This window comes from Pyrus communis, chromosome 12 (genome assembly GCF_041283825.1).
Source record: "Pyrus communis isolate YQ-2024b chromosome 12, ASM4128382v1, whole genome shotgun sequence".
Taxonomy (NCBI): Eukaryota; Viridiplantae; Streptophyta; class Magnoliopsida; order Rosales; family Rosaceae; genus Pyrus; species Pyrus communis.
The window spans coordinates 21,939,053-22,000,000 of NC_142576.1; the positions used below are offsets into that span (position 1 = coordinate 21,939,053).

Genomic DNA, 60,948 nt, shown 5'->3' on the forward strand with positions numbered 1-60,948 from the left:
AGGCGAAGATCGAAGAGCTCATTGCTCAGGACCCCTGTCCCCTTTCTAGCTTTTTCCCTATCAACAGTAATGCTTGCCTGCTTGTAGCCTACCTTTCAGAAGAATAAAGATAGAGACCAGCGGTGACTTGACTCTTTGGGGTTAGCATGAACAGAGCCTTTGAGAAAGAGAGTCTTGCCCCCCCTTATTACTCCATAGGGCAGCGAGGAGTTAGAGCTCTCTTCAACCTGCCCTACCTAACAAGGAGATGTCCCTGAAATAGAGGATCGAGGTATTTTGTGATAAAATCTCACACCTGTCGGATTGGGCAAGTTGTAATTACTAAGTTGGGGACATTATTGGTGTTGTTGGAGTGAGCCCCTTGGCCCGTTGACCTGAAAAATTTTAACACTTAGGTTTGGATTCCCACCAACACTAGGGTTGATCAAGGCACGCTCGATATGCGTTGTCCCAGGAAAGCATGCAGGTGGACCTGAACGAATGTCACTTTGATGCCACGTGTCAGTTAAAGAACGGGAATAGATAGATAGCAAGTCAAGCCTATGTATTCAACTCATTAAATGCAAAAGCAGTGGAGGATCTCGAGCTCAGGGACTTGGGGCTCATGGAGGGCCTATATAAGGAGGATGGGTACTCCTTAGAAGGGGTCAGATAACTTAAGAGAAAAAAAAGACTGTGTGAAATACGAGTGCTATTTATAATACTTTGTTCAATATATACAAGAGACTCGGTGGATGGATTCTAGTTTTGAGGGGTGAACCACCTAAATATTGTTGTTTTATTGTTGTTATTCTAAACTCTAAGCCCACTAAATGTCGACACACGGCCATTCTGATCTTTTTTAACCTCACCAATTTTGAGTGTTAACAAATTGGAATCAAACTCAATTTTCCGCTCTACCGTGTAAAGCCTAAGCTAGACTAAGAAGACGTGAGAAGGTTTGAACTTGTGACGTAATGAGTCGAAAATGAATACCTTATTTATCGAGATAATCCATCACCTACGCAAAAAAAAACATTTTGAAAATCGAAACGTTTGCCATGTAGCTTGGATCTTTACAATGAAAAAGAATGAGAATCTAAGTGTCTATTTTGTTTTTCCCCTTTCACTTTCGTTTCCCACTTTGTAATCTCGTGCCAAAAGCACTGTTGAGTGTTCATGCCAAGCCAAGTTGACCTAGGTGGTGGCCACAGCATTTGAGCTTTGAGGCACCGAAATCTGTTTGTCAACTGAACGTCATACTCCAACCATGAGTGAAATCATTGTTTATACTACCCAACTTTTGTAGATGAAGATATGTCCTATTTTCGGTCCACTTGGTTATTCTTGGATATTTCAAAAATTAAACCAAACTTTGTTTTTTTTTTTCATTTTAATATTAATCATTAAAATGTTTTACAAATGACTTGTAGCTGAGTTGATTAACGATTCAGGTCACCTAATTGGTATCAATGTGGTACTGGGCGACCACTCTTCAATGCCTAAATCAAATATTTTAAAACAAATATCTAACGGTAAAAACACCTAACATATGGGTCTGTTTGGTATCCTGTTAACAAAAAATTCATCATTTCTCAAAACATTTCTTAATAACATCTTTTGGAAACAATTTTCTTTAAGACTAAAAAACTTATTTGGTATGAGATGTAAAATTATTTTTAATCTTAAAACTTAAACTGAACAAAGAGATTCAAAGAGAGGAAGAAAGAGGAAAGTGAAGGAAGGAAAGAAAGAGAGGATCGGAGGAGAGAAAAAGAAGAAGATGATCGAAGAAGATAGAGAGAATGAAGGGAGCGGAATGGAGGAGAGAGAAGGAGAGAGAAGAAGAGAGAGAGAGAGATGGATTCGGAGTGAGAGGGGAGGAGAGAGAAAAATAGAAAGAAGTGGTTTAAGTTTTGAAACTCTAAAAACTCATTTTTAGTGTTTTTAGATATTAGGTTTTTTTTTATAAAAAAAAATTAGTCTTGAGTTCAAATTTTAAAAATAATCTTACCAAATAAGTTTTTAAAGCTTAAAACTTGAAAAGTGTTTTTTAGCTTAAAAAGTTGAAGTTAAATAGAGTACCAAACAGGTCGTAACTACTCTGGTGAACTGTAAAAATTCTCATCCAATACTGAAAATGAATAAAAAGTAAAAACTTACAAGAGATGAGTTAAGTTAAATGAGGAAGAGATCCCCTCTGGATCTCTCCCACCAAGTTCTAGGGATTCGGAGATCTGGATCCTTGAAATTTGATCTAATGGCTACAAACAGGGGGCCCCTAAAAAGTGATAATAATTGTAGCCGTTTGATCAAATTTTAAAGATCCGGGTCCCTAAAAAGTGATGGGTGAGATCTGGAAAGGATCTCTTCGAGGATGAAAGTACAAAAAGGTTGACAAACGGGTGAAGTTTATTTATCTTTTTGTGTCCTCTGTTAAGTTGGTATTATTTTGATCTGTTGGGCTCGGATGCGCGGCTAAGCGGCGTTATTACTTGCAAACTTGGGAGGAGGTGCATTCTGCACTCAACAAATATCCACAAGGGCCCGTTTAAATTTTCGCCTCGGACCTTAGAACCGACACTGATGTTTCGTAACAAGATTGAAGTTACATACAGAGATTTGGGTGTTGACTACCTGAGTCCACATTTAAGTTATACATTTGAACAAAAGCCATAGGATTCTGTTAAATTAAATGATATAACGATTCTTATTCAAATGTGTAACTTAAATGTGCGTTGGAGAAAACCTAGTTGACTGCCGAAGCAATCGGCAATTATGCTACAGAGGTCAGGTGTGCCCCCATCTGTTTACTGGATGGGCCTTAGAATCAAGCAACAGTGATCCATTCTTTGTGGTTAATGCGAGGACTTATTCTGCTGGAACTTGTTGCTTGATCTATAATTCCATTTTCGTTATCAGATTTTGATCAATAACGCAAAGAGTTTGCATCTCAGTTGGTTACGGGTATTTATCCTTGCACCCGAGATTCAGAGTTTGAATTCCCTCTTTCCAACTACCTCACGTGAGAAAAGAAAAAAAAAATTAGCGTCAATGACAGCAGATACAGATTACAGTTCTTCTGCTTACGGGTATTTATCCTTGCACCCGAGGTTCAGATTTCGGATTTCTGCATCATTGGACTGAAGAATTTTATACACTGGTGGTACATCGAATGTTGGAATCCAGATACAGATTACAGTTCTTCTGCTTCCCCATTGTACAGTTTGTATTCATATATCTCTTACTTGTAAAGTACTAATTACAACAAGCGATTCAAACGCCAACTACGGCATTGTAAACGCCGTATGCGGCAAAAAGCATTCCGCAGAATAATATGCAACAATCCAAGGTTCTTTGCCACAATTTTAGGGAAGAACCCAACAATGCTAAGTGAAATGAAGCAGGTAGAACAAATGAGATCAGTGCACATACGGTACTTCCCACGAGTGACGCAAATACTGCAAACCCTGGAACGCACGAGGCCAAGACCGCCAATACGATCACCACTATTGCTCGACTCATGTATACTGCAAACCTTCCTAGCGGCGGCGTCGTCGAATAATCGTCATTGTCATCATGAGCTTTCTGAAACCATTTTCCTTTTACTAACTTTCCTTCTATGATCTCGTTTATCGGGTGTAGCATGATTGGGAAGGTAAATATTAGCCCCAAGCACAAACCAATCTGTTGTCAGTCAGCACAATGATCAGCGAATATATCCTACTACAGTTTTTCAAGGTATAACTGAAAGGAAAGACATTCCTGCATCGATCTAGTCATATGTCATGATTACTAGTTAAACGCCCATAAATCTTATCAAGAGAAACTCAATACATTGGAAGTTATAACCCATCAAGCGACCATGAAACCGTATTTTCCACCAAGGATTCGACACAATATATAGTCAAAGTACATTGTCACCAAGTCTCAATTCAGCTATTAGGTCTCATATATGATTTCTAAATCACGATATTATTGCTTACTTATTAGAGAAAGAAAACAAAAGGACTCCACAACCTCTCATATCAGATTACACAACAAGTACTTCCCCTATACTTAAAGATACATCCTACATGTATTAATTTATTTTTATTTCAATATCAAATACTTTTTAGAATGGAAATTATAAGCAAACGAAAAGACCGTGATGAAAATGAAGTATTGAACCCAAGTGTGGGACGAATACAACGATATATAGCTTGGCAGTGAAACTATTAATTAAGCTTCTAGGAAGCAAACAAGTGATTTGTTGTCATCATATTTATTAACAATAGCAAGGACTTTTCTAGAGTTAGTTTAAGTTCATCTTCTTGCCAAAAAAATTTATGAGCGAATCAAATGAAAAGTTTGTTCCTTTTCATTTTTCTATCCAAAATTCAAGACAATGAAAGTAAGCAAGTGCATGTAAAAGTTGAAAGAATGATAAGCGTTGACTAGTATAACATGGAAGGTTGGAGTACATTACCTGAACCACCATGGCAGACCAATTGTGAGGGAGATTGAGAGTGACAATTTCGAGGGTTTGATCACCATAAGCCATGTAACCGGCGAATCCGAATAAACAATAGACAAGGGTTATCCCTGTGAAAGCCTGAGCAAGCAACCTTGGGAATGTACTTTTATCCCGCATAGAACCTTCCAGTGCTAATGTCATTCCAAACCCCTCAAAACAGAACACCGCCATGCCTCCTGCAAATGGCAACCCTCCTATACTTGATGTGATCGCTGTCCTATCCCTAAAAGAAAACTCGCCCTCCACTGCCTGCTGTATGTCTTCTTTCACCACAAACGCCATAGCCAACACATTGCATACTGACGCAAAGACACTGAAGGGTGCTAAAGCTGATAGACTGCCTATCCAAGACAACCCAATTTCAACTGGAACTAATAAAAATATACAGGAAGCAACTGAGAAACCGTGGCCATTCAACATCGACGAAAGGTTTTGTCCAATAAATACAAGGTACGCCACGGAACCTCCACATTGGGCAATCAGAATCAAGGATTCGGTTATATAACGACCTGTTCTTCCCATGCATCCATGCCCCAAATCACCATAAGTTTTTTTACCTGATGAATTTTCTTCTGATGCCAACTTATCCCTACATTGCACCTATTCATTTTCACCACATCACAACATAAGAGTTTAAAATCAAACTTTGCCTCATCCCCAACATTAAAATAACCAAAAATCAAATTACGGCATCGTAGAGATGTGAATCAAGAAAAGAAAAAAGAATTCTACTTTACTCTAAGGAATCGTTCAATTCCGTTACAATTAGCAGGTTACATTGCAATTTGAACGATTGATCAGGTGATGATTGTTCAAATGTGTGGTTCAAAAGAATAATGTTGTACTCTAGCAGCATAACATGTCACATCTAACAACATAGCACGTCGCATAGTCTAAAGTAATGTCCAAATGAACTAGTTAATAGCACGGATAAAACACTGTCGAACAACATAACATATCGAATCGTCAAACGCTTGTTTGGGATTGCTTCTTGAAGAGCTAAAAGCACTTTTTGGCAATCAGAAGTGCTTCTAACTGCGGTTAACATATAAGTTCAGAAGTGTTTATGGATCTTAGAATTGCCTTGTGAAAAATGCTTCTTCAAGAAGGAGAAGCACTTGGATTTTTAATATAGACTTGAATGTCTCTAATGAAAGTGCTTGTAGCAGAAACGCTTATAAACATAAGTGCTTCCTATGGAAGCTGTTCTAAATTAATGTTAAAACAATCTAACAATAAACGATCACGCAATATAACATGTTAAACGATCATCTAACAACATAACATGGCATGTAGTCGAGCAAAATACCATATTGATTAGTGTAACATAGCAAATAATCACACAAACATAACATTGCACACGTATTAACTAAAACCAAACGAATATCTTGAGTCAGGATTTGTATAAGTATTCTTTATAATTATATAATTTCTTATAAATTCTAAAAAATGGAGGGAAGAGAAGGGAATTGAGGAAAACTGACAAGGAGGAGCATGCAGTAGTAGGTGGAGAGGCCAGCAACCATGACCCCAAGAGAGCCAGCGAGCCAACCGGCGATTCTCAAAGCGAAGGGGAGGCCCAAAACGCCAGTGCCGACAACCGAAACAATAATATTTCCGAGCGTCTGCGCCGTCGAAGCCCCAGCCGGCCTGTCCAGCAGAGGAACCCCCTTGCTTTCTACCCCTCCACCTTCCATTGTTTCTCACTGTGAGAGCGAGAGAGAGGGGGAGACTTATAATTATGGAAGAGTAGATATTAATAAAATTGGGATTGGTGATAAGGGATGAACGGTATTAAACAGGATCTTCTCCGGATCTTTTGACGAGGATTTTGAAGATTGGTAAATCTGGTGCTTGTCAAGTAATTTTTGTATTTAATTTTAAATAAAAATATTTAAAATAGTTTATAATATTACGGTGTATAATAAACAAACAGAAATAATGAATTTTCAAGATCCTCGCAAAAAGAATCCAACGAAGATCCGAATTCGAACAATATGGGATCTGGTTGCCTTTTTTTGGTCAATTTTCCATTTGATGGGGTTCTTCTTCTTCTTCTTCTTCGCTTGTCTTGAGTTTGAAAGCACAATCTGGAAGTAGGGATGGGTGTGAATCCAATCGGAAGTGCACTCAAAGCTCTCCAATGGCTCTCCTGAGACACAGACGTATGTGGGTGGGAGATTCTGTAATATGTACGTGTGTCGGATTCTTTGGCATGCCACGTGCTTGTCTTCCCTGTCACGTCATACAGCTAGATTTTTGTAGCTGATTTGTTTGTTTCTTTGAGTAAAAGATTCCAACCTCCAGAGTTGTTTTACACATACTTTATGAGAAATATAATTTTTATTAATATTGTAACCCAAATTTTTTTATGGAAGAAGTTATTTGTTTTGACGGAATTGACAGACAGCTGAAAAACAAAACTTGACAGTAAGGAAGGAGAAGGAAAGAGGGAAAATAACTTTAGAGGGCAGTGATAAAATGACATGACTAAGAAATTCAGAAGAAAAAAAAAATTTTGTGTAAAATTATTTATTAATATGTAATATAGATAATGATTTCTTTCATAGGACAAAAATATATTTATTTTTATGTGTTTGAAATAAAAATGATCAATTTTCAAATTTAGTTATTGAATCGTCAAGATCTAATTAGTTATTGAGTTTCTTTCTTATGTATTCAGTATCTATTATTTGAATATTGACGATAAATATTTGATTGATATATCGTTGATATTTAATTTCAATTCTTCAACAATAATAAAGTATTATCTTATTAAACGGGGTTTGTTATACGACTTGTCGAAAGTTACTGTGCTCGATTTTGCGCCAAATCCTACAATTAAAATTTTGATTTTTAATCTTTTCGTTTTCTCAACATAAGCAATGTGGGTGAAGAAAGTAAGTTGGGTGTAGAAAAATGTTAGATGAGTTCAAATAAAATTTCCCTTGTTTATATAGTTTCTTTTTTTCATTTATACAACAATATTGGAGAGTCTAGATTTTAACTAAGTCGTACAATGTGTTAGTTATAATTAGATATTCTAATACCACTCTAACATAAAAGTAAACAACATGCTACCCATCACCGTCAAATCGTGAGCATCGCCACCACATTATGTTCTCGCACAAAAAATATCGTCATTGAATGATAAGAAACATATGATTTGATAGATTCACCAATGTCTATAATCTAAGAGCAAGTCCACCCTTAAAAAAATAAGCAAGCACCCAGCCTATTTAATTCACTCAGTGAATAATGATAGACCTCAATGAATAGTAATAGGCCAAATGCATCATCATTCCTAACAATTAATAGCTTAGTCAATTTTATTAAAATATTATAATTTTTTATTATAAAATAATAAAACAAAATTTTATTTTTAATGTTTTTTTTGGTAAAATTTATTTTTAATGTTCATCACCGGATTTCCAACTCTACCATCAAAATTCCACCACCATACACACACTTCCCAAAATCTAAACCCAGTTGAATTCAACCCCAAATTTCCCAAACCCCTCTCCAAGTTTTCATTTTTTTCACCCAAAAATCCATGTTTCGATCCCAAACCCCTCGTTTTGCTTTCATTTTCCCGAAAAATTCCTCACGTCCCCAATGGTCGCGACGCTCAGATCGAAGCCCTCCAATGACCACAAGATACGCTGCTATTTTTCCGATGTGGGACAATCGGGTCCTAACATTTCTCCGTTGAAAAACTCTAAAACATGATAATATATCAGAATTCAGAAGCAAAGTGTAGGGAGACATTATGATTATTGAGCTAGTATTGAATAATGGATGCAAAATTTAAACTTGTGGTGCAGAATTGAAATTAAGCATCCCAAAAAACCAAACCAAATCTACTTTACACTATAGTTTGGATTTGGATTAGGATTAGTTTCTACCGCTTAACTCCTAATTGCTGAAATGATCAGTTTTTGGGTATGTCTTCCTATTCTCATCGCTACGTTGTCAATCTTTGATCGCTATGTCATCCATATTCCGTCCATATCTCGTCGATATTTAATTTTGATGGATTCAGCAATTGGGATTTGACGATTTCTGATCGTTTTCGCCAATTTCCCTTCAGTTTCAAGTAAATCCATGAATCCCCAGAACCCAAGCAATCCCAGAAGCTAATGAAGCAAAGAATCACACTTGCACAAGCAAAGATTATAACGTGAAGAAAAGAGGGAAATTCAGAAACGGAACAAGAAAACCCAAATGAGGAAATTTACCAGTGGAGAAAGCCGGAGGAGGAGGAGGCGTGATGGGTCTGATGGGTCGGCGGTTGTTGCTTTGCTTCTCGGCGGTGGATCTCTGAATCTTAGATCGAACCGGGTTTGGGTCGGGTCGGGTCGGTTGACGGGTGGGTCTGAGTTTCCGTTGGGTTCGCAGCTGCTGAAGCCTGAATCTTTTGGTTTAGGGGAATAGAGTCTGTGGATCCTCCGCCGACCGCCGTCGAGTTGATTGGAGCAGGACTGATCATGTACCCAACAACCAAGCGCGCACGGATGAACTTCAATTGTCAATTCAACAGTAATTTAAAATTTACCCCACATATATTTTTTTGGTTAAAATTTACCCCAAATATTTTATTCCACTTCCTCGATTGAATCAAAATTCTAAAGTATAACTTTTCTGTTTTTCAGAAAAGTGGGTCGAAAAAGGGTTAATCACAAACGTACCCCAGGATTCCATGAACTTCAGGGGTTGCTCTACTATAGTTTTTGTTTTTTCTCTGGGGTCCCAAATTGGTTTATTGGGTACGGCCCGAATATGGCCAATTTAAAACCAGTCGCACGACACGAATTTTAGTGTGCGGATGAATATTAATAAGCTACATTTTAAAATATGTTAGAAATTTACAGCGACATTTTAAAGTTCTGCACTTTGAAATTAGTTATATATTTATTTTTTTTTACTAATATGTCATAAAATTGTATGTCTTTACTTGTATTATAAGACGTGAATTAATACAATATTTTTAAAAGAAATTAATACACCATTTAAAAAGTATTTTGGAGATACTTAAAAAGGTCTACAAAGAAATTATTTGGTGGTTTTGTCGTGACCAAAGTAACTTAGTAAATATGCAAAAGTGGACCCCAAAAAAAACAAAAAACAAAAAAATGCAAGCAACATCTAGGGTGGTTGAATTTCTTCAAACCATCAGATGCCTAGTGCTATTCACACACTCTTGTTAATTTCTTTTCATCGATCTTCTTTAATCTATTCGGTCTGACGTCAAAAAATTAAGAAATGTATGTGGGAAATTATCTGGTGGTTTGTCGTGACCAAAGAAACTTAGTAAATATGCAAAAAAAAAAAAAATGCAAGCAACATTTAGGGAGGTTGAATTTCTCCAAACCATCAGATCCTAGTGCTATTCACACTCTCTTGTTAATTTTTTTTTTAATCGATCTTCTTCAATCCATTCGATGCAACGTCAAAAATTGAGATATAAAAATGTATGTAGATAGCACAACCGTATGCATAATGCATGTTGTGTAACATGTTCTACCGTTTAATATGCAACAACAACAAAAAAGTAGTAGTCCTAGTAGTTGCTATAACACTTTTTTTTTCAAGACAATAGCTTTTTAGTGGATTAAATTATTAAATGTAAAGGGATAATCATTAGGAATTGAATCATATAGGATCTGCATAAGCATTATTGTTTTCTACTATTATGATAAAGCATCATCTGCATAGTCGCTAACCCCATAATAAAAGTACATGCTATAATACGATAGTATATGTTTTACAACTCTTTTTTTTTTTTTTTTTGACAAGACGATATTGATTTATACTCGTCAACTATCAACGACTTGGTCTACTCGTTTCACCTAAGTTGATTCCTAAAATTACTACAAGCATATGCATCATCAACTATCAACGAATATGTCTTCCCGTTTCGCCTCAAACGTATGTACTCTCTGTATATATTTTTGTTTTTCTTTTAAATGAGGTATGATATTTACCCATCCCATTTTACTTCTCACACATCTTTTTAATTTTCGACTATCAGATCGGTTGAATTGAAGAAGATCAACATACATAAATTATTAAAAGTGTACGAGAAGTAAACACCCCTTCTAAATAACCCCCTAAAAAAGCGCGGGTCTTTTCCGGTTTAAACTCGCTTCGACTTCCGCGTGCTTCGTCGCCACCACTCAATTTCCTTTATAAACCGCCGTTCGTTTCCCGAGAAAATTGAGAAGGAAAAGAGAATCGAGCCTTCGGAGCTCGGTTCGGAAAACCTTCTCCCGCCACCACCTCCTCCTTCTCCTCACTCTCACCTCACGCCAAATCCTTCAAATTTTCATTTTCCTCCGTCTAATTCTAGGGTTTCAGAAGCCGGACTGATTTGAATTTGATTAATTGGGAAAATATGAAATTTGGAGACACTTACACCGAGTTTTTGCACAAGGAAAATATACGATTGTTGGAGAATTGCTCGCATGTCGAGTACAAGCGGCTGAAGAATGTCCTCAAGACTTGTCAGAATTGTAAGGCCTTGCACGAATCTTCAGCTACGGAAGGACAAGAAGGTGCTTCTAACCAAAATCAGCAATTGTGCCAATGCCAATCTTGCCCGTGTAAGAATTGATTACCCAATAATTTGATTTCATTTACAGGAAAACTAATAAAAATGATTTGAAAACTTTTAGTTTTAATTAAAATGATAAAAAATGTGTTGTAAGTGAATAGTACATGAGTAATTGTTAAAGTAAAAATATCATTTTCATTAGAAGTGAACATGAGTGTTTAGTTAAAACTCGCTTAATTTAATTTGCCTATTTTCATTTGGGTTTCTGGTTCTTTTTTAATTAAGCTTGTTAACAATTGGGTTTTTGTTTAATTACTGTATGGTTCGATTAGGGAGTTTTTGCAAATTTAGAACTATTTGGTTGTGTTTAAATCCTGCTAGGGAAACATGGGGTTTGATTTTCGAATCGTCAAGGTTGCAGGGTTTAATATTGAGATTTACCCAATTGCTTTTGTCCGGGTATCTACATTCTGCTCAAAGGATTTGAAGAAATCATAGGCATAAACCATGTTGTTTTAGTATTTTAGCCCTTTTTCAGGTATATTTAAACAACGAAAGGACCTTTTTAGAACTTTCTTAACGAATATGAGATGTTGCCACAACTGTGCTTTCATACTTTTCTTGTTTCTTAAAAAGGATGTCGACATTTGGGAATTTTTTAAGTAATGATGTCATGACTAACATGTTTCTGTGGAATAAGTTTGCTTTATAAATGGTTCACATAACTGCAAACAATGAGCATTACTATTTGGTGGTCGTCTAAGATTTAGAGGGTGTATTCAATTGAGAATTTGAAAAACTTTAATGATTTATAAATCTATGGATTTTTATGGAATTTAATTGATTTATACAGATTCTATATAACATTTTGATTCAATTCCTTCAAAATCTCATGGGAAGATGTGAGATTTGTAGATGCTTAAAATACATTACGAAATCTCTCCAATTCCCTCTAATTCCTCAACTTTCTCAAATTCTTTAAAATCAATTTCTAATTGAATAGACATGGAACGTTATAAACTTCTTTAAAATCCTAATTGAATACACCCAGATTTCTAAGGATTTTGATAAACTATCTTAAAATTCTAATCGAATACACCTTGAATTTCAGAGAATTACTTGAAATCCTGATTGAATACCCCTAGATTCATTAAAAGAATTAAAATTCCTCAAAATCCCAATTGAATACAGAAGTTTGTTTGTTTGGATTCATTTAGAGTGACAATTAATCAGTAGTTAGACGTTTGAGGCCTATTTTGTAAGAGATTTGTTATTTTTTCTCGGTGTTAGTATTGTTGCTGACTATTAAGTTCATAACTAATGTTCGTAGTCTCATCAACTCTCATTTTTCTATATTGTAGTGTGCGACCAGGCATTTTTCACGGAGTTAATGAAGGAGGTTTCAGAAATAGATCTATGCTTTAGTTTGAGAGTCAGACATCTCCTTCATCTCCATGTTGCTACCGGAGTGCAGAGATACTTTCTGCGGTTCCGTCAGTGTTTCATGAATGATCAACAAGCCATGGTAGAAAAAGGGCGGATGTTGATTGAGTATGTTACGATGAACGCAATTGCTATCAGAAAAATCCTTAAGAAATATGATAAAGTTATGCACGAGACTGGTCAATTTTTTTTTTTTTTTTTTTTAATTTGCTAACTTGGTTCATGGTGTTGTGTACCTAACAGTGTTCCTTTGTTTTAATCTTATACTGCAGATACATAGCTCCGAAAATGGCAAACTTTTCAAATCCAAGATGCGGGCAGAACATATTGAGATTTTGCAATCACCTTGGCTTATAGAATTGGGTGCATTTTATTTGAATCTTGATGTATTGGATGGTGACGAGCTTAATAATGTTTCTGGTCGCTTTTCCTGTGATCTCTCGGCGACACCACCTACAATGACATTGATGCTTCCTGACTCCTTAAAGATGGAATATGATCTAACTTGTGCTGTATGCTTGGTAAGGTCATTTCACTTGCATTCTGAAAGAGAAATTGGCATTTGTGCAAAAATGTTCTGATGTGTATTTGATGATTCGCAGGAATCTGTTTTCAATCCCTATGCTTTGAGCTGCGGCCACCTGTTCTGCAAGTCTTGTGCGTGCGCAGCTGCTTCTGTGTTTATCTTTCAAGGCCCTAAATCTGCAGCCCCGGATGCAAAGTGCCCAATATGCAGAGAGGTAGATACCTAGTTTTTGAAGAAAGTGGTTATAATCATTTGTAGTCCAACAACCTTTAACTTGTAAATTTTCCGAACCATACAATACAACTTAAAAGTGCTATTGAGCGAAAAGTATGAATCATATTCAGAAATGTGATCACAATGCTGGCAAGATCTAGTGGCCCTAGTCCTTGAATAGTGTTCATCTTGATCATCAAATTCTTTTCTGATGTCGTAGTCTCCACTTAGTAGTAAATCTTTAGTAAAGGGTGCTTTTAAAAACATGGTTTATAACATAATGGTAAAACTATTGAAGTTCTATCAAATTATATTTTCCAACTTGGCATTTGGGAGGGAACTCTGTCCTTCGGATTCTCATCTTTCACTGGCAGAATCCACTCCAGCCCTAGGGATTATATGTGTGTGAAATTTTTAATAAGTACCAGATGACTTTTATTGCGTTGGACGAGATTCTCACTTAATTTTGATGTTTGGCTTTTCTTCAACTGTAGTTCTCGTTTCCCAAACTTCATCATCTGCTTATTTAAAATTTGAAAGAAAAGATTGACATTTCGTATCATATATTGTTTGATCTTAAGTTCGTATCCTCCTCGAATGCAGGCGGGGAGTGTATGCAAAAGCAGTGCACATGTTGGAACTAGACCTGCTCCTGAAAACAAGGTGAGAAAATTGAAAACCTTCAATAGTTCTTAACTTTTGATGAAAGAGCTACCCTTTTCTGACTCCTAAAACCCTACCAGGTGCACCAACCATTGGAAAAAGAGGTATAACGCAGAACGCGCAGAGATACTGAAGCAAACTAAGGAGTTCTGGGATACGCAAGCAAAATATGCAGGGTTTTGATTGATCAATTGAGGGGGCACAGGGTCCCATATCTATAATCACGTGATGAGAGATACAGGGAGACGGTGATATATCGCCGGGGACAGCCAAGAACCACCTGTGATCTAGCAAATAAAGCGTTTAATGCTGCAAATCCATCGCATTGGAAAGATCATTGTTTGAAGCTGGTATATTTATATGTATTTGTGTTTGTATACCGGCATTTTTCGTTACTTTATTCATTGACACGTTAGGCAAATTAGGTATTAATTATCGTACATAAACATTGTTTTTCCAATTAAAATTGTATGGCTCGTGAGCCTCCTTTTTTTTTTGGTAAATTTTACATTCTTGATTTCTGCAGAACTTTTTTTTTGGGGTAAAGTTTAAGAGTGTATATGTAAAAGAAAGCGAAAAAAAGGTTACATTCTGTTTGCTGAGTTAACATTAGTTTGGTGATGTATGAGACTATTTGGTGTCTCACGCAAGAAATTCCACTAAAATAAAATAACAATAATATTAAGCAAAGAAAATAAAAATAAAAGAACTAATTTAACATTTAAAATACATTTTTTATTACAAATTATATTCAATTTTGATGTGTAAAAACCACATTTACATATCATTTTTATTAGGACATTATAGTTATTACTAAAAATGTAAGTAATTCTTGAAAAAGCAGTTGAAGTGCTTCCTCAAAGAAGTACACGATTAGAGTTTCTTACAACCTATAAGCACTAATTGGAGTTTCTTCAATATCTGGTATTGAAATTTTTATTATAGGGAGAGAAAGAAAAAAAAATAACACACCCCGATCGAGATCAGGGCATGCTGGCCGTCACGTGGGAGTGACGTAACCATGTGCACAGTGCGGAAGCTAATAAAATAATAATAAAAAATAGTACGAATAAATAAAAACCAGCTTTACACAAGTAATAACAAACATGTGCAAGCGCAAGTGTGAACACAAAGTTCAGAGCACGAAGACCTAATGCAGTCCGGGAGAAAACGACACTACAAAAGCACACCCGAAGGTGGTCCTACACTGATAGTAGTCTGTCAGATATGCCAGGGAAATCCTCAAGGAAGCCACCAAACGTGCTGGCCAACTAGAACCTGGAGGGGCGTAAAACAAAAAGTGTGAGTGGGCAAAAACAAAGCTTTTCAAAAACCATTTCATAAATAAGTTCTAACCCCTCGTCGTAAAACCTGTATACTTCCCAGAAAAATAATATACATATATATCATGCTTGGAAAAGATGCTATGCCAAAACCTCGAAGTAAAATGCAAGTGCTCAGGTAATATCACATCAATGCCATATAATCTGTCAGTCGGAGTCACCTAACGTGACCTATACGGCTGAATTTAGAGCTCAAATCTTCGTCTCACTAACTAGACCTGCACACGAGTCGGAACCACCTAAAGTGGTCTGTACGACAAGCCTGGGTCTAATATAAGTACGCTCAAGTGTTACGATCACGTGAAGGCTGGGCGAATAATCGCGGGTCACCTACGAGTCGGAACCACCTAAAGTGGTCTGTACGACAGGTGCACCTAACTTGGATCCAAGATGAGCGTGTGGTGCGGGAGGTGAACATCACGTGAAAGACTGTGCCCAACTCTGGGCGGGAGCACTAACATCGGGGGTGCAGGTTATGAGCTCTCTATGCATCTCAAATCACTACTGAACGTAAACATAAATCATAACTCACCTGGCACTTACATGTGCGTCCGCAGCACCAAACATATGTAAACATATGCAATTCATAACGCGTAAATAAATGACAAACTATAAGCATGGCATATAAAAACGAATAAACGTTTCATTTCACTTTCTGGGAAAAGTATAAGTATATAGGTATATACGGAAAACCAAAAGCCCACTCACTGGTATGTGGAAGGGTCGTAACCCCCTTGCCTCGAGTGACCACGCTCGTCCTCGGGATAGGTATCACTTATATGCGAAACAACTATAAAACCGTTAATTTTAAAGCACATAACCAACCTTATGAAATAACTTCTCATACAATGCTCAAATGGGGTGTATGAATACACCAACATGATCTACTCAACCTCAGGAACATCCCCATATTTTTAGAAAAAATTTTCACCGTCGCACGCGTTGGCCAAGGCACGGCCACACGCGCCGGCCACGCGCAGGCATGTGCCTGGCACGCTGACGGCGTCAGTTAACGCCGTCGGGAATATTCTGTTAACTTTAACGGATTTCGTTAACGCCTTTAGGAATATTCCGTCCAAACTGACGGAATATTCCGTTGTCTTCTCCGGCGAGGCTCCAGCGCCGGAAAATCGGGAAAACTTCAAATCGTAATATCTTCTTCGTTTTTCAACCAAATTTCACAAAATTGGTACCAAATTGAAGCTTACAACGAGAGGAACAAGTTCATACCACTTTCAAGTGCTAAAATCCACAAAATCTCGTCGGGAAAACACCACCAACTCTAGCCAACCTCGAAACTCACGATCCCGACGTCCAAAACCTTCAAACGAACCACCCCGAGCCTCCTAAGGACCTCACCAAGCTTCCTACGAGCTTGAAATTCCCAAAAACATAAGAATTTACGTGTGCATGAACAGTGACAAAAATCGGGTATCCCGAATTCGACGTGAAAACGAAGGTATCCTTACCTGAAATGGGTATGGTTGAACTTCTACGGACCTCACAAGCAAGAATATGTACTTTGTTTCTTCGATCTGTGAAGATTACAAGGGTTTTGGGGTATGTCCGTACAAATGGGATAGAAAATGGGGAAGGGAAAGGGCACGGGACAGGGTGCAGGGCAGGGAAAGGGTGAAGGAAATGTGTGGGGAAATGTGGGTGGTCCACAACTAGCCACACCAAGCTCAAAACAACCACACAACGTAAAAATCACACTAGGGGCAAAATCGTCCTTTCACACGTACGTTTTAAAAATTTTCGGAACGGGCTGTCACAAAAAAAGTGAGAGAGAAGGGTATTTGTCTTTGCTTTCTACGTGAGATAAATTTCAAAAATTTCTTAAAAATGAAGAATGCATAAGTTCCAATGTCTAGATTTCACACTTTCCTAATATTGCCTGTATTATATATATGTATGTATGTATGTATGTATGTATGTATGTATGTATGCATATCTATATGTATGTGTGTGTGTGTGTGTGTGTGTGTATATATATATGCATATCTATATGTATGTATATATAAGCTTATATAATAATTCTTTCTGTTTTCGAATTATGTCATTTATTGTACTAGTAATTCTTTTTGTTAACTCTATCAACTTTTCTGTTAAGTTAAGGAATAAAATAGAAGTTTCATTAAAAAAAAAAGAAAAAGATTTTTTTTTTTTTAAAGAAAGACTTGACTCCTCAAAATTGACGAGGAACTCCTTCTTCAAATACCTCGTGATCTATTTACAGAATTTCGTACTTATATTCGGAGCTTTTCAAGGATTGACTAAAGGATCTTAGTTTTAATTGAATTTTTGTAGAGATGATCTTTACATAATGAATTATAATATGAACGGTTCCGATTATAACTACAAAATTCTATGAACATGTCTCTCCTTAACCTTAAGGAGCCAAGCTCTTCTTTTTTTATTTTTTTATAAATAAATCCGATTTTTTTTTGTATGAATAGACCACTATACCCTTATATTTAATGGAAAATATAGATTTGACGAAATGACCACTCATGCAACGCATAATTAAGTTAAAGGACACAAGAAAGTAATATAAGAGTTTAGGAACGAAAACTAAATATGATATAAAGTTCACGGACCTTCGCTATTACACATCAAAAAAAAAAAAAAAAAAAAGAAGATTTTTACACAATTTTCACGTACTCTTGTTATAATTTCTAACCATAGATGAAATATAATCTTTATATATAAATCCAACAACCTCTTTTAGGATCACAAGCTTCACCAACTTTTTTTGGAAAAAAAATGCTCCCAAAACAAAATATTTCAAAAGTAGCCCAACATAATGCACCAAATCATGTAAGGGTTTTTTCATCATTTCAATAATGTTTTTTTTTAATAATTAATTTTTTTTGTATAGTTTTTTTTTCTTTTTTTTAATTAGTACCTCATAATAGGCTAACAATAATGTGATTCAATCTTTATTCATTAAATATTATTTTCTCTATTTTTAAACACGTTCAAAACATCTTAAAAGCCGTGTAATGCTGGTTATGAAAAAGATCTTTCGCACGAGCATAATAATGTGATTAAACTAGTTGTCAAATGATTATTTATCTTTTTTTAACAAATGATATTATCAACACTAGGACCCCGAATCGAGCAGTGTTGGCCGTGTTGGCACCCCGACCTGGAATGTCCACTAGGACATCGAATCGAGCCACCCTGACCTGGAATGTCCACTAGGACCTTGAATCGAGCTGTGTTGGTCGACACTTGGAAGGTGACGAAGCCATAAGTGCGATAATGTATAAAATGTGAATAAATTGAAATCTAAAAGTGGTTAAGTACACGAGTGCGCGGTAAGCGAGTCTAGACCCATTTCACGCGTGATATAGAGCATAAGTATAGTACAGTGAGGTAAGATAATTATTATACCATCATAAGAAGACATCTGTACTGAAAAGTGCCACAAATCCTCGTCGATATGGAACTCTGCTGCTAGAACCTGGATGGGTACAAAAATAGAAAAATGTGAGTGAGTGAAACACAACTTTTCAAACCAACTTCAATTACCAAGGGCAGTAGCCCTTCGCCGTAACACATGTATATTTCCCAGAAAATCGAATACATATCTATCTCAATCCTATACACGGCATAACATAGTCCACATGAATATCATGCCATAGATCTCAATAAACATATATATCTCATCAACATGTTAGCCAGAGTCACCTCACGTGGCCTGTACAGCTGAGTCAATATCTCATCAATCAATACTAGCATATAAGTCAAAGTCACCTATAGTGACCTGTACGACTTATCCATATTTCATCACATATCTCATCAATCATTGCTAGCATATAAGTCGGAGTCACCTATAATGACATGTACGACTTAATTCATATCCCATCATATATCTCATTAATCATTGTTAGCATATAAGTCGGAATCACCTATAGTGACATGTACGACTTATTCACATCTCATCACATATCCAAGTAACATGTCAGCCGGATCCACCTCTTGTGGCTTGTATGGCTGAACCCATAGCTCATCACATATCCTTGCACACAACTCGGAACCACCTATAGTGGTTTGTACGACAGGACTGGGTGTAAATAAATACGCTCAAGTGCTACGATCACGTGAAGACTGTGCGAATAATCGCGGGTCACCTACGAGTCGGAACCACCTCTAGTGATCTGTACGACATGACTGTGCACCTACCTTGGATCCAAGGTGCGGGAGGTGAACATCACGTGAAGGACTGTGCCCTGGCCATGGGCGAAAACACTAACACTGGGGTGTAGGGTTATAAGCTCTAACTACATCTATTGTAACATATACAACTCATGGGCAACCTGTACGACAGTGTCGGAGTTGCCTATTATTGCAACTTGTATGACAAGGTCGGAGTTCCCTAAAACTTACATGCAGTCATGCCATAACTCCATCATTTCAATTAATACCATAAACTCACCTGAACTTACCTGTGCGTCATGCGTTCACCTTTACACTTTAGAGCGTTCACTTTTAATTATGTGCAAGTAGCATACATATGAATATATCAGAATGTAAATATGAAATTCAACCATATCATAATATTTCCAAATATATAAACATATATACAAATGGCATAATATGCGTAAGCTATAACACCCCACTCCCAAACTTTTTACCTTCGGAAATAATTATCGATGATAAGCCCAACTAAACACTGGTTAAATTAACTATCCTTCCTAACTATTTTTCACTTCAATATTACGATTCTTCACATAACCAACATTTAACCACCAATAAATAAGGTTAAATCTCACATTTTCCAATCTCCTTCACATTGCTCAATTCCCCAAACAAGGCTATTGTCTTAATTATTTAGTCTTATTTATTGTATGGCTGCATCTAACATCTCGTTAGACTGCCTATGTACCCTAAACAGGGATCAAGCCATTCGTAGTTCACAATATCAACAATAACATAAGTAATCACTAGATGCATATTCTAAAACATAAAGCATATATACTTGTATAGAAAACCAAAAACCCACTCACTTGGAGTCCACGCTATGATTCTCTAGCACATACATCGAGGTGTCCCGAATGATTGGCGCATGTGACCAATTATTGAATCACATCTCAGAACTCTTATCAATAGAATACGTAATTCTTACAAAACACATCCTCAAGGGCATTCTAATATAGTTTGAGACTAATTGACCACAAGTCAACCGTCGATCAAAGATTGACAGTAGGGTCTACAACCCTATATAATTCGATCTGGAAGATCTGCATATCATATTTCCAAATCCGCAACTTCCAAAGATGCACATTTTGCTTCTATAATAACATATTAAAATTTCATTACGATCCAACAGTTCGATCTCTGCCAATTTCCCAAAACCAAGTGGCGGTTAACATTTATGTTCCAATTCGGGAAGATCTGTACGTCGGATTCCCAATCCATAAGTTTCTATGGTCTTCAAATATTACATACTATAACATAACAAAGTTTGGTGACGATCCAATGGTCGGATCTTCGATTCGTATAAATACCTATTAACGTATCGTAATGAATTTAGGTCCAAACGATCAAACTGCGTTATACAATCACCAAAATTGAACTCAAGGCATCTAATTTAGTTTAAGAATAATATCGACGGTCCCCTGGCCATGCGCCGCTGCACGCACCGCTGCGAGTGGCGTTCAGCCGCCTTGACTTGCCGGAAAATCCAACTATTTCCAAAAATTACCAAAATTTACAGGAATGAAGATCTTAATGAGTAGAGTAACTTTCATACTTGTGACCAAGGCCAATTAGGCTGGGAAAAGCTTCAATTTTGTTAAAACCCATCGCCTATACTTGGGTGTGTTCGATTCGACCTCCAAACTTGCTTCGACGCCTCAACCACTATCTGGGCTTTGTTCCTGGGTTCTAGGGAAGTGTTTTGGTAGTGGTAATTGAATGAGATTGATTCACAATTAGTGAATCCTGAGCAATGTCTCACAACACCCACTGCCGGTTTTTAGAACAAGTTACCAACAAATTCCCCCTAATTTTGGGTGAAAATGGAAGAAGGGGGCCAATGGATGATTTACAGGGGAAGAATGGGTGAATTTCGTCATATTACTTGGGGGAAATTACCCGGAATTAGAACCGAGTCGAAACCGATTTTGGTCGTGGGCGTGGGTGTGGCTGACGGGAAGAGGGAAATCCCTTCTCTTGATTGGTTGTCCACCTTTTCCTGTAATTGGTCATTTCCCCTTTTGTCTGATTGGCCCACTCATTCCTCCCTAATTTTCTAATTGGCTACACTTCCCACATGGTGGAATTTAATTTTCCTTTAAATCTAAAGTTTAGTGAAACAATATCTAATGTCTATAATTATACCATTAGAATCTGGACTCGCAAACGGATTTTGCATATGCGTCTGTAGCTTCGAAATCTAATCGGAAACATTAATTGTGACTTCGAACGGTCAACGAAAGTCAAACATCCTCACCTCAACGGGTATTTTCGTAAAATCGCGTATTAAATTTATAAAATCATCATTTTTAGGGACGGGATGTTACAGAGAGGGTGTGTCACGCCCCCGGCCCAAAAATATTAATTTCGGGAAATGATATTGGTGACAGCCGAAAAACTTTGCTATATTTTGTAGAATTTTAAATTACGATTCTTTATTTAAATTCCTTAACTCCCTCTCAATAAATATAAACATAAACATAATTAATTTATAAGGCATGTGCCTAGGCTTTCTATTAAGTCAAAATTTACTTCTAATAACTCAACTTCTTAACAGAAATTAATTCTTGATTATTTAATCTTACTTGTTTTATGGCTGCATCTAACATCTTGTTAGGACTGCCTACATACCCTAAACAGGGATCAAGCAATTCTTAGTTCACAATTCATTATTTACCAATTTCCAAATGTATTCTAGTAACCACCATATTCAACACTAACCTTCATAATCCAATTCATATCAAATGGTTGGTTACCCAATATAGATTCAGAATATCAAAATTTACATGAAAAATGGCAATGTTGGCTCCCTGACCGTGCACCGCCACACCTGCTGTCGCCAGTGGCAGCTTGCTGTCGCTAGTGGCGGCTAGCCGTCCCGGCTTGCCGGAAGATTCAACTATTTTTAAAAATTACAGAAATGAAAATCTCATAGAGTAGAGCAAACTTTATACATGTGGCCAAGTCCAATTTGGCCTGGAAAGGTTCCAATTTGCCCCGAACCAGCCGGAACCCTTATAAATGAGTGGCCTCGAATTGTCACCTCTGGTGCTCCGCCGCCCCTACAGTTTGTTTGGGCTTTGTTCTAGGTCTCAAGGCAAGTCTATTCATGGTGGTAATTGGAGGAAAACATTTCACAATTGATGGATTTCAGCCAAGGATACCCGCGGCACCCATGGTGGGTTTTCCACCAAATTTCAACTAAACTTTTCCTAATTTTGGGTGAATAGGGTAGAGGAGAGGTTAGGTAGGTATTTCCAAGTGAGGGATGGTAGAAATTCCGTCCTGGAACGTCGCAATTTGGTGCGCGGATTACTGTCACGGGTCGGGTTGGGAAGAACTCCCGTTTCCCCCCCTTTTACTACGAATGACTTGATCTCTGTTTAGGGTACGTAGGCAGTTTAACGAGATGTTAGATGCAGCCATAAAATAAGTAAGAGTAAATAATCAAGAATTAATTTCTGTTAAGAAGTTGAGTTATTAGAAGTAAATTTTGACTTAATAGAAAGCCTAAGCACATGCCTTATAAATTAATTATGTTTATGTTTATATTTATTGAGAAGGAGTTAAGGAGTTTAAATAAAGAATCGTGATTCGAAATTCTGTGAAATAAAGCAAAGTTTTTGGGCCGTCACCAATATCATTTCCCGAAATTAATATTTTCGGCCCGGGGCGTGACAGGGTGGGCTTAGCCTCATATTGGGTTAGCAATAATTGATTCAAATTAGTTGTTTATTAAATATAAATTCAATAGAATGTAGATGAAAATTGAAAGACCGATTTAATTATGTGAATTTAGCTGCTTTGATTTGTGACATCCCACATCGCCTAGGGGAGTGATCCTTATATGTATATTCCCATCCCTACTTAGCACGAGGCTTTTTGGGAGCTCACTGGCTTCGGGTTCCATCGGAACTCCAAAGTTAAGCGAGTAGCGCATGAGAGCAATCTCATGATGGGTGACCCACTGGGAAGTTCTCGTTTGAGTTCCCAGAAACAAACCGTGAAGGCGTGGTCAGGGCCCAAAGCGAACAATATCGTGCTACGGTGGTGGAGCAGGCCCGGGAAGTGGTCCTCCCTGGGCTGGGATGTGACAATGTGGTATCAGAGTCTAACCCGGGTCGCGTGTGTGCCGACAAAGACGTTGGGCCCCTAAGAGGGGTGGATTGTGACATCCCACATCGCCTAAGGGAGTGATCCTTATATGTATATTCCCATCCCTACCTAGCACGAGGCCTTTTGGGAGCTCACTGGTTTCGAGTTCCATCAGAACTCCAAAGTTAAGCGAGTAGTGCACGAGAGCAATCCTATGATGGGTGACTCACTGGGAAGTTCTCGTCTGAGTTCCCAGAAACAAAACCATGAGGGTGTGGTCGGGGTCCAAAGCGGACAATATCGTGCTACGGTGGTGGAATGGGCTCGGGAAGTGGTCCCTCCGAGTCGGGATGTGACAATTGATTGGTATGTGAGGGTTTTTTTTTTTTTAGCATGATCTAAGATTATTCATTTACTTCAAATATTTGACTTTCGTTTTGTCAATTCACATATATAAGTACATTTAAAACGTGTAAGTCGCGCGTAGCACACCGTGATTTAAAAATGCACAAAAATGTCTTCAAAACAAAAAATTCCAAAAACAGCCCAAAATAATGCAAGGGTATTTTCGTCACTTTAATAGTGTTTTTTAATAACTAATTCTTTTTGTACAGTTTTTTTTTAGTTAGTATCTCACAATAAACTAGCAATAATGTGATTCAATCAGTTGTTCATTAAATATTAATTTTTCTATTTTTAAACACGTTCAAAATATCTTAAGAGGCGTATAATGCCGATTATAAAGAAAATCTTTCGCACGAGCATAATAATGTGATTAAATTGGTTGTCAAATGATTTTTTTTTAACAAACGATATTATCTATACTGAGGGTGAGAGAGGTGAGCTTAGCCTCATAATGAGTTATCAATAATGTGATTCAATCAGTTGTTTATTAAATATTATTTTCTAAATTCTTGATGTAAATTCAATAGAATGTAGATGGAAATTGAAAGACCGATTTTATTATGTGAATTCAGTTGCTTTGATTGGTTTGTGAGGGGTTTTTTCTAGCATAATAGCAGCCCAAAATAATGCAAGGGTATTTTCATCATATTAACAGTGTTTTTTAAATAATTAATTCTTTTTGTACAGTTTTTATTTTTATTTTTATTTTTAGTACCTCACAATAGGCTAGCAATAATGTGATTCAATCAGTTATTCATTAAATATTATTTTGTCTATTTTTAAACACGTTCAAAATATTTTAAGAGGCGTGTAATGCCGGTTATAAAAAAGGTTTTTCGCACGTGCATAATAATGTGATTAACTTAGTTGTCAAATAATTGTTTTTTTTTAACAGACAATATTATCTACACTAAGGGGGAGAGGGAAGGGGGTGGGCTTAGGTTCACAATGTGCTAGCAATAATATGATTCAATCAGTTGTTTATTAAATATTATTTTCTTTATTCTTAATGTAAATTCAATAAAATATAGATGGAAATTGAAAGTTCGAATTTATTATGTGAATTTAGCTGCTTTGGTTGGTTTCTAGGATGATCTAAGATTATTCATTTACTTAAAATATTTGACTTTCCTTTTATCAATTCATGCATATAGATACATTTAAAATGTGTAAGTCACGGGTAGCACGACGTGATTAAAAAAATGCTCCAAATAATAATAATATATATATATATATATATATATATATATATATATATATATATATATACCAAAAGAAGCCCAAAATAATGCAAGGGTATTTTCATCATTTTAAAAGTATTTTTTTAACAATTATTTCTTTTTGTACATATTTTTTAATTAGTACCTCACAATAGGTTGGCAATAATGTGATTCAATCAGTTATTAATTAAATATTATTTTATCTATTTTAAACACTTTTAAAACATCTTAAGATGCGTGTAATGCCAGTTATAAAAAAAAAGGTATTTCGCACACACATAATAATGTGATTAAATTATTTGTCAAATGATTGTTTTTTTATTTTTTTGAACAAACGATATTATCTACATTAAAGGAGAGGGGTATGCTTAGACTCACAATGAGCTAGCAATAATATGATTGAATTAGTTGTTTATTAAATATTATTTTCTCTATCCTTAATGTAAATTCAATAGAATGTAGATGAAAATTGAATGATTGATTTTATTAAGTAAATTCAACTGTTTTGATTGGTTTGTGAGGTGTTTTTTCTAGCATGATCTAAGTTTACTCATTTACTTCAAATATTTGACTTTTTTTTTTGTCAATTCATACATATAAATACATTTAAAACATGTAATTCGCGCGTAACAAGTTGTGATTCAAAAAAGAGTAGTCATAGAATTTAGGAGGTAGATTGTGTGCCCTCCAGTTACCATGCCCTTCCCATCCCTTTCTATTTGTGCGGTCATGGCTAAGCCACGTCAACATTTTATATTGATTTTTTAATAAAGATAATAAGACAAAAAGCAATAGGAATATCAAATAGGGGTAACTTGAAATAGGTCCAATTTTATAGCCTAACATTAAGATTAGTCCAATTTTTAGTTATTTTCTGATTAAGTTGATTTGTTTGCGTTGTGATTACTATTTTACCCTCCTATTTTTCCATGTTCTTTATTTGTATCATCAATCAAATTTTGTATATATTCATCTTTAAGTATCCATAAAAAAAAATTCATTCTTCCGTTTCGGTCATCTTCTGCTGTAGGATATCTTGATAATAGTTTTTGAATTTGGATTACTGATATCCTTTCTGTTTTATGTTCTTCAAGCTCATGTTGTCTTCTCTGATAATCAATGAGATACAAAGGGCTAATATTGCTTTTAATCACCAATGCACTGCTAAAAAAAATTGTAATTTTCTAGGTGTCTGAAATTTTCCATTTTTATTTGCTGTTTTCATTCCACCCATGTAGGTAGACAACAACAAATCAGTTATAAAAACTCAATTCCCAAATCAAAGAAAAAACACAAAACCCATTCAGGTACGTAAAAAGATAGAAAAAAATTCAATTCACACATGTAGTTTACTTTCATTCCACCTTATAGGTAGACAACAACAAAGACACAACAAACAAAAGGTGTTATTAAGCTACTTGTTCCACAAAACCCACCAACCCAATTAACGTGTATTTAAAAACTCAAGGCTCAAACTTCTATTGATCCTGGTTTAAAAATCTTTAGCCCGAATCAATATTATAAACCCAATTTCACCTTAAAAAATGTCTCAAATCAAGTGCATATATAATCTATACCTCCACCCTAATAGGAAAATTATGGTTTCCTTCCACTCATATAGGTAGACAACAAAAGCAACCAACAACAAAGGATGAAAAGATAAAACAGGTGCATATTACCATATACCAGTTCGCCAGGTATGAATATCCTTCAAAACCCAAACTCCTGCTTGCATCGATTGTTTGCAGGAATCATATTTATCCATCTCATAATTCGAATTTAAATTATACAAGCAGGAATAGGGAAGATTTTTTTTCAAAATCATTGGAATCGACGAGATAAACTCAACGCCCCCAAAATCGTCGGATTCTGGCAAATTCATTTCAAAAAATATACAGTGGCAAGTGCTGTAATTCGTTTGAAAATTATGAACATCTAAATAACTAATGTGGAGATATATTATAGGCCCCACCTTGGACGATGTAATACTAGTGGACTCCTTTCAAAACAGCCTTATAAAATTAGACCCATATTGACCCATATTAAAAAATCTCTATAAAATATTAACATAACTTAACTGTAACCATACGAATAAAAGAGGATAGGAAGGTAACGGTAACATGAGGGTAGACAATCTGACTCCTAAAATTTAACGGCTTGTGAAAAGTCAACAAGACAAATTTTCAGAGCATGAAATAAAAAGTTGGCATTTTGATTTGAGCTCAGTGGTCAGATAAAACTAGAATCACCAAGCATATGATCTAATCAAACACCCAAATTTCGTTCATTCCTGCATTTCATCAACAAAATCTCTGTACCTCCTAGACCGCCATGGCCATGGCGTCGTGGTTCTCTCGCCTCCGCCGTTCCTCACAGCGCTTCTTCTTCACCACCTCCGCCCTCCGAACCTCCATGTCCACCAAGCTGGCGAGAACCCAAAATACAACGAACTCCGAGAGCCCGAAAACCCCATTTCTCTTCTGGTCGAGCTCGCTGATTCCGGTCGCACTCGCAGTGTCAGCCGGATCGCTTGTCCTCCGCCCCCAATCGGACCCATCACTTTGTGAAGCCCCCAGTGCAAATTCTCGGTAAATTTCATTCATTTCAATCAAATTTGAAAGCTTTTTCTTGTTTCTTGTTGGTATTGATTGGTTATAGGCTCTCTCTCTCTGATCGCACACAGCAACGAGTTTGTTGTTAAAGGGCTGCGCAAGGAAGTCCCACAAGAGCTTGTTGATGAATTGAAGGATGTTTGTCAAGTATTGCATTCACCCAATTTGGCAATCTGTTCAATTCATTGTTCTCTTTCTTTGATTTGAAAATTCTTGTTAGTTTTTTAACTGGGTTTATGTTGATCGTGGTAAATTGATAGTGGTATTTGGTGATTTTTATAGGATAACATGACAATGGATTATGAGGAGAGGTATAACCATGGAAAACCGCAGAACAGCTTTCACAAAGCGGTTAATATTCCCGACATCGTTGTGTTTCCGAGGTGAGAAGCTTGCTTCATTTGCTTCAATGCCAGCTGCTTTTGCGTTTTGCTTTATGCTTCACGACTGCCAACTTTAGATTGAAAACTCTTCAACATGTGATGATAGTTTCCGTACAAAGATATGCCCTTCAAGTAATATTATGTACTTAATTCTGATTTTCTCCACAAAATGTGTTTGGATTCATGATTTCAGGTCTGAAGAGCAAGTTTCTAAGATAGTCAAGTCATGCGACAAGCATAAGGTCTGAATTTCTTTTTCCTTCAATAAAGGATTAAAGGTTTTTTTTTTTCTACATTTTCTGTTAATTTGTGCTACAGCTCATGCTTTTCTATGTTTACAACTTCATATTTCCATCGGATTGTTCTTTATTTGAAGTTTATAATTTGGATTGTGATCCCAATAATATAGTGAATATAATTTCTCACATGAACTTCCAGATTGGTAACAACATATGATTAAGCCCACATCTTATCTTGTGTATATTGTTTCTTAGATTCACAGGTTTCGGGATGATTAAATTCCCCTTTAGAAGTAACGAACTGGTTTTGCTTTTGTTTGTAAAACAGGTTCCAATTGTACCATATGGCGGGGCTACATCCATTGAGGGTCACACCTTGTCTCCCAATGGAGGTGTATGCATTGACATGTCATTAATGAATGTATGTATATGCACACGGTGCTGTTTAGTATCAGAATATTATTGAAATTTCTTTTTCTGTTTCAAGATATCACTTTGTTCTTCTGCTGATTGGTCTAGTGTCGGTCCTTAATTTTTGTAATAAGTAAACCTCATAATAGTAATCACATTTATGCAACTAACTAAGGTTGTAGAATGATTACTCGTAAATTTCTTAGTAAAGCTCCAAATTGTCTTCAGTTGTGAACATATACCCGGAGGAGATACTTTCTGTTTAACCTATATCACCTTTTCCCTTGGACAAATTCACACCAGAAAAGAAAAGTTTCTAGGCTAGATTATACTATGAGTGTGTCTAATTCATATCCCTCTGTGTACATTTCCCTTTTCTACTGTCATCCTGATATTCCCCCCATTTTGTTTCAAATTTTAGCATGTTAAAGCATTACATATTGAGGACATGGATGTTGTTGTTGAGCCTGGGATTGGATGGATGGAGCTGAATGAATACCTGGCTCCTTATGGTCTATTTTTTCCCCTGGATCCAGGTAAATTTCTTTTATGTTTTCTTTTTGCGCATAGGTTGTCAGACAATGTAATATATCCCTGGATATCTAAGTTGTTTCGAGTTTTATTTGCTGTACTGTTTTGAATAATTTTTCAAATAATTCATAGCAGTGGTGCATTGTGGATGAAAAACTCTATCTGTAGCTGTATATAGGCAATGCATGTGTTAAAGAATTCTCTGATAATACTACTTTAGCTTGTCTTAATGCATATGTAAATTTGGTGCTCTCTTGCTTCACAACCTATAGGATAAATTTTTTACCTTTTAATATTGTGGGTTAAAATGTATTGGACAATTTCAAGATCAGTTTGACATGGCAAGGTTTCATCTTACATATTCAAGATTTTTGAATTGTAGATTGGAATCCTTATGTGCCTTAATCTCTCTACCTATTATTTCTGTTAGAAGTGATACTTAATACATTGTCAAGTTGGAGTTTTGCATTTGTGAAAATCTTGTCTAATATCGATCCAATTGAGCTCTAGTGTTTTCTGTCCATGCTTACATGCTGGTATGGAATTGTAGATCAGTTCAATACATGGGTAGAGATTTTCTTCACATGCAATGTTCATATGGAAGAGACCATTTCTTCTAACTCTCAGATTCCCAAAGAAAATTATAGGTTTGTGTTTTCCGGGTGGAGTTAATGATTTTTGGTGGTTGTTATATGTAGGAATTAGAAACACTGTTTAAAACTTTACATTTGCTTAACTGCTTAAAAGTTAATCTGACCCTAGTACCTTATATTTCTACAGCCAGGCTGGAAACAAACCACAAGAATGGATAATTTAGAATATAGTTCTGTTTACTAAATATATTGTTGCTAACCAAAAACCTCACTTGGATAATATTGTTTTATTTCAGTCCTCATGATATGTGTTTATCACCAGTTTACTGTTTAATGTGCATTTTCTATGATCTTTAAAATTTTTGTTTGTAAGTGCTATCCTTTGGTGTTGCCATGTAGCCTTTAGTACATGGATGATAAATTGATAATTGAAGGCATGCTCCTTAAGTTAATGTAATTGTTCGTTTTTATCTTTTGTTGTATTAGTTTCACTTAATACGCCGAGAGTAACAACATACTTGTTTTGATGTGTTTCTTTCCACCACAATTTGTCCTCGTTCTCTCCTATGACAAAGTTTTATGTATTTCCTATTTGTACACATGCAGGGCCTGGTGCAACAATCGGAGGAATGTGTGCGACACGTTGCTCTGGTTCCTTAGCTGTTAGGTAGTTGCTCTGCTGTTTTAACTTTTAAATATTTTATGGATACAATGACGTTATACACATTACATTTGATTACCTACTGGTGTACCTGCAAATTTAACTGAATAATGGAGTTTGGCTTTCTAAATAGTGCTAATTAACCTTGTTTACTAGGCTTTAAACCGTAGCCTTTACTTTTGACGCAAGAAAATCTTTAATCACCTACTCAAGTGTGTCTTGTTGAAGTTATTGGTCTAAGCACATATGATGGTGTCACCCTAGTTTTACCCATTTTTTAATGTCGTGATATCCTGAATCTTGGGATGTCCAAAATAAACAAATAGGAGATTTAATATATATACACAATATGTAAGATATATCTCAGAATATTAATCAATGAGACCTGGAAAGTTGCAATGATGAATGAAAGATTTTTCACATTAGTCTTCCAGACTTTCTTGATCCTGCTGTCCACTTAGTTTTGATCACGTTAAGATCTCTCTCTCTCTCCTCCTGTCTCTCACTCCCTCTCTCTTGTCACCAAATAGTAGCCCCATCGATCTTCGTCATAACCAAACTTCATATCTCGAACCAAGCCTGAGGAGACTGCTTGAGACCATATATCGCCTTTTTCACCTGAAAACTTTCCTTTCCTTCCCCTGAGCTTGAAAACCTGGTGGAGGTCTCCACGAAGAAAGACCCTTTTGACGTCGAGCTGACGCAGTGGCCAAGATCTGTTAGCTGCAACTGACAGAATGAATTGTATGGAATTGAGTTTAGGTTGTCCACAAGAGCAAACGTCTCGAGATAATCGATGCTATTGGAATTGAATGATTCCTTCTTTGTATTAAGCATTGACAGATACCATTGAGTAACAGATGCCTTTGATTTTAAACTTATATACAATTAATCTGTGATTATCTTATCATTTTGCACTATTGTTTTTTTATTCTATCAATGATTCCATGTAAAATTTAGTTTCATAGGTCTAGTTTAATATTGATTTTAATGATTTTGTTTTTAGCATGTAGGTATGGAACCATGCGTGATAATGTCATTAGTCTCAAGGTTTGTCAATTATCTTGACTGATGCTTGACTCAAATTTGTAATGTTTGTATTTCTTATGTTGTTTATCTTCCAGGTAGTTCTTGCAAATGGAGATATCGTTAAGACTGCATCTCGTGCTAGAAAGAGTGCTGCAGGGTTTGTTTTCTATTCTATTTTATTTTATAACTATGTGGTTGATCTTTGAGTAGTTCTCCCCAACTCAGGCATGTTGTGAACATTAAAATTTTTGCACATCATAGGTATGATTTGACCCGCCTGGTGATTGGAAGTGAAGGAACACTTGGTGTAATAACGGAAGTCACTCTACGCCTTCAGAAAATTCCACAATACTCAGTGGTAAGTTGATAGGTCTATTACTATAACTGATAAGCTTCATTTATTTGAACATCATGACCTCGTTGGACTGTTGTATGATTTTTGTCTTTCAGTTGATTACTTCGAGCCGTTTACATTATCTCGAATTACAGTTACGTTTGCAGGGTATACTTGTGTAATTTCATTCTGTTATTAATATAAATTTAAATTGTAGGTTGCTATGTGTAATTTCCCTTCAATTAAGGATGCAGCAGATGTTGCTATTGCTACTATGCTGTCGGGCATTCAGGTAGAGTTTTAGGCGCATATTACGTATCTGAATTCATGGTTCAGTTTCTTGACAGAGTTCTTCTTCATAACCATTAGGTTTCACGGGTTGAACTACTGGATGAGGTTCAAGTGAGGGCAATCAACATTGCGAATGGGAAGAATTTTCTTGAAACTCCAACCTTAATGTTCGAATTTATAGGCACAGGTAAAATGAGGTCTCTTATTTTTCATCTTGACTGTCATTTATTTTTTATTTTTGATTTTTTTTTTGGCTAAATACATTTCCAGAAAGGAGAACATCTTAATCATTGAGATAACTGCACCGCATATAAAAAACATATCTTTGTTTAAATCTTATCTATTGATGGTTTGACACAACAAGGAAAATCAGGAGCAATCTGGCAGTTCATGATCGTTTATGAGTCCTGACTGAAGTAATTAAATTGTTTAGGTGTAGGATCACAGCTTATTTATGATAAGTACATAATGGTGGTTTACTGGTTTGTCTTCTAAAGGTTTGTGTTTGCCTCATGTTTTGGCAACTGCGGGTTTTGTGATTGGACAGGGCTATACCAGCACCTAGTCATCATTATTTGCTGAAATAAATGGGGGTAAGAAGAAAAGAAAAATGAGGGAAACAAGAGAATATGTCCAAGAGGATACCAAAATGCTATGATTGATTGCCTTCTTCCATATTAATAATTGGAAATGGGCTAGATATTTCATATACCGTTTAGTAGAATGCTTTTTTTTTTATTTTTTTTTATTTTTTTTAATTTTTATGCTCTTTAGATTTTCCAAGCATTGTGAAAGGAAACTATTTATGGATAATTTTCTCAAAGGTCTTGCCAGATTTTTCTTATCAGTCCTAGTTGAATATGCTGAGCAGGGAATAATTAGTTTTCAATGCTAAGAACTAGTATTTTCCATGGGACAAAAGGCTTTAGTTTGTTGACTCCCTACCATTTAGTGCCCGCTGCCTTCTTTCTACTGTTGTAATTCGTGATTAATTTTCTTTCTGTTTTTAGAGGCATATTCCCGTGAGCAAACCCATATAGTTCAACAGATTGTTTCTGAACACAATGGCTCAGACTTTGTTTTTGCGGAAGACCCTGAAGCTAAAAAGGAACTCTGGAAGGTAGTGAATACTTAATTGGTGTATGATAAATAAATGGAAAAGATGTATGATAAATAAATGGAAGTCCTTTCTTGTATTAGTTGGTAAATTATCTCCTGCTATCCTCTATAGGCACTTACAATTTTCTTTTGTTTCACTTGTACTTAATACAAAGTCGCACCATTTGCAATTAGTACTTGTATCACTTAATTGGGCAAAATTAATTCTGCATCATAAATATGTGGCTGCTAGTCACTTCCATTAATGGAACTCTCTTCCTAGCTGCAGTTATTGTTCACTCTTACAACTTAAATTGCTACTCGATTTCAAATTGTTGTAATACCTTACTTCCAACAAAGATGGTTGAGTTCTTTGATAGATTGAAGCCAGAGGCTTGATCCAACTCATCCTTGTTTTCATTTTCCCTATTTAATTCTCTCTTTTACATGTAGATAAGGAAGGAGGCACTCTGGGCATGCTTTGCAATGGAGCCTAATTTTGAGGCAATGATTTCGGTAAGTTGATATCAATGAATCTGAAAAAAATTCTAGACTTTTAGCATTTGTTCACACAGTTGCATAATATTTTTTTAATAGTTAAAAACTTGTTGAACATGCTTGTTTGCTCCTACAACAATCACTTTTAGGAATCCTACATTCTAAAAAATTGTCAAGTTTTTCATTCGAGTTCCTGATAGTTTCAACCATTTTCTTGCCTACTAATTCTCATCATTTGTAAGAATGGAAGTATTATAAATTCAAAGAATTAGTTAATGGGTTACTAGAATGACATTTTTCTGGCTGTTTTGTTAAGTTCAAATGGTTCTTTTTAATTTTTACTTTTCATATATGCAGGATGTATGTGTTCCTTTATCATGTCTTGCAGAATTGATATCAAGGTCCAAAGAACAGCTGGATGCATCAGAACTTGTTTGGTAATGTCTGATCAAATGACTGTACCCCTATTATTCAGTAGAGAGGCGATGATGAAATATGTCGTGGTTCGCAAATAGCATGGAGGATTAAATGGGCTGACTATTGTTGTGCTTTTTTTTAAAACTTTTTCCGAACAACAGCACAGTTATTGCTCATGCTGGTGACGGGAACTTCCATACAGTGATTCTCTTTGACCCTAGCAACGAAGAACATCGACGGGAAGCAGAGAGACTGAACCATTTTATGGTCCATACAGCCCTGTCAATGGAAGGTATGGACTATCCTGGAATTCTTTAGAATTTCTCTACTCTCCAAGTCAATGCGTTGTTGAAGTAATATGCAATGTGGCTGTTATTGGTTATCCTTTTTGGATTCTTTCTATATTGTGGTTTATTAATTCCATTAAGTTTGTTAATCTAGTATCTTTACATGTAATAAACAACAGTTGATCTATCTCAAGTTAGTTAATTCTTTTTATATTTCGCTAGTCATGTATTATTATAACACAATGGTCGACGGGTTAGGGTGCTAAAAGTTGGTATTTGAAAACTGAGCAGGAACATGTACGGGTGAACATGGCGTTGGTACAGGAAAAATGAAGGTACTTGGTCTTCTGTTGACTTGTTAGCCGTTTAATTTAAAATAGGCATGCCTATATGCTTTGGAATCTGGAATCTATACATAAATATATTAGCCAAATGAATATTATGCTTGGTAACTGCCGTTTCTGGCCAATGTTGTGGGAGGTGTTAACCTACAGAAAATGTAGTGAGAGAAAGAAGATAGTCGAGAGATTCTAGAGAGAGAAGTAGAAAACAGAAACTTTCAGTATATTGATTTTCTTCTTAGCTAAGTAATCTCATACAACAGTATTTATACACTTCTCAAAGATCCTAACAAACTCTCTAATATGAATACAAGTGGCAGTATCTCAGCCACACAATATATGTCTATCATCCTCCCCCAATCTCATGTTTAGATGATCCTAACATGAGATTGTTACAATGAATATGAAACAATGGGGAGCTAAGGCCTTTAGTTAAGATATCAGCAAACTGCTCCTTTGAGGACACAAACTGCACCAAAAGCTTGTTGGTGGCAACTCGCTCACGAACAAAATGTACATCAATTTCAATATGTTTGGTCCGTTGATGTTGGACTGGGTTGAAAGACAGTGCTATAGCAGAAAGGTTGTCACAAAACAACATAGGAGTTGCAAATATCGGAAAATGCAGAAATGTAAGGATTTGTTGAATCCAATCAAGTTCTGCTGCAGTAGAAGATAAGGCACGATACTCTGTTTCAGTGGAAGATCTGGATACGGTCTGCTGCTTCTTAGAGGACCATGAGATAGGGTTATTTCCTAAGAACACAACTGACCCTGTTGTAGATCGCCGATCATTGGGATCTCCAGCCCAATCGACATCACTAAAAGCATGTATTGCCAAGTCCCCTTTAGAGTAGGTAATGCCAAGAGTCATAGTGCCTTTCATATACCGCAAAATCCTTTTTACTGCAGTGAAATGAGAGACCATGGGATTCTGCATAAACTGATAGACGATGCACAGAGAAAGCTATGTCAGGCCTGGTAAACGTGAGATATTGTAGGGCACCTACCACACTCCTATATAAGGTAGGATTAGAATAAGGTTCACCATCATCCTTGAGTAATTTGTTATAGGCAAACATGGTGTTTCACAAGCTTTGGAGTCAAGCATTTCTGTTTTAACAAGTAAATCCTGCACATATTTCTGTTGTGACAGAAATAAACCATTGCCAGTCTTGGAAATTTGAATTCCCAGAAAGTAGTGAAGAGGACCTAAGTCCTTGATATCAAATTCAAAGGTTAAGTCACTGATGACTTGCTGCATCTCAGTGGTTGCACTGCCTGTGATGATAATGTCGTCAACATATAACAACAGGATCACAATATTGGTACCAGCAATTTTCACAAATAAGGAGGAATCAGAATATGTGTTATAGAATCCCAACTTACGCAAAAAAGAAGTAAACCGGTCATTCCATGCCCTTGGGGCTTGTTTTAATCCATAAAGGGATTTATGCAATTGACATACCAAAGTTGGATTCTAGGGATCCTCAAAGCCAGGTGGCTGAGCCATATACACCTCTTGCAAGATTCCGTGGAGAAATGCATTCTTGACATCGAGTTGCCTAAGTGACCAATTAAAGTGAGCAGCAAGTGCTAAAACAATCCTCACTGTGGTGGGTTTAACAACTGGACTAAAGGTCTCACTGTAATCTAGACCAGGTTCTTGACTAAATCCCTTGGCAACCAATCGAGCTTTATGCCGTGCAATTGAACCATCTGAATGTCTCTTCAGTTTGAAAATCCATTTACACCCTACTAAATTCTTGTTGGCTAGTAAAGGAACTAAACTCCATGTTCCTTGAGTATGCAAAGCACTTATCTCCTCCTTCATTGCTTGAAACCACACAGAACTCTTGAGAGCAGATTTGTAAGTTTTGGGTTCACACATGGACAAGTCAACATCCATAGAAGGAGCAAGTGTAGACAAAAGAACCTTCTTCTTGCTGATACCACTCTTACTCCTAGTCTGCATAGGATGTATATTTAATGGTGGTATGGAATGAACCACTTGCAGTGTATCAGGACTATGATTAAGTGCCATAGGGATGTGATTAGTGTTTGAAACTGCACCAGTAATGGACTGAGTAGAGCTCTGTGTATCAAGTAAAGGGGATGTGGGTGGAATGAACGTATAAGATGGGGGAATGGTGACTACATTCTGTGAGGTGACCACAGGCAGAGATGGCATAGCAGTAATGGGAACTGAATTGATAGAGTGGGTTGTGCATTGTGTCAATAAATTTGTATAAGGAAACTCATGTTCACTAAACACCACATGTCTAGACACAAAGAATTTATGTTGAGAAGCTGCATAACAGATGAACCCTTTGAAGTTTAATGCATACCCCAAAAACACACACTTTGTAGTCTTAGCTTGGAGTTTGGTAGCAGTATATGGTCGTAAGAAAGGATAACAAGTACAACCAAACGTTCTCAAGTGATGAATCACTGGAACAACACCATATAAAGCTTCAAAAGGAGACTTGTTATGTAGGAGGGGAGTAGGCATTCTATTAATGAGATAAATGGCGGTTTGACATGCAAATGACCAAAACTGGGAAGGTAGTTTAGCTGTTTGCAACAAAGTAATTGTGGTTTCAATAACATGTCGGTGTTTTTGCTCAGCCATGCCATTTTGTTCTGGGGTATAAGGACAAGACTTGTGATGGGAAATGCCCTTTCGGAGAAGAAAGGATTGAAGAGACTTGCTAATGTACTCACCACCACCATCACTTTGCAATATTTTAATGTTTGTAGAAAATTGAGTGAGAACATAAGCATGAAAACCAATAAAGGTGGCACAAAGATCTGATTTATTAATCAAAGGGAATATCCAGGAATACCTGGTACATTCATCAATGAAGGTAACATACTACCTATATCCATCCACAGATTTACAAGGTGCAAGACCCCAAAGATCACTATGCACTACTTCAAAAGGAGTTACAGATTTATTGACACTCAATGCAAAAGGAAGTTTGCAGAATTTACCCTCTAGACAACTTTGGCACATAACAGGATTGGATTCTTTGGTAAATGTAACTTTTGACTTATGCAACATGAGGGACACAACAGAATTAGATGGATGGCCTAATCTATTGTGCCAGGTAGTAGAGGTAACAAGCTGACCAAGTAGAGCTTTATTTGGAACAATGCTTTGAGAAGTTGCAGGATACACATTGGCTAGAGATGAGATTGGGTAGAGTCCATTACTGCACAGCCCTTTATAGAGCACCCTCCCTGTGACCTTGTCCTAGATCCAAAAAACAGAAGGCATCAAAGATAAGCCAACAATTATTATCCAAACAGATTCGATGTACTGATAGGAGATTTTGTGTTAATTTGGGAACATATAACACAAAATTCAGTTTTATAGGATGTATAGATGGTTTTAGAACAGTACTACCAATGTGGGATACAGGCAAACCTTCACCATTGGCAGTTTGAATGACTTCATTAGTGGGATAAGGAGAGGCGAGAGACAGGTTGGAGAGATCAGCAGTCATATGATTTGTTGCGCCGGAATCAGTTATCCACACTTGGGAATTAGATGAAAATGCAACCGGAGGAGATGGGTGTGTCACCATAGTATGGAAAGCCTGCATTGGTGCTTGAGACTGAAGTTGTTGTTGGGCATGAAACTGTGATAAGGATCCTTGCTGTGGATAAGAAGACATCTGAGAATATTGATTCTTGTGTTGTGGATAAGAAGCCATCTGAGAGTGAGATGAACTATTTCCAGCACCAATATAGTGAGGACCTTTGTCATTGTAGAAGCAGAACCATGTACTGGGATTAAACCTGCCACAAATTTGACATCTTAACTTCGCGGAGAATTTGATGGACAGAATGGCGCAGAATGGCCATCACTGTTGCAAAGCTGACAGGATAGTAATGGTGGAGCAGAAGGACTGGATTGCTGCTGATGAGGAAATGAACCAAGAACACCCGGGCTTGGAGTTTGAAGAACATGTGTTTGAGTGGGAAAATATGGCCTGGATGAATAATTCCTGTTATTTTGATGAAACCTGCCCTTGCTCTTGTTTTTGTGAGCATTAAATTGCTTGAATCCACCAGATACAAAATTAGATTGATTAGGGGCCCTCTGAGGTGAATTATTTGCAACCATAGCAGTAATTTCATTTGAAAGTGCCAATTGAGATAGTTCGAATCATCCAACTTAACATTCACAGATGTAGAAATTGATGAAACTAGGGCAGTTATTGGAGATTGAAGAAGTTGAAGTTGAGAAGCAGTTACCATTGTTGCTGAATGACACGTCGTACAACAATCAAATCTCTGCAGAAATTCTCTGAGACAATGCACCAAACACCTGGAGTGCAAGAATTGAAGAAGGCGAAGACGCAACCAGATCGTAGTTGCAGAACACCAGGGAGCAAGAAAACCCTAGAAATCAGAGAAGACAAAGTCAAATCGATCAAGACACTCGTTCACGAAGCAAGAATTTAGAGGAAGACGAAGAAGCTGCGGAAGACTCGGATCGAAGAAGCTGATCAAGCTTTAATGGCGATTGATACCATGTTAACCTACAGAAAATGTAGTGAGAGAAAGAAGATAGTCGAGAGATTCTAGAGAGAGAAGTAGAAAACAGAAACTTTCAGTATATTGATTTTCTTCTTAGCTAAGTAATCTCATACAACAGTATTTATACACTTCTCAAAGATCCTAACAAACTCTCTAATATGAATACAAGTGGCAGTATCTCAGCCACACAATATATGTCTATCAGGAGGCATATGTCGGCACAGATGGTTAAATCAGAAGCATAAATACTATATAGTGAAAGTTATGAATAAACTAGACGGACTTTGGGCGCTACGAGTAACAGAGTTGGTATATCATTAACTATAGGTTGAAGACGGAGTATTCTTTATTCTAAATGGATTCTCGTTTTTGGTTTCAGTATCTTGAGCAAGAACTGGGAGTGGAGGCTTTGAAGGCAATGAAAAGAATAAAAGCAGCATTAGATCCCAACAACACCATGAATCCAGGAAAGCTGATTCCTGCTCATGTTTGTTTTTAAGAGCTTTACTCCCTATGCCTACCATCTTCCTTCCCGTCGCCGTCGGAATTGAGAAATCAAGCTGAAATCATTTCGTATGATTCTCGTACGTTCTTATAATCTTAAATGGTACCCCATGCATAAAAGGATTGAGGTGAAAACATGTCTGCTAATCTTTATTAATATTTAATTTTTCCCTTAGTTTTGCTTGTTTTCCTTGGAGAAAACGATTTGAAAACCAATAACATGCATTGGAATATTAAGTGCTGTGTGTTTTAATGACATCGGAATTTGTTAAGTCAGTTTAGATTAAGATGAGAGTCTTTTAGGAAATTGTAACGTTTATGCTTTCCTTATCTTTACTTAAGAGAGATTTTTTTCAATGTGCTCGGAATACGGGACGGTCCCGTATATGTCATATGTTATTATACAAGTGGAGATAAGTTTTTTTTTTTTTTGTTTTCAAGTGTCTCTCCACTTATTATATAACATATGACGTATGTGCCCATGTTCTGAGCACATTGAAAAATCTCTCTTTATTTCCTTTAAATTATGATGTCATACAAGCGTTTGGCAAACTTGATTGAATTGAAAATATATTTGCCTTGTGCAATTAAAGCGAGTGTTTCTCCTAAAATCAACCGTTTGGGTTGGTGTGAAGCCACGATTAGCGACGTGAGTGATTATGTTGTTCTTGGTTGAGTGATTCCCAGATATTTATCCCTGTTCTTTCCATGTACCCTTGGTTTGTCCTGCGTCAAGCATTGACGTGAGTTAGAGTGCAAAAACCTCTAGTAACTGGTATCTAGTTCAAAGAGATGTAAACGATGTTTGTTTGAGTCGAATGTAAACGAGCGCTGGTAGTAAAGAAAATTTGGATGGGATGTGAAGTCCAAACTTTATGTTGTTTCCTGAAATTTCATTCTTCTACTTCCATTTCTTCCTCTCTCTAATGTCTTTCCATTAAATTATTTATCCCATGTTTTAACTTTTGCTTTTCTTATGCGATCGATATTTGGGGGAGAGGAACTTGAACACAGAATCTTGGGTGCAAAGACAAACAATCTTAACTGCTTTAGTTACAAGCAAGGTTCTAAAATACGCTAGACGCTAGTTGGGCGGCGGGTTGGGGCCTAATGCCCAGGCGGCTAGGCGGATTTAAGTAAATCTATTGTATTTCGTGTAAATAAGTGTCTATTTATACTTAAAATATATATAATTTCATCATAAACTAGAAAATAGAATGACATATATATTATGAAGTATTGAAACATAATGAAAACATGGGAAGCAAACATATAATGTGTGTTTATTTAAGTGTTCAATAAGTCTCTTACAATTTATTGGAAACAATAAAATGCAAAAGGAAGGTTATCTACTTTCTATTTAAGTGAGTTGCAACCTAGGCAGGTGTCTAGACGGGTCAGGGCGGGCTAGGCGGTCTAGGCGGGCGTCTCAGTAGGTCTAGGTGCTCTTTCTTAATTTTCAAACGCCTAGGCATTAATTGGGACAGTGACCAGCCGTCTAGCGCCTAGGTGGGGATTTTTAGAACATTGAACACAAAGTACGGCTGTGTCATGAAAATTAACTGAGTCATGGATAAATCAATGGCTGTGATTCACCATGATTCGCCAACCTGTTACTCCTGTTATATAGATGAAATTACCAAAATGTGTATAAATATTGAAGAAACATTAAACAGCGATTTTTTTGCCATATTTCTTTAGGGAAAAGTTCATAAAAGAAGAAATGAGTTAAAAATATATACTCGATGACTTTGTCTCTTTTACGCTGACAACTAAGGACCTCAAAAGCAATACGAGTGCAAACAGGCGAAAACTGAAACGTTTTAAGCGAACAATTATGCATGTACATAAAATAGCACAACTAAAATCCCCAAATGACATTAGCAACAAGTGAATTAAGAGGTCAATACTTTGAAATCCAAAGAAAGCACAGAGAATGTTTCCAGCAGCAATGACATGTTTAGGCAAATACCGATGCATTCATTTGGGTAACAAAAATAAAAACCTAAGAAGCCATAGTCATTTATCAAATCCTCTTAAAATCTATCATTTGATTATTCTGATGCTCCTTCATTGCTGAGACAAGAAAGCAATATAATAGGAACATACATGCTTCAATCACAAAATGCAGGAATATAATAGGTTGCTGGTACGAATATATGTGGAGCTTCGATGATTTGTTTACGGACATGCTTGTTTCCCGGCTCAAATGTTCTGATTCTTATGTTCTTAAGCAGCAACAGAGGCATGTTTAGCGAAGCCCAAATTGTTGAAATAAATTGTTTTGACGGGACCTTCTCACTAACTTGTATGGTTTGCCCTGCCTGCAGATAACAAACATGTGATCCAGCTGCACTTTGGTTTAATCAAACCTTTCCCTCCACAATTAGTCCACGCTCATGCATCAAAATTACATATAAAAGATAAGATTACAGGGACTATTCTCGTTGAAAAACTTAAAACTAGAAACTAAATAGGTTATTGAACTGATAACTTGTTCCTCCCACATCAACTGGAATTATAAGTTCGTATTGTTTGTTCAAGTAAACAACGACGTCTACTGAAGTTTCGAAACACATCTGTTGCTGCTTAAGAACATTAAGAAGCAGACCATTTGAGCCGGCAAACAAGCATGTCCGTAAACAAATCATCGAAGCTCCACATATATTCGTATCAGCAAGCTAAACTAAGTAACATGAAGCTCCACAAATACATTTATGATAAATTCAGTAAAACAAATCAATGAAGCTCCTCCACAAATATTCGTATCAGCAACCTAAACTAAGAAACATGAAGTAATTGCTTATGAAGAAGACAAGTTTACATGTCCTTCGATTATTGCAGAGTGTCAACCTGTACCCAATAGGGTGTTGAATACATTCATCTGGTATCAAAGTATGACCAATCATTACATTTTCAACAAGATCTGCCCCAGAATTCAATTTATAACACTTATAACAAGTCTAAAAATTTATCCTATACTAACATTAGTCAAAATACAAAGAACGCACATGACAGTCGCATGCAAATTTAAAGAAAATTAGGTCCAGAAATAAAACAGATGTAAAGAAATAACTTGCCTTTAAGATTCTTTCGGCAGATGTCCTTTCCCTGGTTCAGATAGAGTTGCTAGTATTCATCTAAAAAAGAAAAGTTATAGACCAATAACATTAAATATGTACTGGGCTAAAATTTCGGAAGTACAACTTACAAGTATCTTTGCATAAAGAGTCGAACGTAAGACTTGTTAATTATAAAGTCGAAGTCAATATCCAGACTTGTCAATCTAATTTTATGAAAGAATTGGCCAATGGAATAGATGTCCCATGGCTCCATTAGGGTAGGCTAACATGGCTCAAAACATTTGCGGGGAGACATGGATTGGAAGCCGATAAGGAATTGGAAGCTGCCAAAACAAGAGTGGGACAAAATAAAACTCTGCCAAGATTCGCATGGATTTGATGAATAAAGTGTCTTGTTTTTTTCTTTAAAATGTTTTTGCTCGTCATGATTATCTGATAAGTGTTATAAAAAGGTCAAAGTTAGAGGAATAATCTTTTTAATGGTAGGTGCAAGGTAGATGTAAAATGCCACACTAAAACTATAGCACAAGAGGATAACAAATAAAAGGCAGAGGAATAGATGATGTTACTGATATTTCTCTCTCGTTTGCTTCTTCTTATATTTTCTGTTACATGAAAACATGCGGAGTGCTCTATTTATAGAGCAACTCCAAACTGATGCAGTTAATGCATTTTGAAATTTACGACACTTCGTCTGACTATACAATCTCTATGTATTCAACTTTCACTTTGCATGGGCATTGAAAACTTCTGCCCATGCTGAAGAATTCTGCTAATGAACTGTGGGCATTCATTGCCATCAGACTTTTCAACAATAAGGCCATTAACCTTAAATTGGAACCAATAATGTTAGAGTGCTGTTAGAGTGCCAAATGGCAGCACCTCATTGTGATAGATGTAGGGTTGTGATGAAGGAATTACTAGAAAAGATTTAGTTGTTAAGGTTGTTAGAAGGTAGCTTAAGGAGTAAGCTAGGAAATTACTATAAATAGCAACAGTTGTAATAATTTAGGGTTGTTGATGATGTAATATTCTTTTAATAATACAAGTTACATTACTATTGTGAAGGCGTAAAGTTGGTTTCTAACATTGGTATCAGCCAGTGAACGATTCCTCTTGATCCTTAAGTGTTGTATGACTCGACAAGCCTCCAGAAAAGCCATGGAATCTCGAGTCTCTAGCGTGGAAACCATGATTGCCAATCTCAAGACTAGTCAAGAAATGATCTTGATGCAGCTACAGTCATTGGTGACCAAGGGTCGTGGTGGTTCTTGCGGTGGTGAATCCTCTTAAGCTCCACCAAGTGATCCGAATCGGCATGACGGAGCAAACCCTAATTTTGGTCAGAATTCGACCCAACATGTTCAATCATCATTCTTATAGATGGAGTTTCCCAGATTTAAGGAAGGAGGTGATCCTTTGGGTTGGCTCTACAAAGCCGAGCACTATTTCGATTTCTTTGGTATCGACGACTTGAAGAAGGTAAAAATGGCATCCTTCCACATGGAGATGAAGCTCTTCAATGGTTTCAGTGGGTTACCCAAATTGGGACGACTTCATGAAGGAGCTTTGCCAAGAGTTCGGACCCTCTAAATTCGAAGACTTTGCTGAAAATCTGGTGAAATTGAGATAGACGGGAACCCTTCGAGATTACATTCTCGAGTTTCGCATATTGTCAAATCGCACAAGGGATATTAAGGTAGTATTACGCCACAATGTGAAGCTCCTAAAACCAAAAGACGTGCTTGAAGCTTCTTCCTTCCCTCAACAAATAAATGCCAAGATATCAGATCTCAAGGTGAAATCTTTGCATAAATCACCTTATGTTCCACCTACGTTTAGATCTCCAGCTATGAATACTGTCAGAAGGTTGATCCCTGAGGAGGTGGATCATTGTCGAAAAAATGGGTTGTGTTACCATTGCAAAGAGAAGTATGTAATTGCATTGTTTGAGTTTCTTACCAATTGACAATTACATAAGCTCTAATGAAAAGCCTTGAGCTAAAATTATGCAAGGCTCTTCATTAGAGCTTACGTTTATTTTCTGATTTTCATTGTTTGAGTTTCTTACCAATTAACAATTATATTGTGCTTGATATAAGTTATCATTTTTTTTTTTTTTTGCAGAATAAAGATAATAATTGTGGATCAATGTTCGTAGCACTACATTCGAACTCGTTGACAGTTGGTTGAAGTGGACATGAAAAACTAGCATTATAAGACATATCATAGGATTGTAAAAAGTACTTGTAAAATTTTTGCATTGATTTTTTTTTTTTGTATATGTAGTTGAATATATGATTATTAATATAAAACAAGTATTTCAATAAAAATTGGCATTGAAAATATTATTAAATTTAACATTTTTTTGTATTTGTATCCTTTTATTTTTGTCGACAAAGTAGGACCAACAGAAATGTATAATTCCAACGACTCTTGACCCTCACAAATATGTTTTTTTGCGTATTTTCGACAATTCTTAATTGTCGGTAATCGTAATTACAACGATTTGCGACCACATAGACATGTCAAAAATAAAATAATTTTGTCATTTTGAAAAATCAACTTCGACGAAAAGATAACTAGTAACAACAAACCACAAGCGTTGTAAATGAAGCATTTTCAACGGCTGGTTGAAAAAAAGGTATTTCCAATGGATCAATTTGCGATGCCCAGCGACGGCTTTTTCTTGTCGTAAATAAGTATTTGCGACGGCAAAATGCCTTTTCCGACGACATTTGGCCCTCGCAAATGACCATATTTTTTTTTGTAGTGTATAAGGGGCCATTCTTGTGAAAAGAAGCAATTACTTCTCATTGATGTACAAGAACAGGATGATGAGGAAGTGCTGAGGAAGTGCTTACTAAAGAAATAGAGACTAAAGAACCAGAAATCACAGCATGTGCCTTGTTTGGTACCCTTGCACCTGCTACAATCAACACAATGAGGGTTACTGGGTTCATCAAGCACTGCTTGGTTAGTATTCTTATTGATTCTAGCAGCTCGCACAATTTTGTTGATTTGGGACTAGTAAAACATTTGAGAGGGCAGTTAAATACAAGTCATATTTTTAATGTGAAAATTGCAGATGGTGGTCGAGTTGCTATAAAGAGGACTTTGGCTCAAACAACTATCAAGATTCAAGATTATAGTTGTACAACATACCTCTATGTGATTTCATTGGGTGGTTGTGAAGTTGTACTAAGAGTCTAATGGCTGAGAACTCTTGCTCCAATACTATGGGATTTCGACAAGCTATACATGCAATTCTCGAAAGGCTCTCACACCTTTTGTATTACTAGCCCAGGGTCTACATTGCACCAAATAAAGGATATTACAGCTATGCAAATGCAGAAGCTTCTTCAACAAGAAAGCACAGTGGGAGCAATGTTAAAGAAATCAACCCCATCTCATTAAAGGACCTACACAAATCTAGAATAAAGAATTCTAGAACATTCACTAAGGTTGGTTAGCTAGATTATCCAAGTTAAAGTAGTACTTTGTAGAAATGACTAGAATGTTGTTTCTTAAGTTGGTGGAAGAGTCTAGAAGAATGGTGAGGTTTCCACCAACATGCAAGATTAGTGTAGATAATTCTAGCTTAGGAAGTTAGTGGAATTATCTAGATATCTCTAGCATGGTGTGTCCATGCTTCTCCAAGGTTCCATCCATGCCTATAAAAGGAGAAGGCATCCACACCATTTGTATCAACAAATCAACAACCAACCAAGTAAGCTTGTAATCAAGCAAGCAAGTGAGAGTGAGAAGAAAGAGTAGTATTGTAAGAGTGTGAGTGCTCTAGAGTTTGTCTCTAGAAAGTGAGTGAGTGTCATAGCTTGCCAAGAGTGTCTTTGATAGTTTGTGTTGTAATATTTTGTTTGTGTAATACAAGTAATTTGTTTACTTGTATTGTCTCTCCAACACTTGTGCTAGAGTTGTGTACTGTAAATTTTTCCCAACAAGCAATGTTATATCAGATAGAGCTTGTTCAAGTGCAATTTGGAGACCATTCTGTCAGTGACAATCAATTCCAACATCTCACAATGCAACAACAGAGTTTGCAATCATTATTAGAGGAATATGAGGTACTATTTTCAACACCTAACAATTTGCCTCCACATCGAATTCATGATCACATAATTCCATTAGTTAAGGGACATAAGCCTCCTAATAATAGACCTTATAGATATGGTCCTGTTCAAAAGTCTGAAACAGAGAAGTGTGTAAATGAGTTATCGCAAGCTGGGTTCATAAGGGTCAGTAATAGCCCTTACTTATCTCCAGTTATTTTGGTTAGGAAAAAAGAGGGCACTTAGAGAATGTGTATGGATTATAGGGGTTTAAATTTGATGACCATTATGGACAAAGTCCCTATACCTCTTATTGATGAATTGCTAGATGAACTGTTTGGAGCTCAGTACTTCTCAAGATTGGATCTTCGAGCCAATTACCACCAGATTCACATGCATCCTAATGACATCGAAAAGACAGCTTTCAGGACACATGATGGCCACTATGAGTTTTTAGTTATGCCATTTGGCTTAACTAATGCTCCAACCACTTTTCAGTGTTCAATGAATGAGATTTTAAGGCCATTCCTGAGAAAGTTTATTCTGGTCTTTTTTTATGACATTTTGGTATACAGTTCATCTTGGGAATCTCATATGGAACATTTGAGAGTTGTCTTTGATACTCTACAACATCACACTCTATTTGTTATGAAGTCCAAGTGTGCATTTGGGAGGGATAAGGTGGAATACTTGGGTCACATTGTGTCTCAAGAAGGAGTTGCTGCAGATCCTGCAAAACTAGATGCTATATCCAAATGGCCTATTCCTACTTCTGTTAAAACTTTAAGGGGTTTTTTGGGATTGACTGGATACTATAGGAAATTCATTCCCCATTTTGGGAAGATAATTGGCCCACTCATTGCCTTAACCAAGAAAGACAACTTCAAATGGTCAGAGAAGGCTACCAAGGCATTTCACACTCTCAAGGAAGCTATGTTGTCACCCCAAGTCTTGGCATTACCTGATTTTAGCAAACCCTTTATAATTGAAAGTGATGCTTCGGGTCATGGAATTGGGGCAGTGTTTCAACAAGATGGCAGGCCAATTGCTTTCACAAGTAAGGCTCTTAGTCCTTGAAATCAAGTTCTTTAAGCCTATGAATGAGATGTGTTAGCCATTATCCATGCCATTCACAAATGGCAAGCTTATTTAGTTGGCAACCATTTTATAATTCAAACAGACCATCACAACTTCAAATATTTTCTGCAAGGCCAAGCTCACACTCATTTTCAACAGAAATCGGTGTCGAAACTTATGGGATTTGACTATGAAATTCAATATAGGCAAGGTTGTGATAATCAAGCTGCGAATGCTCTTTTTCGTAGTCCATTAACCACTAAATCTTCAGTACTTGTTGATTGTACTATGGGTGAGTGTGTGGCAATTTCCTATCCTTACTCTACATGGATTGATGATTTGAGGAGATACAATGAGAAAGACTCTTGGATCATTGAGAAGGCACATAATGTGTTATCAACTTCTTCAGAGTTTACTTCCATTGGAAATCTTAGGTTCACAGTTGATAATTGGTTTCTAAAGTACAAACAGAGAATTATTCTTAGTCCTCTCAGTGCTTGGAGGTCTAAAGTATTTGAGGAACATCATGCTACCCCCACTGCGAGCCATGAAGGTTTTCTCAAAACTTACAAACGAATTTCAAGGACATTCTTTTGGGAAGGCATGAAAAAGGATGTGAAAGATATGGTTGCGGTTTGTACAATCTGTCAACAACACAAATATGAGACTTTCTCTCCTTCTGGATTTTTACAACCATTACCAATCCCTTCAAAGGTCTGGATACATATTTATATGGATTTCATAGTTGGTCTTCCACCTTGTAAAGGCAACTGGGTGGTAGTGGATCGTTTATCGAAATATGCCCATTTCTTTGCTTTGGCTCATCCTTTCTCAGCTTCAATGATTGCTCAACTCTCTGTTGACAACATTTTTAAGCTCCATGTCATGCCTACTTCTATAATTAGTGATCGAGATCCTATTTTCTTGAGTGAATTCTGGAATGAGTTCTTCACACTACAAGGATCTACATTATGTTATAGTGGGTATCACCCTCAAACAGATGGCCAAACAGAAGTGATGAATCGATGCCTAGAAACATATCTCAGGTGCTTTTGCAGTTTGCAACCAAAGAAATGGGCTATGTGGCTATCTTGGGCAGTTGGTTATCATATTGTTACTAAGTTGACACCTTATGAGATTGTGTATGGTCAACCCCCTTCAATTATTCCCTCTTATGAACCTGGTACTACAAAAGTGGAATCTGTAGAGCAATGTTTGTTGGAGAGAAACAAGATGTTGTCCCTACTTAAATCCAATTTGGAGGTAGCCAGTGTCGAATGAAGGTCCAGTACGATAAGAAGCGAAAAGAAAAGAGTTTTGAAGTAGGTGATTGGGTTTATTTGAGATTAGTGCCTTATCTGCACAAGTCTATGGCTTCTCACTCATTCCAGAAGCTGCAACCTCATTTTTATTGACCCTTTGAGATTCTGGCACCAATTGGAACAGTGGCATTCAAATTGAAGTTACCTGACAGTTCTAAATTGCATCTAGTCTTTCATGTATCGTGCTTAAAAAAGCATTTAGGTAGCCAAGTCACTCCCACAATGCCCTTACCTGTCATCACTGAAGCTAGGATTCTGTAGGATGTTCCGATTGCAATTTTAGAAAGGAGAATGGTTAAGAAAGGTCAAGGGGCTGTCACTGAAGTGCTGGTGCAGTGGCAAAATCGTTCATCGGAGGATGCTACTTGGGAGCCTTATACAGAGTTGAATACCAAATTTCCAGACATTGTCAAATTCTGATATGCTATTAACTCAATTGTACTTGTTTCTATCTTCTGTATTAGTAGGTTTTCAAGAGGGGGTATTGTTAGAGTGCTGTTAAAGTGCCAAATGGCAGCACCTCATTGTGACAGATGTAGGGTTGTAATGAAAGAATTACCAAATAAGATTGAGTTGTTAAGGTTGTTAGAGGTCGTTAGAAGGTAGCTTAAGGAGTAAGCTAGGAAATTACTATAAATAGCAACAGTTGTAATAATTGAGGGTTGTTGATGATGTAATATTCTTTTAATAATACAAGTTACAGTACTATTGTGAAGACATAAAGTTGGTTTCTAACAAATAATTGATATGAATCTAGCACCTGAAGGAGTTAGGCTTTAGGCACAATGATTCTACCATCTAATTATGTCATACCTAAAGCTCGCTTTATTCGAGCAATATTACACTCTAATTGAGACTGCATGTAAGGGAACATAAACTTGAATGTAAAAGAAGAGTATGTTGTTTTATTCAGTTAGACTACGCATATGATCTACACGTAATTTGGTTGGTAGACGTAGTTCGATTAGAAAGTGAAAATAGAGCTTTGGGTTGTTTTAGCTAAGGCTGGTTCGATATAGGATGCCGAACTGAAAAAGGCATACCGAATCCCAAATCGATTATTTTTGGGATAGGAATCTGAGGATTGATCTCGAATTGAAATTGAGTATCCTTGAAATTCAAGATTTCCGAAATGTTTTCGGTATTTTGGATGAGATCGGGACTGGTAAGCAAAACTCACAATCCAATTCTAGATAAAAAAAATCCTAAATTCGCTTCAGAATCCCTAATTTAGAAGTCCAAATTCCGAATCCCTAATTTCAATTCAAAATAGAAATTATGGCTTACGTTAGAATCATGGCTTATGTTGAAATGTGGTCCACCTGTAGTTAGGAATCTCCTACGCACCCATACGCATGGGTTGTGCATGATCCGTATGTATCGACAACATATTGACAGTATAATGATAATATAATGATGATGCAATATTTATATATTTGTCAATACATTGTCAATACAGATTATGCGTAGTCCATTACGCACAACCCGCATGCGCAAGGGAGAATTTCTGATCAAAATGTGGCCGACCTATAATTGCGCACGGTGAAAATATATCGCAGCCGGCGCCATTGGCGTCATGCATGCAATAATTCTCAGATTTCCATTTTCCTGCCTGTTACTTTTGCAATCACAAACAGTCCAGTCAAAGAAGGGAAGTTCCGACGTCGGACCTTTTCCAAAGAAAGGTACCCCACTTGACAAGCACGAGGTTTTGCTTTTTGACAAGAAGCAAAAGGCAATTACCTAACCAGAATGGGCAATTATACCTCTTCGTTTGTTGTTTATGATCAAATCAGACACTCAAATTTCGTCCGTTCCTGCATTTCATCAACAAAATCTCTGTACCTCCTAGACCGCCATGGCCATGGCGTCGTGGTTCTCTCGCCTCCGCCGTTCCTCACAGCGCTTCTTCTTCACCTCCACCACCCTCCGAACCTCCATTTCCACCAAACTGGCGAGAGCCCAAAATACAACGAACTCCGAGAGCCCGAAAACCCCATTTCTCTTCTGGTCGAGCTCGCTGCTTCCGGTCGCACTCGCAGTCTCAGCTGGATCGCTTGCTCTCCGCCCCCAGTCGGACCCATCACTCTGTGAAGCCCCCAATGCAAATTCTCGGTAAATTTCATTCATTTCGATCAAATGTGAAAGTTTTTTCTTTGTTATTGTTCGTATTGATTGTTATAGGCTCTCTCTCTATGTTCACACACAGCAACGAGTTTGTGGTTAAAGGGTTGCGCAAGGAAGTCCCACAAGAGCTTATTGATGAATTGAAGGATGTTTGTCAAGTATTGCATTAACCCAATTTGGCAATCTGTTCAATTCATTGTTCTCTTTCTTTAATTTGAAAATTCCTGTTAGTGTTTTTGTCTGGGTCTATGATGGTAGTTATAAATCGATAGTTGTATTTGATGATTTTTATAGGATAACATGACAATGGATTATGAGGAGAGGTATAACCATGGAAAACCGCAGAACAGCTTTCACAAAGCGGTTAATATTCCCGACATCGTTGTGTTTCCGAGGTGAGAAGCTTGCTTCATTTGCTTCAATGCCACCTGCATATTGCGTTTTCCTTTATGCTTCACGACTGCCAACTTTAGATTGAAAACTCTTCCGCATGCGATGATAGTTTCCGTGCAAAGATATGCCCTTCATCTTCATGTAATATTATGTACTTAATTCTGATTTCCTCCACAAAATGTGTTTGGATTCATGATTTTCAGGTCTGAAGAGCAAGTTTCTAAGATAGTCAAGTCATGCGACAAGCATAAGGTCTGAATTTCATTTTCCTTCCATAAAAGCTTCTATAAAGGATTAAAGGTTTTTTTTTTTACCCTACCTTTCTGTTAATCTGTGCTACAGCTTATGCTTTTCTATGTTTAAAACTTCATATTTCCATTGGATTGTTCTTTATTTAAAGTTTATAATTTTGGTTTGTGATCCCAATAATATAGTGAATATAATTTCTCACATGAACTTCCAGATTGAGAACAACATATGATTAAGCCCACATCTTATCTTGTGTATGTGATTTCTTAGATTCACAGGTTTTGGGATGATTAAATTCCCCTGTAGAAGTAATGAACTGGTTTCGCTTTTGTTTGTAAAACAGGTTCCAATTGTACCATATGGCGGAGCTACATCCCTTGAGGGTCACACCTTGTCTCCCAATGGAGGTGTTTGCATTGACATGTCATTAATGAATGTATGTATATGCACCCAGTGCATTATAGTATTAGAATAATATTGAACTTTCTTTTTCTGTTTCAAGATATCACTTTGTTCTTCTGCTGGTTGGTCAAGTGTCAGTCCTTATATTTTGTAATAAGTAAACCTCATAATAGTAATCACATTTATGCAACTAATAAAGGTTGTAGAATGATTACTTGTAAATTTCCTAGTAAAGCGCCGAATTGTCTTCAGTTGTGAACATATACCCGGAGCAGATGCTTTCTGTTTAGCCTATATCACCTTTTCCCTCGGACAAATTCACAACAGAAAAGAAAAGTTTCTAGGCTAGATTATACTATGAGTGTGTCTAATTCATATCCCTCTGTGTACATTTCCCTTTTGTACTGTCCTCCTGATGTTCCCCCCATTTTGTTTCAAATTTTAGCATGTTAAAGCATTACATATTGAGGACTTGGATGTTGTTGTTGAGCCTGGGATTGGATGGATGGAGCTTAATGAATACCTGGCTCCTTATGGTCTATTTTTTCCCCTGGATCCAGGTAAATTTCTTTTATGTTTTCTTTTTGTGCACAACTTATCAGACAATGTAATATATCCCTGGATGTGTAAGTTGTTTTCAGTTTCTTTCGCTATACTGTTTGAATAATTTTTCAAATAATTCGTAGCAGTGGTGCATTGTGAATGAAAAACTCTATCAGTAGCTGTATATAGGCAATGCATGTGTTAAAGAATTCTCTGATAATACTACTTTAGCTTGTCTTAATGCATATGTGAATTTGGTGCTCTCTTGCTTCACAACCTATAGGATAAATTTTTTACCTTTTAATATTGTGGTTTAAAGTGTGTTGGACAATTTCAAGATCAGTTTGACATGGCAAAGTTTCATCTTACATATTCAAGATTTTTGAATAGGAGATTGGAATCTTTATGTGCCTTAATCTCTCTACCTATTATTTCTGTTAGAAGAGATACTTAATACATTGTCAAGTTGGAGTCTTGCATTTGTGAAAATCTTGTCTAATATCGATCCAATTGAGCTCTAGCCTTTTCTGTCCATGCTTACATGCTGGTATAGAATTGTAGATCAGTTCAATACATAGGTAGAGAGATTGCACATAAAGATTTTCTTCACATGCAATGTTCGTATGGAAGAGACCATTTCTTCTAACCCTCAGATTCCCAAAGAAGATTATAGGTTTGTGTTTTCCGGGTGGAGTTAATGATTTTTGGTGGTTGTTATATGTAGGAATTAGAAACACTGTTTACAACTTTAAATTTGCTTGACTGCTTAAAAGTTAATCTGACACTAGTACCTTATCTTTCTACAGCCAGGCTGGAAACAAACCACAAGAATGGATAATTTAGAATATAGTTCTGTTTACTAAATATATTGTTGCTAACCAAAAACTTCACTTGGATAATATTGTTTTATTTCAGTTCTCAATGATATGTGTTTATCATCAGTTTACTGTTTAATGTGCATTTTCTATTATCTTTAAAATTTTTGTTTGTAAGTACTATCCCTTGGTGTTGCCATGTAGCCTTGAGTACATGGATAATAAATTGATAATTGAAGGCATGCTCCTTAAGTTAATGTAATTGTTCGTTTTTATCTTTTGTTGTATTAGTTTCACTTAATACGCTAAGAGTAACAACCAGTGTTTTAAAAGGCTTGCCTCAGGGTGCGCCTAGGCGGCCTCTGAGGCTGGGCGTCAGTGTTCCCGCCTCTGTTTTGAGGGAGTGGGTGGAAGGCTTTGCCGGAGTGCGTCTAGGCGGCAGAGGCGTGCCTCAGGGCATCCGGGGCATTCATCTGGGCTTTTTTTTCTTCAAAATCCAGGTTTTCTTAAATGTTTTCTGCCGTTCTAGTTTCAACGAAGAAGAAAGAGAGACTTTCTCTCTCCAAATCCCATAAATTTCCATAATAATTGCTCCATTCAGCCTTTATTTCATTTTAAATACCCTATAAATACTCCACTCAACCCTTTACTTTCGCCATTTATTTCATTTTAAATACCCTATAAGTACCCCACTCAACCCTTTATTTTCCTTTAAATTCCCATAATTATTGCTTTATATCATTTTAAATACCCTATAACTACTTCACTTAGCCTTTATTTCCTTTTAAATACTTATAATTGCAACGTTCAGCCTTTATTTTGCTTGAAATTTTCCTATAATTGTGACCATTCATCCTTATTTTCCTTGAAGTTCTCTACACTTGCTTACAATAAAATAAATAATTATAAAATTTTGAGACTAAATGACATAGTTTCCAAGTACAACTAGACTCAGTAATAAAGAAGATGATATTATCTTTGATTTAGTTATAGTTAAATTTGTTTTTACAAATTATTATATTGTTATAAATATACTTATTATATATGTACAATATATATTAAAATTTTAGGTTACGTGAGGCTTCGCCTCGTGCCTCATGCCTCGCACCTAGGTTGGGCTATCCATTGGACGCCTCGGCCGCACCCCCGCCTTTTAAAACTTTGGTAACAACATACTTGTTTTGATGTGTTTCTTTCCACCACAATTTGTCCTTGTTCTCTCCTAAGTCAAATTTTCATGTATTTCATATTTGTACACATACAGGGCCTGGTGCAACAATTGGAGGAATGTGCGCGACACGTTGCTCTGGTTCCTTAGCTGTTAGGTAATTGCTCTGCTCTTTTAACTTTTAAATATTTTATGGATACAATGACCTTATACACATTACCTACTGGTGTACCTGCAAATTTAACTGAATAATAGAGTTTTGGCTTGCTAAGTAGTGCTAATTAACCTTGTTTACTAGGCTTTAAACCGTAGCCTTTACTTTTAACAAAAGAAAACCTTAATCACTTACTCAAGTGTGTCTTGTTGAAGTTATTGGTCTAAGCACATATGATGGTGTCACCCTAGTTTTACCCATTTGTTAATATGTGTCGTGTGATGGCCTGAATCTTGGGATATCCAAAATAAACAAATAGGAGATTTAATATATATACACAATATGTAAGATATATTTCAGAATAATAATCAATGAGACCTGGAAAGTTGCAATGATGAATGAAAGATTTTTCACATGAGTCTTCCAGACTTTCTTGATCCTGCTGTCCACTTAGTTTTGATCATGTTAAGATCTCTCTCTCTCTCTCTCTCTCTCTCTCTCACTCCCTTTCTCTTGTTACCAAATAGCAGCCCCATTGATCTTCGTCACAACCAAACTTCATATCTCAAACCAAGCTTGAGGAGACTGTTTGAGACCATATATCGCCTTTTTTCACCTGAAAACTTTCCTTTCCTTCCCCTGAGCTTGAAAACCTGGTGGAGGTCTCCACGAAGAAAGGCCCTTTTGACATTGAGCTGATGCAGTGACCAAGATCTGTTAGCTGCAACTGACAGAATGTATCGTATGGAATTGAGTTTAGCTTGTCCACAAGAGCAAACGTCTCGAGACAATCGATGCATTTGGAATTGAATGATTCCTTCTTTGTATTAAGTATTGACAGATACTATTTGAGTAACAGATGCCTTTGATTTTAAACTTATATACAATTAATAGTGTGATTATCTTATCATTTTGCACTATTGTTTTTTTATTCTATCAATGATTCCATGTAAAATTTAGTTTCATAGGTCTAGTTTAATATTGATTTTAATGATTTTGTTTTTGGCATGTAGGTATGGAACCATGCGTGATAATGTCATAAGTCTCAAGGTTTGTCAACTATCTTGACTGATGCTTGACTCAAATTTGTAATGTTGTATTTCTTATGTTGTTTATCTTCCAGGTAGTTCTTGCAAATGGAGATATTGTTAAGACTGCATCTCGTGCTAGAAAGAGTGCTGCAGGGTTTGTTTTCTATTCTATTTTATTTTATAACTATGTGGTTAATCTTTGAGGTAGTTCTCCCCAACTCAGGCATGTTGTGAACATTAGAATTTTTGCACGTCATAGGTATGATTTGACCCGCCTGGTGATTGGAAGTGAAGGAACACTTGGTGTAATAACGGAAGTCACTCTACGCCTTCAGAAAATTCCCCAATACTCAGTGGTAAGTTGATAGGTCTATTCCTATAACTGATAAGCTTAATTTATTTGAACATCATGACCTCTTTGGACTCTTGTATGATTTTTGTCTTTCAGTTGATTACTTCTAGATGTTTACATTATCTCGAATTACAGTTACATTTGCAGGGTATACTTTTGTAATTCATTCTGTTATTAATATAAATTTAAATTGTAGGTTGCTATGTGTAATTTCCCTTCATTTAAGGATGCAGCAGATGTTGCTATTGCTACTATGCTGTCGGGCATTCAGGTAGAGTTTTAGGCGCATATTACGTATCTGAATTCATAGTTCAGTTTCTTGACAGAGTTCTTCTTCATAACCATTAGGTTTCACGGGTTGAACTACTGGATGAGGTTCAAGTGAGGGCAAACAACATTGCGAATGGGAAGAATTTTCTTGAAACTCCAACTTTAATATTCGAATTTATAGGCACAGGTAAAATGAGGTCTCTTATTTTTCATCTTGTCTGTCATTTATTTTTGTTTTGGCTAAATACATTTCCAGAAAGGAGAACATCTTAATCATTGAGATAACTGCACTGCATATAAAAAACATATCTTTGTTTAAATCTTATCTATTGATGGTTTGACACAACAAGGAAAATGAGGAGCAATCTGGCAGTTCATGATCGTTTATGAACTGAAGTAATTAAATTGTTTAGGTGTAGGATCACAGCTTATTTATGATAAGTACATAATGGTGGTTTACTGGTTTGTCTTCTAAAGGTTTGTGTTTGCCTCATATTTTGGCAACTGCGGGTTTAGTGATTGGGAGGGCTATACCAGCACCTAGTCATCATTATTTGCTGAAATAAATGGGGGTAAGAAGAAAAGAAAAAAGAGGAAAACAAGAGAATATGTCCAAGAGGATACCAAATTGCTGTGATTGATTGCCTTTTTCCATATTAATAATTGGAAATGGGCTAGATATTTCCTATACCGTGTAGTAGAATGCTTTTTTTTTTTTTCTTTTTTTTTTTTATAAATTTTTTTTAATAAATTTTTATGCTCTTTAATTTTTCCAAGCCTTGTGAAAGGAAACTATTTATGGATAATTTTCTCAAAGGTCTTGCCAGATTTTCTTATCAGTCCTAGTTGAATATGCTGAGCAGGGAACAATTAGTTTTCAATGCAAAGAACTAGTATTTTCCATGGGACAAAAGGCTGAGTTTGTTGAATCCCTACCATTTAGTGCCCACTGCCTTCTTTCTACCTGTTATAATTCGTGATTTATTTTCTTTCTGTTTTTAGAGGCATATTCCCGTGAGCAAACCCATATAGTTCAACAGATTGTTTCTGAACACAATGGCTCAGACTTTGTTTTTGCGGAAGACCCTGAAGCTAAAAAGGAACTCTGGAAGGTAGTGAATACTTAATTGGTGTATGATAAATAAATGGAAAAGATGTATGAAAAATAGATGGAAGTCCTTTCTTGTATTAGTTGGTAAATTATCTCCTGGTATCCTTTAAAGGCACTTACTTTCTTTTGTTTCACTTATACTTAATACATAGTCGCACCATTTGCAATTAGTACTTGTATCACTTAATTGGCATCAAAATTAGTTCTGCATAATAAATATGTGGCTGCTAGCCACTTCCATTAATGGAACTCTGTTCCTAGCTGCAGTTATTGTCCAATCTTACAGCTTAAATTGCTACTCGATTTCAAATTGTTGTAATACCATACTTCCAACAAAGATGGTTGAGTTCTTTGATAGATTGGATCCAGAGGCTTGATCCAACTTGTCCTTGTTTTCATTTTCTCTATTTAATTCTCTCTTTTACATGTAGATAAGGAAGGAGGCACTCTGGGCATGCTTTGCAATGGAGCCTAATTTTGAGGCAATGATTACGGTTAGTTGATATCAATGGATCTGAACAAAATTCTAGACTTTTAGCATTTGTTCACACAGTTGCATAATGTTTTTTAATGGTTAAAAACTTGTTGAACATGCTTGTTTACTCCTACAACAATCACTTTTAGGAATCCTACATTCTAAAAAATTGTCAAGTTTTTCATTCGAGTTCCTGATAGTTTCAACCATTTGTTTGCCTACTAATCCTCATCATTTGTAAGAATGGAAGTATTATAAATTCTAAGAATTAGTTAATGGGTTACTAGAATGATATTTTTCTGGCTGTTTTGTTAAGTTCAAATGGTTCTTTTTAATTCTTACTTTTCATATATGCAGGATGTATGTGTTCCTTTATCATCTCTTGCAGAATTGATATCAAGGACCAAAGAACAGCTGGATGCATCAGAACTTGTTTGGTAATATCTGATCAAATAACTGTACTCCTATTATTCAGTAGAGAGGCGATGATGAAATATGTTGTGGTTCACAAATAGCATGGAGGATTAAATGGGCTGACTATCAGTGTGCTTTTTTTTTTTAATTTTTCCTAACAACAGCACAGTTATTGCTCATGCTGGTGACGGGAACTTCCATACATTTATTCTCTTTGACCCTAACAATGAAGAACATCGACGAGAAGCAGAGAGACTGAACCATTTTATGGTCCATACTGCCTTGTCAATGGAAGGTATGGACTATCCAGGAATTCTTTAGAATTTCTCTACTCTCCAAGTCAATGCATTGTTGAAGTAATATGCAATGTGGCTGTTATTGGTTATCCTTTTTGGATTCTTTCTATATTGTGGTTTATTAATTCCATTAAGTTTGTTAATATAGTATCTTTACATGTAATAAACAACAGTTGATCTTATCAAGTTAGTTAATTGTTTTCATATTTCGCTACCCAATATATTATTATAACACAATGGTCGACGAGTTAGGGTGCTAAAAGTTGGTATTTGAAAACTGAGCAGGAACATGTACGGGTGAACATGGCGTTGGTACAGGAAAAATGAAGGTACTTGGTTTTCTGTTGACTTGCTAGCCGTTTAATTTAAAATAGGCATGCCTATATGCTTTGGAATCTGGAATCTGGAATCTATACATAAATATATTAGCCAAATGAATATTATGCTTGGTAACTGCCGTTTCTGGCCAATGTTATGGGAGGCATATGTGGGCACAGATAGTTGAATCAGAAGCATAAATACTATATAGTGAAAGTTATGAATAAACTAGACGGACTTTGGGCGCTACGAGTAACAGACTTGGCATATCATGAAATATAGGTTGAAGACGGAGTATTCTTTATTCTAAATGGATTCTCGTTTTTGGTTTCAGTATCTTGAGCAAGAACTGGGAATGGAGTCTTTGAAGACAATGAAAAGAATAAAAGCAGCATTAGATCCCAACAACACTATGAATCCAGGAAAGCTAATTCCTGCTCATGTTTGTTTTTAAGAGCTTTACTCCCTATGCCTACCATCTTCCTTCCCGTTGCTGTTGGAATTGAGAAATCAAGCTGAAATCATTTCGTATGATTCTCTTACGTTCTTATAATCTTAAATGGTACCCCATGCATAAAAGGATTGAGGTGAAAACCTGTCTGCTAATCTTTGTTAATATTAAATATTTCTCTTAGTTTTGTTTGTTTTCCTTGGAAGCATTGATGTGGGAGGCAGGCCTTCGAGAAAACGATTTGAAAACCAATAACATGCATTGGAATAATAAGTGTTGTGTGTTTTAATGACATCGGAATTTGTTAAGTCTGTTGATGCACAAAATCAGTGAAGACTTTGGAACAACTTAAAGTGTTAAGTTTGTGACATTCGTTCGGTTGCTCCGGTCACTAGTGAGGATAAATATGTAAAGAGATAGAGATAGGGAAGCAAACATAAGATGTACGTGGTTCATCCTAAGTTTTGGTTACGTCCACGGAGTAGAGGAGTTCTCTTTAATAGTGAAGGGTTTACACAAATACACAAGTTGAAGCATAATCATCATTAGCAGGTTTTGATGACCAGTTTAAGTACCATAATGACATTAGGAATTAATTGTAGGAGAATGATCTTCTTTTATAGTTGAGGAGAGTCTTCAGCTTTTGTGTCGTGCTATGATTGGCCTCCTGGTTGAAGGGAAACTCTTGTGCTTCGGCAGGGGTGCCTCAGCATGAACCCTTTCAGTGGGTTCTTGAAGGTACAACGTTTACAGGTGCTTGGTAGTTTCGGGATTGGTCAAGTATGGTACAAACAAAGTCAATTTCAATTATGATGAGAGTCCTTTAGGAAATTGTAACATTTATGCTTTCCTTATCTTTACTTGAGAGATTTTTTAAAGTGCTCGGAA

The 60,948-nt window shown here is 36.5% G+C and overlaps 4 protein-coding genes, 1 long non-coding RNA gene and 1 pseudogene across 6 annotated transcripts; 4 read left to right on the forward strand and 2 right to left on the reverse strand.

Moving 5' to 3' along the window:
• Nucleotides 1–3,114: 3,114 nt before the first annotated feature.
• ANT1 (aromatic and neutral transporter 1) lies at nucleotides 3,115–6,662 on the reverse strand. The gene is made up of 3 exons (XM_068485285.2): nucleotides 5,980–6,662; nucleotides 4,448–5,095; nucleotides 3,115–3,666 (listed from the first exon to the last, which is right to left on the reverse strand). Exons 1-3 carry the CDS (start codon nucleotides 6,190–6,192, stop codon nucleotides 3,256–3,258), a joined length of 1,272 nt encoding a protein of 423 aa, XP_068341386.2. The 5' UTR covers nucleotides 6,193–6,662; the 3' UTR covers nucleotides 3,115–3,255.
• A 4,013-nt stretch (nucleotides 6,663–10,675) lies between these two features.
• LOC137744082 (putative E3 ubiquitin-protein ligase BAH1-like 1) lies at nucleotides 10,676–13,243 on the forward strand. The gene is made up of 4 exons (XM_088680960.1): nucleotides 10,676–11,097; nucleotides 12,410–12,654; nucleotides 12,764–13,012; nucleotides 13,094–13,243. The coding sequence occupies exons 1-4, from the start codon at nucleotides 10,890–10,892 to the stop codon at nucleotides 13,241–13,243; spliced, it is 852 nt and encodes a 283-aa protein (XP_088537086.1). The 5' UTR covers nucleotides 10,676–10,889.
• Nucleotides 13,244–13,836: 593 nt separating this feature from the next.
• On the forward strand, nucleotides 13,837–14,514 carry LOC148692501 (uncharacterized). The gene is made up of 2 exons (XR_015954369.1): nucleotides 13,837–13,893; nucleotides 13,974–14,514. It is a non-coding gene; the product is annotated as an uncharacterized LOC148692501 (long non-coding RNA).
• A 12,736-nt stretch (nucleotides 14,515–27,250) lies between these two features.
• On the forward strand, nucleotides 27,251–42,515 carry LOC137745812 (D-lactate dehydrogenase [cytochrome], mitochondrial). 2 transcript variants are annotated; one of them, XM_068485824.2, is made up of 18 exons: nucleotides 27,251–27,750; nucleotides 27,846–27,921; nucleotides 28,057–28,157; nucleotides 28,351–28,399; nucleotides 28,725–28,817; nucleotides 29,229–29,343; nucleotides 30,538–30,598; nucleotides 31,606–31,642; nucleotides 31,717–31,778; nucleotides 31,883–31,979; nucleotides 32,173–32,247; nucleotides 32,325–32,433; nucleotides 33,257–33,366; nucleotides 33,798–33,860; nucleotides 34,200–34,279; nucleotides 34,421–34,551; nucleotides 34,838–34,881; nucleotides 39,815–40,197. In XM_068485824.2, exons 1-18 carry the CDS (start codon nucleotides 27,494–27,496, stop codon nucleotides 39,932–39,934), a joined length of 1,680 nt encoding a protein of 559 aa, XP_068341925.2. In that variant the 5' UTR covers nucleotides 27,251–27,493; the 3' UTR covers nucleotides 39,935–40,197. The 2 variants fall into 2 exon arrangements, with proteins under 2 accessions (XP_068341925.2, XP_088537003.1); XM_088680877.1 differs by lacking the exon at nucleotides 39,815–40,197 and adding an exon at nucleotides 42,270–42,515 and having other exon boundaries at nucleotides 27,387–27,750.
• LOC148692502 (uncharacterized) lies at nucleotides 37,763–39,019 on the reverse strand (annotated as a pseudogene).
• An 8,434-nt stretch (nucleotides 42,516–50,949) lies between the features above and the next one.
• Nucleotides 50,950–60,352, forward strand: LOC137745100 (D-lactate dehydrogenase [cytochrome], mitochondrial-like). Its single transcript, XM_088680878.1, has 18 exons — nucleotides 50,950–51,606; nucleotides 51,701–51,776; nucleotides 51,913–52,013; nucleotides 52,215–52,263; nucleotides 52,604–52,696; nucleotides 53,108–53,222; nucleotides 55,285–55,345; nucleotides 56,356–56,392; nucleotides 56,466–56,527; nucleotides 56,633–56,729; nucleotides 56,922–56,996; nucleotides 57,074–57,182; nucleotides 57,998–58,107; nucleotides 58,538–58,600; nucleotides 58,939–59,018; nucleotides 59,160–59,290; nucleotides 59,577–59,620; nucleotides 59,944–60,352. The coding sequence occupies exons 1-18, from the start codon at nucleotides 51,350–51,352 to the stop codon at nucleotides 60,061–60,063; spliced, it is 1,680 nt and encodes a 559-aa protein (XP_088537004.1). The 5' UTR covers nucleotides 50,950–51,349; the 3' UTR covers nucleotides 60,064–60,352.
• Nucleotides 60,353–60,948: the final 596 nt, after the last annotated feature.

What these genes read in the sequence shown, in the direction of transcription:
- ANT1 (XM_068485285.2), bottom strand. Translation starts at nt 6,192, where the DNA reads ATGGAAGGTGGAGGGGTAGAAAGCAAGGGGGTTCCTCTGCTGGACAGG. An exon ending in ACTACTGCATGCTCCTCCTT is followed by an intron (nt 5,096 to 5,979) that starts GTCAGTTTTCCT and finishes GAAAATGAATAG; the next exon opens with GTGCAATGTAGGGATAAGTT. An exon ending in GGTCTGCCATGGTGGTTCAG is followed by an intron (nt 3,667 to 4,447) that starts GTAATGTACTCC and finishes GACTGACAACAG; the next exon opens with ATTGGTTTGTGCTTGGGGCT.
- LOC137744082 (XM_088680960.1), top strand. Translation starts at nt 10,890, where the DNA reads ATGAAATTTGGAGACACTTACACCGAGTTTTTGCACAAGGAAAATATA. An exon ending in TCCTTAAGAAATATGATAAA is followed by an intron (nt 12,655 to 12,763) that starts GTTATGCACGAG and finishes CTTATACTGCAG; the next exon opens with ATACATAGCTCCGAAAATGG. An exon ending in TAACTTGTGCTGTATGCTTG is followed by an intron (nt 13,013 to 13,093) that starts GTAAGGTCATTT and finishes GATGATTCGCAG; the next exon opens with GAATCTGTTTTCAATCCCTA.
- LOC137745812 (XM_068485824.2), top strand. Translation starts at nt 27,494, where the DNA reads ATGGCCATGGCGTCGTGGTTCTCTCGCCTCCGCCGTTCCTCACAGCGC. An exon ending in ATAATGTCATTAGTCTCAAG is followed by an intron (nt 31,643 to 31,716) that starts GTTTGTCAATTA and finishes TTTATCTTCCAG; the next exon opens with GTAGTTCTTGCAAATGGAGA. An exon ending in GATGCATCAGAACTTGTTTG is followed by an intron (nt 34,280 to 34,420) that starts GTAATGTCTGAT and finishes TCCGAACAACAG; the next exon opens with CACAGTTATTGCTCATGCTG.
- LOC137745100 (XM_088680878.1), top strand. Translation starts at nt 51,350, where the DNA reads ATGGCCATGGCGTCGTGGTTCTCTCGCCTCCGCCGTTCCTCACAGCGC. An exon ending in ATAATGTCATAAGTCTCAAG is followed by an intron (nt 56,393 to 56,465) that starts GTTTGTCAACTA and finishes TTTATCTTCCAG; the next exon opens with GTAGTTCTTGCAAATGGAGA. An exon ending in CTAAAAAGGAACTCTGGAAG is followed by an intron (nt 58,108 to 58,537) that starts GTAGTGAATACT and finishes TTTTACATGTAG; the next exon opens with ATAAGGAAGGAGGCACTCTG.